Source organism: Eublepharis macularius, chromosome 15 (assembly GCF_028583425.1).
Source record: "Eublepharis macularius isolate TG4126 chromosome 15, MPM_Emac_v1.0, whole genome shotgun sequence".
Lineage (NCBI taxonomy): Eukaryota > Metazoa > Chordata > Lepidosauria > Squamata > Eublepharidae > Eublepharis > Eublepharis macularius.
The window spans coordinates 48,032,773-48,104,228 of NC_072804.1; the positions used below are offsets into that span (position 1 = coordinate 48,032,773).

Sequence of the window (71,456 nt, forward strand, 5' to 3'; positions counted from 1 at the left end):
TTTCCATACTTAAAATGGAGTTCAGGATCTGAGCAATAGGCTGGCTTCACTATACAGGAATACAACAAGTTGGAGGAAAGCTTCTTAAGCTGGAGAGAGAGGGTACTTTAACAACACTAAATAATGCACTTTCAGTCCACTTTCAGTGCAGTTTGGTGATCATTTGCAAGTGCATTTTGCTGTTTCACACAGTAAAATCCAGTTTCAAAGTGCACTGAAAGTGAATTGTAAGTGCATTATTCTGCATGTATAAAAGTGCCCAGAGACACCTTGGAGGTTGGTTGGATTTACTCCAATATCATGCAGTTTCATTTGCTCTTGTTAATGGGAGGGGCCGGGCCATCAAGCATCTGCTTTGTATGCAGAATATCTCAGTGTAACAGCTTTCTTATCCATGGCTGATTCCACACACGTTGGATAATGCACTTTCAATGCACTTTATCAATCGTTTGAGGTGGATTTTTTGTTCCGCACACAAAAAAATCTGTTCCAAATGATCTATAAAGAGGATTGGAAGTGCATTATCCAACGTGTGCGGAATCACTCCATGTCTCACTAAGTCTTTATCTCAAACTAAAGATTTATCTTTACCCTTCTTGGATAGTCTTCATCAATTAGTTAAGAAGACCCTGCAAAACAGAATTTGCTTTCTTAGCACTGCCACTTAACAGTACAAAAATTTAGAGGGTTCTTCTTGCAAAGCTTTTCAGTTCAAGACACACAGAATCCTTCTAGAGTTTCAGAGGAGTTAGCCGTGTTAGTCTGTAGTAGCAAAATCAAAAAGAGTCCAGTAGCACCTTTAAGACTAACCAACTTTATTGTAGCATAAGCTTTCGAGAATCACAGTTCTCTTCGTCAGATGCAGTTGGTTAGTCTTAAAGAGTCTTACTGGACTCTTTTTGAATTTGCTTCTAGAGTTTATTTCTTTTTATTGATGTGAGACATGGACCTTAACAAAAATGGACAGGAGAAAAATGGACTCATTCGAACTGTGGTGTTGGAGACGACTCCTGAGGATCCCTTGGACAGCAAAAGTAACAAACCAAGCTGTCTTGGAACGCATAAAACCTGACATGTCTCTGGAGGGGGAGATTACAAAGCAGAAGCTCAGCTATTTCGGGCACATAATGCGGGCCAACTCACTAGAAACATCAATGATGCTGGGAATGGTGAGTGGAATGAGGAAGAGAGGAAGGCCAAAGACCCGCTGGCTGGATACCATCATGAAAGACACTGGACTGAACATGAAGGAATTGAAAGAAGCAGTCAGAGACAGAAAGGCCTGGAGGGATACGATCTACAGAGTAGCCAAGGATCGGACACGATTAAATGGCTAGGATTGGATTGGGATTGAAATACACTGTATTTTTTTAAAGAAGCAAGATATCAAAACATCTATGACCGCACTTTATAAAAAGCAAGCTGTATTGGTGAGGGCTTACCTCTTATCCTTGCACAAGCACACCAACATGCCCCTCCGTGGAGATGAAAAGTGAGCCACTGGCAACAGGGCATGCCAAGGGGACCCTGAGCAGGCCACTGTGGGAGGGAGGAAGGCCCAGCACATTGGACTGGCAAAGGCCCGGGCTGGGCCTCCCTACCACCTCAGGTAGGATTGTCAGTCCCTCCTCTCACCCTCTACCCTCACCCCCACTTACCTGGGCCTGGCTGACTGGGAAAGGCAGGGGAACGCACCTCCCTCTTTTAATTAAACAGTCAGATCCCCCTGGTCTGCTCTGCTTCTAAGTCAGTTGCTAGGCGTCAACCAAGGCGGGATGCTGACTCGCCCCATCCCCGTGGTTAGGGGAGGACCAGGCAACACCTGCCCCAGCTGGGGTGATCCGCAGGAAGGGCCTGGCATGTGTCCAGAGTCACTGGCATGCCCCCCCCCATACTATGAAATTATGCTGGAAAATGACACTGTACAACTAGCCAGCTATAAGAACATCCTTCAGTATTACTCCATCTGCGATGACTCCCAGGGTGTCTCGGTTGCTCACTTTAAAATTCAGGACTGGATGTTCCACTGTGATGCTGTAATGGATAGACAGGCAATCTTTTTTTCTAAATTTTACCAATGATTTAAACTATTCAAGAAGGATCATGTTAGAGCCCCCTATTTGGTTAATATCCTTCCTCACAACCTTGACCGTTTCCACACGCTGTTAAAGAAACGGCCCACTTACTGAACTCTGGCGGTTTTTTTCACCCACTCCAGATGTCTCCGATTTCAAAGTGGAAACAGGCAGTTTGGCTTTCATTTTTTTCAGCTTCTTTTAGCCGGCACAGGAAAGAGTGGGAAATTCCATTCTCAGAAAAGACGCTAAACAAACGGAAGACAAACTGCCTGCTTCCGCTTTGAAATCGGAGACGTCTGAAGTGAGTGAAAGAAACTCCCACCAGAGTTCAGTAAGTGGACCGTCTCTTTAACAGCATGTGGAAATGGCCGTTACCTCACAGCCTTTACCTCAATTCCATTTCAAACTATGCCCGCAATGCTGTTAACTGGTCATGACACAAAATACCCCAAGCTCTTCACTACTGTATTTGTGAAGCCTATGTTGTAGAGGATCTTCTACACTACCTATTATCCTGCTCACTCTATGCAGAGCCAAGGATTAAATTCCTAGCAGAGTTTTTAATGAATCTAAACTTCTCTTCAGGCTCTGAGAAACTGCTTTTTCTCCTGTCTGATACTGTTGCATTTGTTTCATATAGAGTCTCTCTTTTTGGTTTAGCATCCAAGACAATTCAAGCTAGAGCTGTTTCCCGTGATAGTAATACTTTTATTCAATTGGTATTTTCTGCCTAGATCATTTTAATCTATCAGTATCTGTACATATGTTTAATCACTGATTTGTATATACAACTCTCTTATATATGTTTTATGGCCTTTGGCAACAAACAAACTCTACCTGCTTATAAATTCTTCCGCCATGGTAGCTCAGCTCCGGACAGTGCCTTGGGATGTCCCCTTTCAACTTCCTTGTCTGAATATCCTCTGTGCACCCAGCTCACCAGATGTGCTTAGTGCTATCTGATCAGATTCATCACCAAGATGGCCTGGCAGAGGAAAATACAATAGGGAAGGGAGAAAAGTGTCAAGCTATCAAGCAGCCCTTCTTGCAAGCAAGTGAGTGTCTTGGCGACCCTTCTAGCCAGTAAGACCCCAAAGAGCAGACCCATAGCCCAAGGCACACAGTTCTAGAATCAGAGGAATTATCCATGTTAGTCTGTAGTAGCAAAATAGTAACGAGTCCAGCAGCACCTTTAAGACTAACCAACTTTACTGTAGCACATGTTTTTGAGAACCACATTTCTCAAAAGACAAGAAGAGAACTGTGATGAAGAGAACTGCGGTTCTCAAAAGCTTGTGCTACAGTAAAGTTGGTTAGTTCTAGAACCCAGTGGTGCAGCATGGGGGAGCGAGAGGAGGAGTTGCACCAGGCACATAATTTGGGGTGGGGGTGCCACGGGGTGCCATTTCGAGGACAGCCTATGCTCCGCGGTCGGCCACCTGCAAAAACCTGGCCGCCTGCCACACTGACAGGGTTGCTGTCCTGCAGCTGAGGAGCGTGTTGAGCTGGTGGCGGCAGCGCAAGCGGCTCCCGTGGAGGGCTGCATGATGGGGGCGGAGAGGCGAGCGGCCCAAATTGTGGGAGCACTCCCACACCCTGTGTGATGATGTCACTTCCAGTGACATCATCATGCAGTCCAGGGTGCGTGTGCATGCCAGGGAATTGCCTCGGGCACTCCAAATGCATGCTACGCTGCTGCTAGAACCCCCATGCAAGAAAGATGAAGTATTCCATTCTGTTCATTTGTGCGCAGGGGAAAAGCGATTGCCATCAATAAAACGTTTGAGAGGCTGATCTTCTCGTCTTCCCTTGCCAGTTTCCGAAACGCAGCCGCACCCAAACTTGCCCATACGCAATTCCATGAGGCGGAAATGAGGTTCTTCAGCAAATATCAAAGTCCAGGAGGGACGGGGAAAAGATTGTTATTACAGTGGGGGGAGAGAACTGGGTGGAGGGTCCAGGAACAATCCCTACCAAGTTTGGGTAGAATTTGCAAGGAGGAGGTGCCAATCATGCCCATCTCTGATAAAAGGGCATGCCATGGGCCGTGAGACCAGAGCATCTTACACTCACTCAACGCAGAATGCCCTCTTCACCAGAAGAAAGGAGGAAGTGATACTGAGCCTGCTGAGAAGATTGCATCTATCCATTGCTCTGGGTGGAAAAAAGCTTCATTTTCAATAGCTTCAAGGCTGGTGAGTTTTTGAGATGGTGTAATTGTGGAAGTAAGGATGAGAATATCGCAAGGGTATCTCATCAATCAGTTTGCATAGGACCTGTGCAAAGCAAAGAACTAGTAATTTTTAAGTCTTATTTTTTATGTAACTTTATTTCACTGGACAAACTGGCTGGACTCATTAAAAACATTTAAGGTAAACCATATTGGGACATACCATGCACTGGCTAGATGACTACAAAAAAAATCAAGAATTAGGCCCGTATTGGCGATGATGTAGTTTTTTCCTGGTGCGCCTGTGCAGGAGCACCAGAATAAAAAGTGTGCTGGTCAATATGGCCTTCAGAGGAGGCTGCTGCAGTGGGATGACCAGGCTCAGCACCACTAGCCGCCCTCTCCTGCCTGGGCAGAAGCCTCTCCTCCTTCCGAAGCAACGCCACTTGGCAGAGCAGGTTCACACGGCCAAAGCGGCTCCAGGCCTCAGGGCTGCCTATACCACTCTCCACTGCTCTTCCTTTTCTGCATTGCTACAGCCTCCCTAAACCAAAGCACTGTGCACTTTGCAGCTGCTCAGAGGAGCCTGCTCAGCCACTTTCTAGGGATGTTGGAAGAGCCTTCTGGGATTGTGACTGTTGAGTCTGGCAGGCTTTCTGAGCAGCGCCAGCCCCCACAATGATTGCTCCAGCCTAAGCAACCTCCAACAGAGCCCCCCAGGAAACCTCAAGCGGGACGTGGAGGTAAGAATCCTCCCCGAATGATTTCCTTGCCCAGCAGTTGGTGAGCAGAGGTATACTGCTCCTGTACATGGAGGATCCGTTTAGGAAGCGGGGCCATTGATTGAACTCCTCCATCTCCCTGTAAAGCCAAATAGGTTGTAACTAGAGATGGGCACGAACAGCAATACAAACTAAAGACAGCCACGAACAGCCCAATCAGCTGTTCGCGAACAAGCTGTTCATGAGGCCCCATTCTAAATGAACTCTAAACAAACAGAAGAGAGGAAGTCTGTTCAAGGAAATCTCCTCAGGATGGAGGAAAGCTTCAAAATTTGCTGAGCAGAGTGGTCGGATACGCACCCTTAGCTGTGTCCTGTTTGGGGGATCCAGCACAGAAGCAACTGTTTAATGCCCCTGTTAGGACAGACTTATCATCCATGAATCTAATTCCCTTTTAAAGTTGAGACCATGACTATGGATCAAGTTAAATGTGCACATGTTTCACGAGTTTGGGCTGGGTTTCCCAGACCCAACTCATACTTCCGCAGCCATACAGCAGTTAAAAAGTAAATGGCTGTTAAAAAATAAAGGAGAGCCCAAAAGGCCCCAGAATGCTTTCACAAGGGGAAGAGGGGCTCCTCCTTCTCCCTGAAGTCATTTCCCATGTCAAAATAGCATGTCTTTACTGCTCCACATGCACAGAATACTCCACATGGAGCAGAAAAAATAGGGGGAACCCTCCTCCATGCAATTTTGACAGGAAGAAACACCTTGAGCAGGGAGGGAGGAGCCCCTCCTCCTCCTACAGAGGCATTCTGAGACCGTTTGAGCTTGCCTTTATTTTTTAACAGCTATTTCCCAAAGGTTCCATGTAGCTGCAAAGAACTCGAGCTGGGTCTGGGAACCCAGACCTAAGTCTGTAGCTTGACCCTCCGTCATCTAGCAAGGAATTCCACATTTTAGTGCCCCACGTTATAGTGTTCCAGGGGAGGGAGAAAAAGTTCTGTCTCTAACTTGTGAATCATTTTATAGACCTCTATCATGCCACCACCTCTTCCAGTCATCTCTTTTCTAAACTGAAAAATCCCAGAATCTTCAGTGTTTCCTCATAGGAAAGATGTTCTTCTAATCCCCGAGTCATCTTGGTTGCCCTCTGCTCTTTAGGGTGATTTCCTTGGCTTCTCTCAGAGCCAAGCTACAAGTGGCTTTTTCCACATATGGAACACTTGATTGTTCTCGCAAGTTTTCCTGGGAACTGAAGTCCCCGTGTCCTTCCCTCTCTGTTAGAATCGCTGCCTGAAGAGCCAGAGAAAGCCGGCTGCAGCAGCAGTGTTTGCAAATCGTCCTCCAGTCACAAGCCTGCTCTCAACGATCTTTGGGGGCGGGCAGCTGCAACTTTCTCCCTGGGCGTCCTGCTTTGCTTCACCGACACATCGGCTTTCTTCAGAGCTGCTCCCCGGGAGCTTTCTCTGGCTGTTTAGGCAGCGATTCTAACAGAGAGAGGAAGGACACTGGGACTTCAATTCCCAGGAAAACTTGTGAGAACGATCAAGTGTTCTACACGTGGAAAAAGTCACTTGTAGCTTCTCTCTCAAAGAGGTCTTTCCAAGCCCCTACTACTTGATCCTTTTAACTGGAGAAGCTGGGGACCGAACCTGGGACTTTCTGCATGCAAAGCAGATGCTCTGCCACTGAGCCATGTCCCCTCCCATTACCAAGAACACATGATGCTCAATTCTATTGTGGTAAATGTAACCATCTTCCAAGTAGAGATGGGCACGAATAGCAAACACGAACTAAAAAAGCCACAAACAATCCAATCTGCTGTTCACGAAGATGCTGTTCGTGAGGCCCCATTCTAAACAAACAGGTGTTCATTGCAAGCCTCATTCATTGCTGTTCATCAGGCCAGAAAGTCTGGCAACTTCAATCGATTCCCTTGGCAACTGAGGCAGGGATTGTCTGTCTGAACTCCAGCTGTTGCCCTGGAAACCCCAATCGAAGCCCAGTTTAGCTTGATAGATAGACAGGTCTTCCTTTCAAGTGTGGAGCTCCAAATTTGTTACAAGGGAGCAAAGACCAGGGGGGAGGGGTCTCCCAGCTCTGGCTTTGCAGACAGTGGAGAGGGAGAGAGACTGTACTGTTGGCATTTTGATAGAGAGAATGCATTGGAGCTTGAATTTTCTTTGTATGTGATGGGATAGGGATCTACCCCTTCAAGTTCCAGGGCTGCTGCCATTCTCTGGGCCAAGCTATTATTTATTATTGGCACATTTCCTGCAGCCTGCTCAGGTAGGGTTTCTGGGAGTGGTCTGGTAGGGATGTTGATGGCTGGAGGACAGCCTTCTGCCCCCACGAAGAACGAACATGTTCGTGAACAGGTCATGTTTGTCAATGTTCATTGTTTATTGTTCGTGGATGGCAATGAACAACGAACACCGTGTTCGGGTTTTTTTTCTGTTCGTGCCCATGTCTAGTCATAACTTGCTCCAGGGAGAAGAAAACAACACTTTTGGGGTTCTCAGTGGTCTCAGAATCACTTCCTGTATGCTTCTTGCTGGCACAAGCCTCTGGCACCTCTGACTTTTTCAGCCATGGCAGAGTGGTTTATCAGGGCTTCGCTCCTCCCCCAACCGCAGTCCACAAAACCGTGTCAAGATGGTGGTTCTCTCTCCACTCAGCCCTCTTTCCCATTTTCTCCACTGCTTCTTGGGAAGAGGTCAGCTCAGGCTGTAGGTTAAAAATTATTCCCTCCGTCCTTTACACTTGGATTTTTTTTTCTGAGTCTGGTGAGAAGATGCCATCTCTGGAAGGGATAGTGATCTTGCTTTTCAATAGCTTGCAGAATTTTGCGAGTATGCAAATGTTAGAATTAAGGAAGAGACATCTAAAGGCAATTTTATGCATCTCTGGTTTGATGTGGGACGAGGGCAGGAAAGCAAACAAAAATGTGTGTTTGTGTTATGTGCCATCAAGTTGCCTCCGACCTATGGTGACCCTATCAATGAAAGACGTCCAAAATGTCCTATCATTAACAGACGTACGCAGATCTGCAAACTGGAGGATGTGGCTTCTTTTACTGAGCCCAGCCATCTTAGCTTGACTCAGTTTGTTTCACATGACCTGCCTTGGGTTTGTCCCTAGTTCTTGAATTCAGAGGTAGATTGTTCTAGTATATGGAGGTTATCTAGGAGAAATGGAATGACTTTGTCCCCTTCCCAAATTCTGCCCTCTGCAGATACTTGCCCCCAAATCCAGGAATTACCCAAGCTGGAGCTGACAACCCTCCTCTTCCTTGAAAGGGGCAAGGAGGCAACATCTAAATGTACTCCATGTGCTGAAATGTTATACTTACATGCTGTAGGTTGCTCAGCTGGCAAATTCATCTTCTTGTGTCTCTTAAGCCTCCTCCAATCCTCTGCAGACATAAAGCTTTGGAATGTCCGCGCCTGAAGAATGGGATGTTCCCCTAGCTGATCACTGCTGTGCTCATACCTAAACAAACTGCTATACATTTGCCATCATCCTTTTCCAGGTTCATCCCTATTGCTATTGCAGTCGGAAACCGGATAATTCTCCACCATGGAAGGCCTGAGGATCGCTGCCTCCGTCTGTTCCTTTGTAAGCCTCTTGCTGCTCATCATTGCCCTGGCTTCAGACTATTGGGTAGTGGATAGTGCAGGAGGCTACACAGGATTGTGGCGAGCATGTGCACGTAGCATTTGTTTATCATATGGGATGAATGTACAAGGTAAGATCTTCCTTGTCTGGGGCAGGAGAACTATCGACGTGGGGCACCAAAGTGATGACTGAGCATTCTTTTTCTGGGATTATATATGTGGAGTAAGGGTGGGGTAATTCGATGGTAAACTTCTACAGGGATGCCTCTCGATGCGTATATATTGATAAAACACTGTAGAAAAGCAATCCCACTGCAACTTTGCTCTTTTTATATGCAGATGCTTTCAATATTGCAGATGTACAGTCCACTCCTGTACAATATAAAAACACAACACACAAAAAGAATGTGGATGTAATCATACATAAGATCACATCAAGTTTACTTTTTTGCTATGTTTCATTAAGTCACTTTCAACCCCCTCCCCTAACCCTTCTGTCCCGTTGCAGATTACTTCCATGCCACCCGAGCCTTCCTGCTGATGGGGATGTTTGCTGGTGCTGCCTCTTTCTCTGGTCTTTGTGCCTCGTTTTACCGCTCTCGCGTTCAATCCATTTCCACCACTCGTCTTGCAGTTACAGCCACCGTTATAGCAGGTATTTCCTTTAGATGTCTGGAAGTGTTTGGATTCCCATAGTTACACTCTTTGCATGGGTTTACTATGAAAGTTCCCTGAAGTCATAGCTAACTTATGGCGACTCCTGGTGGGCTTTTCGTGACAAGACTAACAGAGGTGGTTTGCCATTGCCTGGCTCTGCAGCCCTGATCGTTGTTGGTCTCCTATCCAATTACTAACCAAGGTTGACCCTGCTTAGCTTCTGAGATCTGACAAGATCAGGCTCTCCTGGGCTATCCAGGTCAGGGTTTACTATGCCCTTAATTTTAATTTATTTATTTATAGGACTCAATTAAACAAGAACATTTCAGGGGGGTAGCCATGGTGATCTGCAGTAGGAGAACAAGGTTAGCAGCACCTTAAAGACCAACAAAATTTCCAGGATATAAGCTTTTGAGAGTCAAAGTTCCTGGTCCCTTAGATCCCAGTCAGAAGGTGGGAGGAGTGTTGAAAAGAAGGAAGTCAGGATGCAAAGGTGCACAGCGTAATCAGATTGATTAGAGTGGGGGGAGAAATGCTAGGAGCAGGAAATGTAGAAATAAGCATCTGTAGTGAGATAAGAATCCTGTGTCCCTGTTCATCCCTGGGGGGTGAGGGGATGGAAGGGTCCATTGTTCTGAATTTGTGAATGAACTCAAATTCAGTGGTCTAGTGTTTTATAATATACCTTTGCAAGCTGACTCGCTTCCTTGCTGCACCCCTCCCCCCCTTCTGACTGAGATATAAGGGTTACTACTTGTATCTGACGAAGGGCGCTTTGACTCTCAAAAGTTAATACCCTGGAAACCTCGTTGGTCTTTAAAGTGCTACTGCACACAAATCTTGCACTTAAACAAGAAAGACTGGGAGTTACAACAAGCAAGCAAGCGTGTGAACATGTAGAGTCAATCTGCCAGAGGAAATGAGAGTTTGGGATTTGAGTCTCACCATGGGGAGATGCTGGTTGCCTGCAGGGATCATGAAGCTTTTGAACTGGCATGGGGAGACACTTGGCCTTCAGTACCTAAAACTGGTCAGCAGTGGAGCTCTGAGATCCTCTGTTAAAAGATGCTCAGTCAAGGTCTGGATTTGGGTTTTACTGCCTAGCAAAGAGATATTTTGCAAGGCTTGTCTTCTCCACAGTTGCCCCAGCATTCATTCCACTAGACAGCTCTGGCATACAGAGCAGTCCTGTTAGCTTCTTTGTATGGTGAGGCACGGACAGGAGCTCTGGAGGGATGTGTGGTTCTGCAGGGATATCAATACTTCTTTTTTTTTGGTGATTCCTAGGTGTTTGTACCTTGATTGCCATGTCCGTGTTCACAGGAGTGTACAATGATAGATACTCAGACCTCGCGGCAAGTTTTGGATGGTCCTTCGGTTTAGGCTGGGCCTCATTCCCTTTGTTTCTTATCACTAGTAAGTATGTTCGGAACAATTTAAACCTGATCATCACATGATTTTTCTTGTCTGGAAGTTTAGGCAACTGTTGGATATTCATCATTCCCCAGGCGGAACCCAGAATACATTGTGGGCCCGTTGGCATGGAGATTGGACTATAAATGAGTTAAAGAAATAACTAAACAAACAGAAAAATAAATAAATAGTGTAGCCAGTCCCCCGATGTCTACGTTTTCCACATGCAAAATGAGTTTTTTAAATGAAGGGAACAAATGTTTTCCCCTTTACTCTGCAACTGGAGGAATGTGGTTCTTCCAGAGCGGGACCACAAGTGACGCCTGACACAGGTTGGACACTAGTCAGCTTCCCTCAAGTTTTGATGGGAAATGTAGGCGTGCTGGTCTTGCAGCTTGACTCTCCGACTGCTGTCCAATAGACTTTTCAACTGTCACTTGTCCAACATTCCGCCAAGCTGCCTACATTTCCCATCAAAACTTGAGGGAAGCTGACAAGTGTCCAACCTGTGTCAGGCGTCACTTGTGGTCCCGCTGTCCAGATTCAGTATGAAAAAACCAATGTTGCCAGAGATTGAAGCTGAGCAGAGAAAGGTCAAAATACAGGGAAGTATATAAGAGGGAGAGATTATAAAAGGTGGCTTCCTGCTGAATAGATAATAAACAACATGGGCATCGAAGATATATCCCTGTAGGGAACTGGATCACTTCTTGTATGCCTGCTGGCAAGCAAGACTGGCACCCGCTAGCTCCAGTTATGCCAAACTGGGCATAAGGAAATTATGGCTGATAGTCTCTACAGAAGCGAAGGCCCGGAAAGAATCTCGCCGCCCCCCCCCCCCCCACACACACACCCAAAAAAGAATCTGGAGAATTTTTTAATATTATTTTTTTCTTTAATTTTCTTTTAATTTTTTCTTGTAATTTTCTCATGAAAAAGGAGGAATTTTGGAGAAACTGGTAGAGTGAAAGGGGGAGAACCAAATGAAATATTGTTGACGAATGAAATGGTTTGTAAACGCATGAAAACTATTACATAAAACAACCTACAGTGTCGTATGATGATAATTCCTAGGTATATCATTATTTTCAAGGTCGTCTCATAGAAAACATTGAGTCATTGTCAGACAAAGCAAGTTAGGGTCAGCTAATTTCAGGTTAATTTTGGCTCAGGCATATCTGAAGGCACCCCCCCCCCATATTGAAACTAAGGAATTTATCATTTTAAATCCTACAAATATGCAAAATCATCAATGTTATACAGTAAGTTATAAATGATGCATTTTAGGTTGGTAAAAATTGCCTGTGGTCGGGATGTTTCCAGTAAAAGTCTGTCTTACTTTATCCTCTTCCCTGATCACACTGCTTTTCTCTCCTGACAGGTGGGCTTGCTTTCTTCATTGTCCCGAGTACTACAGAGGCATGAGCTATGTCTTTGGGATGGCATCTGGGGCAAAGTTCAGATCCAGGGGAAAAAAGCAAAAAGACGGCCTGAATGTGTAAGGAAAGAAGAATGAATCCCACCCACCCACCCCCATCTCTCTCTCACACACACATGCTAAGTGCCTAATGATTTCATCTGCTTAATGAAGAATTTGTTTTTTGGAATCCAATGCTATTCTTTTTATCTCTAATTAGCAACGAAGCCCATTGTAGGAAAAAATACAATGGGCTCTAGAAATGGGAGGGCAGGCAGACTGGCATTGCCTCCTCCACTGTGACTGATCCTGGCTGGATGAAGTCAGGGGAGCAGGCATTGCCACCTGCTCTGCTCCTGCTCCCTGCTGGGTGAGGGGGGGCTGGCATTACCACCTGCTCTGCTCCTGCTCCCTGCTGGGTGAGGGGGGGGGCTGGCATTGCCACCTGCTCTGCTCCTGATCCCAGCTGGGTGAGGCGGGGGGCTGGCATTGCCACCTGCTCTGCTCCTGATCCTGGCTGGGTGAGGGGGGGCTGGCATTGCCACCTGCTCTGCTCCTGATCCTGGCTGGGTGAGGGGGGGCTGGCATTGCCACCTGCTCTGCTCCTGATCCCGGCTGGGTGAGGCGGGGGGCTGGCATTGCCACCTGCTCTGCTCCTGATCTTGGCTGGGTGAGGGGGGGCTGGCATTGCCACCTGCTCTGCTCCTGATCCCGGCTGAGTGAGGCGGGGGGTGGCATTGCCACCTGCTCAGCATCTGATCCCAGTTGGGTGAAGGCGGGGTGTGGGCATTGCCACCTGCCCCCCTCCTAATTCCGTCCTGGGCTTCCTGCCGCGGCACGCTCTCTGGAGGAACAGGCCACTTCTCCTGGGCTTCCTGCTGCGGTAACGCCCTCTAGAGGCACACCAGAGTAGGAGGTGAGTTGTAAAGAACGTGGCTAGCCTTTTATATAATAGGATTTTTCTCTGAAGAATAAAAAGAATACCCAATTGCTTTAAGAGTTGTGATCTTCTTTACAACAACAGACTGCGTGTGTTCTCCTGTTTTGGTAGCGGAGATGAGGTCAGTAAATCATTTCTACAGGGGGAAGTGAAGGAGCTTGTAATTTCCATTGGAGAAAGGGCTACTTAAGTTGGAGGAAGGCGTCTCAGGCTGGAGAGAGACTCCTTGGAAGATGGTTGCATTTACCACAATAGAATTGAGCATCACAAGTTCTTAGTAATGGAAGGGGACATGGCTCAGTGGCAGAGCATCTGCTTTGCATGCAGAAAGTCCCAGGTTCGGTCCCCAGCTCCTCCAGTTAAAAGGATCAAGTAGTAGGGGCTTGGAAAGACCTCCATGAGAGAAGCCAAGGAAATCACCCTAAAGAGCAGAGGGCAACCAAGATGACTCAGGGATTAGAACACCTTTCCTATGAGGAAACACTGAAGATTCTGGGATTTCTTCAGTTTAGAAAAGAGACGACTGGGAGGGGAGCAGCGTGATAGAGGTTTATAAAATAATTCACAGGGCACAGAGAATAGACAGACGGAACACTTTCTCACTCCCTTAGAATACTATAATGTGGGGCAATAAAATTAAAATTCCTTGCTAGATTTATAGGGCAAGCTACAGACCTGCCCAACTCGAGTTCCCTACAGCTTCATGGAAGCTTTGAGAAATAGTTAAAAAATAAAGGAGAGCTCAAATAGCCTCAGAATGCCTCCATTGGTGGGAGAGGGGCTCCTCCCTCCCCCCTCAAGCCATTTTCCCCTGTCAAAATAGCATGAGGGGGGGGGTTCTCCCCTGTTTTTTCTGCTCCACATCAAATATTCTGTGCACATGGAGCAGTAAAAATGGTGGGACTCCTCCCGTGCTATTTTGACATGGGAAATGGCTTGAGGGAGGAGGGAGGAACCCTTCCTTCCCCCTGCGGAGGCATTCTGAGGCCATTTGAGCTCTCCTTTATTTTTTAACTATTTCCCAAAGCTTCCCAAGGCATTCTGAGGCCGTTTGAGCCCTCCTTTATTTTTTAACAACCATGTTCCTTTTAACTGCTCTATGGCTGCGAAAGCCTGAGTTCCCCAGACCCAACTTTTTAAAAAGTTGCATGTTTCACTTGACCCGTAGTGATGGTCGATACTTTAAAAGGGAATTAGACAGATTCATGGAAATAGGGCTATTAAACAATTGTTACTGTGCTAGATACCCCTTATGAGAAGGAGGGAGAAAGAGGACACAGCTGAGAGGGATTATAGTACCAGTGATCAGCAAATTTTGGAGCTTTCCTCCATCCTGAGGAGACTTCTTCCAACAGCAAGAAGCTCTTTCCATGGTGAAAGGACATTTTCTATCAGAGGAAGTGTGGAGGAGGGCTTCCAGGTCTACTGAATGGAGTGTTGGGTTGCGGTTTGCCCCTTATAAGGAAGCAACTTCTTGCTGGCCCTCCATACCCCATCCCACTCTCAGTGGAGTAGGAGGGAGAGGGGCAATTTGTGGGGGGACAACATTGCATGATACGCCATTGTCATTCAATTCTGGATGAAGTCCTAGAAGTGACATCACTGCATCAAATGACTTTCTAGGAATCCTCTCAATCTCTGTGATCTTTATAGACTAGATGGGCTATAGGCCTGTTCCAATTCGAGAACCCGATGCTTCTTCTGCCCTGCCTAGATGGATCAGGTTTGCCCAATCTCAGTAAGTCTCAGAAGATAAAGGGTCACCCCTGGTTAGTGTTTCGATCGGAGGCAGCCAAAGTCCAGAGTCGCCACATAGTCAGGCAATGGCAAACCACCTCTGAATATCTCTTGCCTTGAAAAATCTATGGTTTTTTAAATAAGTTGGTTTGACTTGACAGCACTGTACAGTGGCTCCCAGTTCATATTTTTCCGTGGACTTTCATCATCAGAATAAAATACTCAGTGGTTCCAGGTAGGATTGACAGGTGTCTATACCCTCCAGGTGGGAGGAGGGGCCTGACCCTTACCTCATGTCCATTGCATGCTTACTGTTTGCACATGCACACACTGTGCTTGCATGCTATGTCACTTGCTGCCCACAGGAGTGCTCCTTCTCTCTGCGCTGGACCAATTCCCCCAAGAGAGCACACAGTGCACATGTTCCCAGGGTGGCTAGTGGCTTGCTGCCTCCCACAGATCTCTGGCGGATTTGCAGGCAAGAGGGCAAAACCCCAGAAGTTTACCCACACTGATGGGCATCTGGAAACCCTAGTTCTAGACATGGCACGAATCAAAATATGAATCAATTTTCGTGACGAATTGGGTCGATTCGTGTTTTGCGAAAACACATTTTGTGGGGCTGGGTTTTCATGAAATTCATGACTTTTTGGCCCATTTCATCTGATTTGTGAATGATTCATAATTTCAGACAGGCTGGCACCGATCTATTGATTTCCTAGGCAACAATGGGCCCAGACCTTTGGTTGCCCTTGGAAACCCCAATCATAGCCCACTTAACCTTGAAAGGCAGCTCTCCTAGCCAACTGTAGAGCTTCCATTCTGCCCTATACAGCGAGGAGCAGGGGGTTAATCCCCTAGGCAACTGAGGAGATGGGTCTTCTGTAGCATGGGAACACCAATCTCATCCCTCCAAACCCTGTTAGGGAGGTCTGTCTGCGAACCACAGACCTCCTCTTCTGCTCTGTTTCAGTGTTCGTTATATAAGGCACCTCTCTTTGCCTCATGCTTTTCCGTCCCAGTAGACAGAGGGAGCGGGAGGACTTGTTGCTGGGATTGGAGTGAGAGAGAAAATGGAATTGAGCTTTTGGCTGCTACTGCTTTAAAAGAGACTAAAAGAAGTCTCTTATTTCCCGCTCTTGGCTTTGCTGTGGGAAAGTCTTGGGTGAGGGTGCCTTTTTTCTCCACCCCACCCCACCCTAGTCTCAGGCCTTTACCAGACTCTGGGTGCTAGGCCTCCCCCTTTTTTTATTTGCTTATCTTTGTTACTTCTCAATTGTTGCTCTGCTCTTTTGAGGACTCACACTCTTACTGTTTCCTTTGGTTTTGGTTTTGGACCTCTCCCCGCAAGCCCAGTCTCAGGGCCACTGCCTGGCTCTCGGACCCAGCTTTGTGTGGGTTCCTCAGGGCCTCACTCTTCTGTTTGCTTTCTCTCTTGTTGTGTACTTGCTTGGTGCATCTCACTCTTGCTTTGTGCACCTACTGTGTGCATTTTATTTTTATTTTGAGCACCTCTCCCACCTGGTAGGGTTGCCATTGCCCCAGGGGCGGGGGATCCCTAGATCCCACCCTTTCCCCCCCGCACCCACTTACTTGGCTGGCGGGGGGCATGCTTCCCAGGGCACGCTCCCCGGGCAGCACGCTGCACCCCTTGGCAACACACCACACCCCCGTGCCCCAAATCACGCCCCAAAGTGGGCCCATTTGGGAAGAATCAGGCCCTGGAGCAGGCAATTCAGCCCCTTGGGATCGCAGGGAGCACCCTTCCACCCATGGGGTGGTGGCAGCTGCTGCCACTTCCAAAAGTGACAGCGCTACACAGCCGACATGATGATGGCGCTTCCAGAAGTGATGGTGATGCACGACCAGTGTGATGACATCACTTCCAGAAGTGATGTCATCATGCCGGCTCCAGGGTGCATGCATGGAAGGTCTCCACGGAACAGGGAAGAGGTAAGTGCCAGGTCTCAATCCTCCCACCAGGAGGACAGAGGGACCTGGCAATCCTACCGCCTGGGCAAGTGTCTCTGAGGTGTTTAGGGGCTCTCCACCCAAGCCCAATCTCAGGGGCCACTGCCTGGCTCTGGAGCCCAGCTTTGTGTGGGTTCCTTGCCTGAGGTCTCACACTCTCCTTTCCTTTCCTTTAATTTCAATTTAAGCACTCTCCAGTGTCATTGTGGTGTTTAGGGGCTCTCCACCCAAGCCCAGTCTCAGGGCCACTGCCTGGCTCAGGGGCCAAGCTTTCTGGGTTCCTCACCTGAGGGCAAAAACTCCTCAAAGTGTTCTTGTTTCTTTCACTTCCAAATTATTTTTGTGTGCAGCACTATGAGGCATGGAATGAAGAGCAAGGGTGGTCACATGGGGAGGAAGTTCAAAGCTTGTCCAGGTTGCCCATCGGAGCCCAGCAATACTGAGGGGGGGGGAGGTCTTGGAGGCACCAGAGACTCCTACTGTAGATCTGCCAGCAGGGGCTTTGGAGGAGGCAGAACAGGTCTCACCACTGATGGGAATAGAAGTGGATATCTTCAAAATTTTTGAGGAAGATGATGAGGGGAAATATCAGGATGAATGGTGGGGTTCTGGAAAAACATCCAGATCCTCCAAATTCCAAACACTTGGGACTGTCCATGCCTACAGTCCACCCCTCACTCCATGCCTACAGTCCACCCTCACTCCATGCCTACAGTCCACCCCTCACTCCATGCCTACAGTCCACCCTCACTCCATGCCTACAGTCCACCCCTCACTCCATGCCTACAGTCCACCCCTCACTCCATGCCTACAGTCCACCCCTCACTCCATTCCTACAGTCCACCCTCACTCCATGCCTACAGTCCACCCTCACTCCATGCCTACAGTCCACCCCTCACTCCATGCCTACAGTCCACCCTCACTCCATGCCTACAGTCCACCCCTCACTCCATGCCTACAGTCCACCCTCACTCCATGCCTACAGTCCACCCCTCACTCCATGCCTACAGTCCACCCCTCACTCCATTCCTACAGTCCACCCTCACTCCATGCCTACAGTCCACCCCTCACTCCATGCCTACAGTCCACCCCTCACTCCATGCCTACAGTCCACCCTCACTCCATGCCTACAGTCCACCCCTCACTCCATGCCTACAGTCCACCCCTCACTCCATGCCTACAGTCCACCCCTCACTCCATTCCTACAGTCCACCCCTCACTCCATGCCTACAGTCCACCCTCACTCCATGCCTACAGTCCACCCCTCACTCCATGCCTACAGTCCACCCCTCACTCCATGCCTACAGTCCACCCTCACTCCATGCCTACAGTCCACCCCTCACTCCATGCCTACAGTCCACCCCTCACTCCATGCCTACAGTCCACCCTCACTCCATGCCTACAGTCCACCCCTCACTCCATGCCTACAGTCCACCCCTCACTCCATGCCTACAGTCCACCCCTCACTCCATGCCTACAGTCCACCCCTCACTCCATGCCTACAGTCCACCCTCACTCCATGCCTACAGTCCACCCCTCACTCCATGCCTACAGTCCACCCCTCACTCCATGCCTACAGTCCACCCTCACTCCATGCCTACAGTCCACCCCTCACTCCATGCCTACAGTCCACCCTCACTCCATGCCTACAGTCCACCCCTCACTCCATGCCTACAGTCCACCCTCACTCCATGCCTACAGTCCACCCCTCACTCCATGCCTACAGTCCACCCCTCACTCCATTCCTACAGTCCACCCTCACTCCATGCCTACAGTCCACCCCTCACTCCATGCCTACAGTCCACCCCTCACTCCATGCCTACAGTCCACCCCTCACTCCATGCCTACAGTCCACCCCTCACTCCATGCCTACAGTCCACCCCTCACTCCATTCCTACAGTCCACCCTTCACTCCATGCCATGCCTACAGTCCACCCCTCACTCCATCTTTCCAGCCCAGCATCACACCACGGCCAGTAATCCTTCATCCTCCTCATGATCCAGCAAGTCCCTGTCCCTGTTTTAATCAAACACTGTGGCAGGACTTGCCACCCTTTCTGTTGACCGCCTCCTGGTCAACGTTTTGCAATCTTGGCCAAACTGGGAGGGTGGGTGGAAGAGAGCATGCTGAAGTCTCCCTGTGAGTTTGGCATCTCTGAAGGGGGCTGTTGAAATGCCCTGGGTTCTGACAAATCATGAAACTAACAAAGTGTTTCATGAAATGGGTCAGTTTCATGGAAATTGGTGTTTCATGATTCGTGGAAACCGACGAAACACAAAACTCTCATTTTGTTTTTTCCCGTTCCGTGCCCATCTCGGCCTAGTTCCAGCCAATAGAGAAGTTATTTGAACTGTAAAGAAAGTGTTTAAAACAGCAGATGCAGAAAGACCAATCTCAAAGCAGCCAGGTGTTATAAATTCTTGCACAATTGTAGCACAGTTCTGGACAGTGTCTTGTGATTTCCCCTTTCAACTTCCTTGTCTGAACACTCATGGTGCATCAAACTCCCCAAAATGCTCTTAGTGCCACCTAATATTGATGGAATTCATTACCAAGATGGCCTAGCAGAGGAAAATACAGTAGTGAAGGCAGAAAAGTGGCAAGCAGCCCTTCTTACAAGAGTTGAGTCTCTTGGCGACCCTTCTAGCCAGTGAGATTCCAAAGAGCAGACCCATAGCCCAAGGCGCACAGTTCTAGATCCGAAGCACTCCATTCTGTTCATTTGTGCAAAGGGGAAAAGAGATTGCCATCAGTAGAATGTTTGAGAGGCTGATCTTTTCCCTTGCTAGTTTCCAAAACACAGTCACACCCAAACGGAAATGCAATCCTTTAGCAAACTTCAAAGTCCAGGAGCGGAGGGGAAATGATTGTTATCAGTGGGGAAGGGAACTCAGCGGAGGGATGGGACACAATCCCTGCCAAGTTTGGGTGGAGTTTGCAAGGGGGAGGTGCCGATCCTGCCCATCGCTGATAAAATGGCATGCCATGTGCAGTGAGGCCGGAGCACCTTAAACTCCTTTGACGCAGAATGGCCTCTTCACCAGAAGAAAGGACGAGGTGATGCTGAGCCCGGTGAGAAGATTGCATCTATCCATTGCCCTGGGTGGGAAAGGGCTTCAGTTTCAATAATTTCAAAGCTGGTAAGTTTTTGCAATGATGTGATTGTGGAAGTAAGAAAAAGAACATCTCTAGGGCATCTTATCACTCAGTTAGCTTGCATGGGACCTGTGCCGGTTTTTTTAAGTCTTAGTTTTTGTGTAACTGATTGTGTTTATTTCACTGGACAAACTGGATGGACTCATTAGAAACACATAAGGCAAGCCCTATTGGGTCAGACCGTGGTCCCATCCAACATGGCTAGATGACTATAAAAATTATAAAGAATCAGGCATGAATAATTCAAGTCTTCCCAGTTCCACTTACCCATCAGTTGATCTATTTACCGTCCATGCATATTTGTGCCTACTTCTGTTTTTAAAGGCCATCTAGGCCAACTATCATCGCCGCACCTTATTGAAATGAATTGCCTACGTTAAATGTCTACACACTTCATTATAGTGGATCGTTTGTGTCCACTGGCCACAATCCAGAGATGTGGAGGAGAGAGTCACAGAACAGGACTTGCCTTTTATCAGACCAAATCTCAGTTGCTGGTCTCACCTTTCTGCCTCATATGAGGCCTAGGGTGATAGGATCATTGACCAGGAAAAAATGTACCGTTTTCTACTGTGCTTTTAATAGCAACTTGGTCTTTGGAAATCAACAGGTTTTTACACCACAGAGATTGGCATCATTAACTGCTAATGTTCACAAAAAAACCCACTCTGAGGTTAAAGTACAAAGGAGGGGCCAGTAAAACAGCTGGCAAACCTCATTTTATGTAGGCTGCACTTGAAGAAAATTGCCCTAGAAAAACAGCCAATGTATACAGCTTGGCAGTTGATGAGGATCATCATAAATTGTGTTTTTCAGTGGAGAGTTCATGCATTCTGTTACCAGCCACCCCATGTACTGTACTTAGATGGGGAGGGTGTGGGTGTGTACATATGTGTTGTATTGACCTATCCCTTCCAGGTCGCTGCTGAGCTGTGAAAGCTAAGGCAGTTGGAACATTAACGGATTGCAACAGGTATACCGTTACCTAGGGTTGCCAATCTGACCTGAGAAATTCCTGGATATTGGGGTGTGATGTCACTGATGCGGCCGTTTTCTTCAGGGGAACTTCGGGCATAATTCAGCTCTGTGTCATTTGTGGAAAGCCAGGAGAGTTGGGCCTTTTCTGACCTCCCCAGGCAGGCTGTTCCATAAGGCAGGGGCTACTGCAGAGAAAGGACATGTGCGGCTAGCTGTTGATTTTTGATTTTGCCCAGGGTGAAATCTGCAAAAGGCCCCGTCCAGACGAGCAATGCTGCCATGGCAGAACATAGGGGAAGATGCAGTTGCACAGATGTGAGGGGCCAAGGCCATGAATGGTTTTGAATGTAATAATCATGACCAGGGGTCATTTTGTAGAAAAAGAGCTGGAGGAACTCATTAGCATAACTCATTAGCATATGCCACGCCTCTTGCCATCACCAGAAGTATGTCATTAGTATAACTGATTTGCATATGCCACACACCCTGACATCACCTATTCTGGCTGTTTTGGACCCAATCCTGGTCATTCAGGGCCGAAATTGGGCCCAAAATGGCAAAAGGGGGCTGAAAATGGCCAGAAAGGGGCCCCAAACGGTCAGGATTGGGCCGCTGATGAGCGGGAGAGTGATCTACCACTCGTCAGAGGCCCGATCCAGGCCGTTTCAGCCCCAATCCAGGCCGAAAGAGGCCCAAAATGGCTGAGAGTCAGGTGGGCAGGGCCACCTGACATGTGACCTGTTTGGGGAACTGCCGGAACTGCGTTCCTGCGCATCCCCCCTCAAAATGAGCCCTGATCATGACCTTGAATTGAGCCCAGAAATTGATGGGCAGCCAATGGAATGACTGCAGAATGGGATTGATATGCGTGCTCTGTCTAGCTCCTGAGCGTAAACATGCTGGCAGAATTTTGCACCAGCTGGGGTCTCCAAGTCAGCTTTGAGGGGAGGCCTATGCAGAGTGTGTTACAGTAGTCTAATCTTGATGTTACTGTGCCAGAAGAACTTCAGACCCCACCTGGAAGCTGACAACCTTAGCAATACTGCCTTTAGCTGTCCCTTGAACGTAAGACGATCCTCTAAACTGTTTTATGTATGAAAAGTTCCTTACAATACATGCTTGGAATTTGTATGCAAATGTAAGATGACCGCCTCTTTTTCTTCATGTCACACCTGGGTGGGTGGGAGGTGGGAGCCACAGCCTTCCTGCTGGATAAACATGGTAACATCAGTGGCTCTGTTCTCCAGGTTCGCTGCAAATTTGCAACAGGTATAGTTGCACTGACAGACCTGACAGTTCTCTGCAATGGATGGCTTGAAGATCGGCACTCTGATTTGCTGTTTCATCAGCCTTGTACTGCTTGTCATCGCCCTAGCCACTCCCAATTGGGTGGAGGCCGCTGACTATGCCGGCCTATGGAGAGGTTGCAACTATACAGTATGCTATTCTTTTGGAATGCAAGTGGCAAGTAAGGAGATACATTTGCATATCTTATGGGATGGATGTGCGCGGTAAGATCTCTGATCTGGGACAGGAGGGTGCTCAGAAACAGTTGTGGGACTGTGGCATTCCACACAAAATCCAAATACAAGAACACAATCTGTGTAATAATTTTATTAGGACCAGCCAAAAGCATGGTGCACTGTTTTGAGCTCATTAGTGCTAGCCATTAGGCTGGAGGCGACAAAATTTAACAATCAAGAAAGGTGGAAGGCAGATTTCTCAGGTCATGATATCAGGGTCTGATCATGCCACTAGTTTGGCGTAGTGGTTAAGAGCGGCGGGACTCTAATCTGGAGAGCTGGGTTTGATTCCCCACTCCTCCACCTGAAGCCAGCTGGGTGACCTTGGGTCAGTCACAGCTCTCTCAGAGCTCTCTCAGCCTCACCCACCTCACAGGGTGTTTTGTTGTGGGGATAATAATAACACACTATGTAAACCGCTCTGAGTGGACATTAAGTTGTTCTGAAGGGCAGTATATAAATTGAATGTTGTTGTTGTTGTTGTTGTTGTTGTTGTCGTTGTTGTTGTTGTTGTTGTTGTTGTTGTTGTTGTTGTTGTCTTCAATGAGATACAAGCTGCTTCACTTCATCTGTGAGGTGCAGAGTTACAGCATTGTCTCCATGGAGCTGCTTTCAGCTTTCACTCGGTGCTCTTCTCCTCACTGAAATGCAGAAACCATGAAGGCCCATCCAGAAAATATCTCCAACTCCCTCAGTTCTTACATTTCCTGAATTTTGAGAGTCAGTTCATGGTCCCCAAATCCGAGGGGTAACCATACAGCTGTTGCATACATCAGTTGCGTTCAAACTCTCTGCCCTCAGGGAGCCAACAAACTCCTGTTTGTCATACTCTGGTTTCTCTTCAGATCGTATAAATCCTGTTTGTCGGGCACAAAGCTCCTGTACATTGGCAAATGCCGATGGAGAGCGCATACAATTATACAGCACAGGTGAAGATTAGTGGGGGAGAGCCAGCAGTCTTTCAGAAGCCAGTGAGGTGTAGTGGTTAGAGTGTTGGATAGGTTGCCATCTTTGGTTAGAAAATTCCTGGAGATTTGGGGGTAGGACCTGGGGAGGGCAAAGTTTGGGGAGGGGAGGGACCTTCGTGGGATATAATGCCATACAGTCCACCCTCCAAAATGGCCATTTTCTCCAGGGGAACTGATCTCTGTTGTTGGACATAAATTGTAATTTTGGGAGATCCCCAGGACCCACCTGATGGCTGGCAACCTTAATGATGAAAACCTCTCCTCTCCTGGTGGGATGGCCTGCCTGGAGAGGTCAAGAAGACTTCCAGCACTCCACCCAGGGCTATCCAGTACAGGGCAGAATTGTGTTGGGGAGCATTTTTATAAATGATAGAGGGTTACCATTGTCATCTGTACAATTTTAGGCTATGTTAATTGAATTGCTGGTTGCATTTATAGTTTTTATTGATTATTCTTCAGATTTGCTTTCTTGTATGCATTACAGTTTTCCTAGGTGCTTTCTCTGATTTTATAATACAGACTTTTTTGTATGCACATTTTTATTACACTGTACTTCTTGTGTTGCTTTTAATAGCATCACCTGGCTTGAGTCTTGGTGACAAACGTGGACTGTAAATGAAGGTAAACACAAACACGTGCATTTAGTTCTTTTCCCTCTCTCTGCCTTCTATCCCCTTGCAGGCTATGTCCACGCGACCCGAGCCTTATTGATTATTGGGCTGATCTTCGGTATTGTCTCCTTCATTGATCTTTGCGCCTCGTTTTGCCATACCTATTTTGGCTCCAGCACCTGGACCAAGGTCACATCCAAAGCCAGCTTTTTTGCAGGTATTTTGAACTGGTTCTAAACTGGGGTTTCCTCCTATTCGGTATTAGTTGTGTTTCGTTGTTAGCCGCAGTGTTACTTAGTCAGAAGTGTTTACCCCATTGTGCATTAATTACTCCTCAGACAAATTGTAGAAAGATAAAATTTACAGTTTTGTTGAGGTAGATTCCATCCATGGCAGTATCTTGGAGTAGAGGCAAAGAGTCCTAATCTAAAGAGTCAGAGCCAAACTACAAGTGACGTCTTACAAAGGTTGGACACTAGTCGGCTTCCCTCAAGTTTTGATGGGAAATGTAGGCATCCTGATCTTGTAGCTGTAATGGAGAGCCAAGCTGTAAAACCAGGGCGCCTACATTTCCCATCAAAACTTGAGGGAAGCTGACAAGTGTCCAACCTGTGTAAGGCGTCACTTGTAGTTTGGCTCTCACTTGCCCTATCAATAAACCATGGCCTGAGTCTAGCAGCGAGGCTGCATGCGGGTCTGTAGATGAGGCCTTCATAGCAGGAACTCTGAGAATCACATCTTTCTCCTCAGACAAAGAGAAGCAGCTTACTATCAAGAGTTATGCATACATAGGGAGAGACACACAGTGCCCCCCCCCCCAATGTCCAAGGCACGCTGAGTTGCCTATTCCATCACCTACCTCCAGGTGGAACCAGGAGATCTCCCAGAATTACAACTGATCTCCAGACTGCAGGGATCAGTTACCTTGGAAGGAATTGCTGCTTTGGAAGGTGGAGCCTATGACTTAATTGTCTGCTGAGATCCCTCCCCTCAGCCTGTATATAAATGAGAATGGGAAACTGGCCAGTTAATGGGCCAAACATGCACTGGGTGACATTCACATTCTGGTTAAAGCCTGGCCAACTGAACAATATGGCAGCCCTAGATATGGGTGTGCAACATCAGTTTCCAGGATTGGCAGGCCGAATGAAACCAGTCTGCACTAGCCAGGCATAGTGTAAACTGTAGGAGGCCAGCCCCTGCCATTTATCAACAGCAGGCTGTACATGAGCATTCTCTGTGGAACAATCTGCCTGAGGAGGTCAGGAGAGCCCCCCCCCCCCGCCACTCTCCCGGCTTTCCAAAAACGATGCAAAGCAGAATGATACAAAAATACTTTTTTACACAGATAGGAGGGCTGTATTGTAGGGAGGGAGCTCAGATGCTTAGTTAATGAGTTTGGGACCATAGACGTCACCACTATGTTGCCTTTCGTATGATCTGCTGCTTAAAGTCTGTGCTCCTATGTGCTACCTGTGCTTCAAGTATGATCCTACTGGATTGTCTAATGTCCGTTCTAGAATTGCTTATGCTCTGTTTCAGCGTTTCTTCAACTCTGTATTGGATTCTTGCTAACGCTATGAGTGTGACTACAAGTGACTTCCTTCATGTGGAGAACACTAGATTTTTCTCGCAAGGTTTCCTGGGAAATGAAGTCCAAGTAGTCCTTCCCCTCTGTTAGAATCACTGCCACAAGAGGGCTTCATTTGGGGGCGAGCAGCTGCTACTTTTTCCAAGGGCGTCCTGCAGGCGTCCTGCTCCCAGGGAGCTGCTCTGGAAGCAGCAGCATCAGTGAAGCTTCAGCCACAGCGACAGTAGAAGAATCTGCAGCAGATCCTTCCACTGTTGCTGCAGCTGAAGCTTCACCAACACAGCCGCTTACTCTAGAGCTGCTCCCCGGGAGCAGGCAGCCTGCAGGACGCCCTGGGAGAAAGTAGCAGCTGCCTGCCCCCAAGTGAAGCCCTCTTGCGGTTCTTCAGGCAGCGATTCTAACAGAGAGGGGAAGGACCACTCGGACTTCACTTCCCAGGTAACCTTGTGAGAAAAATTGAGTGTTCTCCACGTGAAGAAAGTCACTTGTAGCTTTGCTCTATGTCTTTGTAAACTTGTATTTATTTACCCTGTGGCATTGTTTATGGAAACGGCCTTGATATTGATTGTACTAAGCTCACACTGTGTAATCTGCCTTGAGTCTCAGTGAGAAAGGCATAATATAAATGAATGAATGAATGAATGAATGAATGAATGAATGAATGAATGAATGAATGAATGAATGAATGAATGAATGAATGAATGAAACCTGCTATAGGTCAAAAGCAGAGTTCAGTGAACCTGGACTAGAGGGAACATCCACTCAAGATCTGGATTTGGGTACAGCTGCCCATGCGCCTGCTTTGTCATGATAACATGCATCTCTTGCCTCTTCTGCCGTAGCTAAGCACCCCTTCCCCTGCAATCCATCTTCCAGCACCTTCAGCTCCATGGTGAAGGATTGTATCCTGCTGCAGAAAAGCATGGTTACCTTCAGGAATTTCAACACTATCTTCTTTGGATTCTTAGGGCTCGCGGTCTTAGCTGCCATGGGCGCTTTCACAGGAGGGTACTTTGTGTCCAGCATTCTGGTGGCAACACAGCTTGGATGGTCTTATGGCTTGGGATGGGCCCCTGGACTTCTCTTCTTAGTAATTGGTGAGCATGCACAGAATGGTCGTGGTGAAATCTGCAGAGCTTCCGGACACCCCCCATCAGTAGAGTGGGACATTTACATCTTGACTCTTTTTGTTGCAAAACAGTTAGAATTGGTTAGAAGCAGGGCTTTTTTTCTGCTGGAATGCGGTGGAACGGAGTTCCGAAACCTCTTGAAAATGGTCACATGGCTGGTGGCTCCGCCCCCTGATCTCCAATCAGAGGAGAGTTTAGATTGTCTTCCACGCCACTCAGTGGTGCCACTCAGCGGCACGGGTGGCTGGGGCGGCCTGGGCGGCATGCGGTGCTGGCTGGTGGCAGCGGGGCATGCGCTTCCGCCCCTAGCACCCCCTCTAGCACCCCCTACAGCCCTGCAGCTCCTGCGGCCCCCACCTCACCACCTCAATGGTGGCGCTGGCCCTGCTGCCCATCGCTGATGATCAGTGAGTGCGGCAAACCACCTGGCAATCACCCTCCACCAATAGGCAACTCAGGCAAGCACACAGTGGAACTGCTCCTGGTGAGGCCCCAAATGGGCTGAATTTGTCGCGTGCATTGTGCAGGAATACGCCCACTGCTGGAGCAATGATGTCGCTTTGTGGAAGTGACATCGTCACACCTTACTGGGAGCATGCAAGCATGCAGTGCATGCACACAAAGATGGTGCCTAGTCTACCCCCCGCCAGGAAGGTATAAGGATCTGGCAACCCTAATTTGGGGTAGGATGTAAAGTCACTTCCAGGTGATGCTCTAGGCTGCTTCCTTTAATCTCTATGGTCTATACTATAGAGGCTTCAGGAGAGTTTCACAATGCAGAGGCTATTTTTATTCCTGCTTCTCAATTCCGTGGGTGCGGGAAATTACAGCTTGGGGTGTATCGTTCCTTTCCCCAGGGGGGTCAATAGGAGGCCTAGCATAAGTCAACTTCCTAGGGTTAAACCTAAGACTGGAATATCCTTTCCAGAATGCAGTGGGTCTAGGAAGAGCTTCACTCTCATCTCTTTTAGAAGAGTTTGCCATTTCTCTGTTGAGTCCAGCTCCTGGCCATCATAATAGAATTTGTAACATTCCCAAATATTCCAGGATTACTCTATTTTAAAGAAGTCTAAAATTTATTTATTATAGTATTTATGTCCCACTTTTCTCCCTGAGTGGACCAAAGCCACTTACAACGGATACAATATAGATAAATCAAAAGCAAAGAAATGGAAGCAATAATATGACTGGAGTGAATGGAATCAATTGCTGGTTCATCCACAGGTACCATCTGTGAGCTGTGGTGGTGGAGAGTGCCCTCAAGTCAGAGTTGACTTATGGAGACCCCTGGCAGGGTTTTCATGGCAAGACACTAACGGAAGCAGTTTGCCATTGACTGCCTCTGCAGCCCTGGTCTTTGTTGGAGGTCTCCCAATTACTAACCAAGGCCAACCCTGCTTAGCTTCTGAGATCTGACGAGCTGAGGCTCACCTGGGCTATCCAGTTCAGGGTGCCCTTTGTGAGCTACAATCTATGAAAGGCCAAGAGGGCTTTGGTTCATGCCTCTGGCCATTCCCAACCTTTATAGCACCTGGAGCCTCACTCAGCTCTCTCTGGCATGTCTAATACTTTAGCAACGCAAGTTCCATAGAAGTGAATAATGTACGTCAAGGCAATGGCAAGGCAGGGCTTTAGAGATGAAAATACGATTATTCCGTTAGCTTAAGATCTGAGGTCAATGGTCCAAGTGCTTCCAGCGATATTCCAGTCACTGTCTACCTTAATCATGTGACTTTTCTCTCCTGACAGATGGGCTTATCCGCAGAATTCACACTCGTCACACTCGTCAACCAGTATGACTCCAAAAGGCAAAATCTGAGTGTGCTCTTCTGCCTGGCCTCCAAGAGCCGTGTCAGAAATGTGGAGCCCTCACTTTTTCACATTGAAACTGACGCAACAGTTTATATAGAAGTACAGCATGATTTAAAGGGGAAACACATGAGTTTGGGAATTAGACTCTTTGGAGAGATGTGCTTGCATTAGGACCCATGGGTGGATCTTCTCTGCCCATCTCTAGCTTCTGTCAGGTCTGTGCCCACTGTCCCTCCATGTTGTTACCCAGCTTATAATATGTTGCAATAGCCTCTTGCGCCTGCTTCCCTTGTTGCCTTCCGGATTCCAGGACAGCCGAGCCCTTATCTCGGATGGCTTGCCACAGCGGCCTTGGGACAGCTCCTTCCATCCCACTACTGATTGTGTTCGGCTGGGAGAGCCGGAGGAGTGGGGGAACATGTGAACGGGGTGATATAATGTATCCTGTGCTCAATGCGTCATTCTCAGCAAGAGACCTGTGTACAGCCAGACGCCTTTAATTGCTTCTGTGTAACCTATGGACATATGTATCGAGAAGCCTGTGATATCTCAATAAAGACCCATTTACTCAAGACAGCTTGGATTTCTTGCTGCAAGGGTTGGGAGTCACCTTCAACATATCCTGTCTTCTATAGACTGACAGCTTCCTTTGAGTCCTTTGGCAGGATAGTGCATTGGGAAATAAACTCTTTTGGGAAAAAAATCTTTCTTGAAACACACTTGTATTTGACTAAATTTGCTTTGCAATTAGTCTTCCATTTGGCAAGTCGGACGACCAATATTTTTGTGTTGCCTGTTCCCCATTTTGCAGCAGCTTGTATAAACAGATTTTGTTTTTTTAAAAAAATTGAATATGCACTGAGTAGCCATGAGAGTAAAGGAAATGGAGATTGCCAATCACTCTGTACCCTAAGGACCCTGTCACATATCATCCAAAGGTAAACCTGGTTTGGCACAAAGCAAGTGCACACTCATGGTCAAGCAAATTGCATTTGTTCTCTTAAAACCTCACTGACAACTGCTACCAATGTCACCTTTAAAGTAAACAGGGCTCATTTCAAGGGGGAACGCACAGGAATGTAGTTCCGGTAGTTCTCCAAAGAGATCACATGTCAGGTGGCCCCGCCCACTTGATTTTTGGCCATTTGGCCTGGATTGGGCCCAAAATGGCCAGAATTGGGCCTAAAACAGCCAGGATTGGTCCCAAAACACCCAGGACTGGACCTTTGATGGGTGGTGGATCACTCTCCTGCTCAGCAGCTGCCCAATTCTGACCATTTGGGGCCCCCTTTCAGCCATTTTCAGCCCCTTTTTGCCATTTTGGGCCCAATTTCGGCCCTGAATGGCCAGGATTGGGTCTAAAACAGCCAGGATAGGTGATATCAGGGAGTGTGGCATATACAAATCAGTTATGCTAATGACACTTCCAGTGATGTCAAGGGGCATGGCATATGCTAATGAGTTACGCTAATGAGTTCCTGCCGCTCTTTTTCTACGGAATGACCCCTGAAAGTAACCCTAAAATCTTACCTGTTCAATGCCCCCACATTATTGCAGAGCTTATGCATTAGCTCGGTTTAATGTGTTCCCTTCCGCGATACTTTATGGGAGCTTTCATAAAATGCCATATGCTAACAGATTATGTACTTGTGCTCAGCGAGAAATAGAAACACTGGAACATGTTTTTTTGTATTGTACTTATACCATGATATACGGCGCCACACTTATTGATCCGTTGCTGAGAGAGCAAATTGGGAAATCTGATAAATGTAAAATCATCTTCCTATTGGCTATTCGGAACCAAAAGGTGATCGAAACTGAGGCTAAATTTTTGTATCTTGCATCTATAAGGCGAGTTGTGTATTTGTAGACTGAGTTTTGATTGCATGGAGTGTTTTTGTTATTAATATGAATGTAACCCTAAAATCTTCTGCAGCTATGGCTAAGCATATCAGGGTTGATAACCAATTAGGGTCACTGAAACTTAGCCTTCTTTAGCTGTTCTGGGTTTGGTCAACTTGTTCCTGACTCCATTTTGGATCTGTTACAGGGCCTTCTCTTTTTCTTCAGCATCTGCTTAGTTTAACCAACCGAGGGGGTGAATGTGGGGGTTCTCCTTGTGCCTGACACTCCCAGCTGTAACCTAGAATTTCTTTCAGATAAATTAATTCACTAAGGGGAGGAGCTGTAGCTCTGAGGTAGAACATCTGCTTGACATGCAAAAGGTTCCAGGTTCAATCCACAGCATCTCTCACCAAAAGGAGCAGGAGATAGGTGATATGGAAGACCTCTGTTTGAGACCCTGCTGCCAATCTGAGTTGACAATATTGACCTTGATGGCCCAAGGATCTGACTCAGTTTAAGGCACCTTCACGTATTCATGTGTATTCAACTGCTCAAGCATTAAAGTTACCTGAAGGAGTGGCAAAGATTAAATAGCCTGTCTCAGTCAAAGTAATGACTCAGAGTCTTTCTACACAAGATACCTCGGCACGTGTTCGTTAAGTGTAGGGAGATGCAATGTTATCCGGGAAGCATAGTTTTAAAAGACAGAGCCGGCAGAGATTGCTCCTCAGAGGGTTTGTTAATTTCATCTTCACCTCCCAGAAGGCTCTGTCAATTTCACCTCTCCAACCTAAAGCTCTGTGGGATCGCAACCAGAGGGCAGTGAAGAATGGAAATGGGCTAGAGCTGCCTTCCAGAGCCGGGCTTGGACCTGGAGAGGTTATAATGAGCTGAAGTTTCCCTCCTGGCATTTCTTAGCCCCTTCATACAGCTCCAGAGCTGCCGCCGACTGTCTTTTTAAACCATCCTTACTTACCTCTCAAAATCAGATTTCAGTATATCAAGTGTCAGTCTCTCCACATCTTATTAGATATTTGGCTAGTTCCTCTGTTCCCCCACCCAAAGGGAGGAGCTAAAGAAAATACTTTAGATCTGTCTCTGAAGTTAATGAGACAGGTTTTGAGGTTGGATCTGCTTAGCTCTTAAGGGGGTTCAGCCAACAAGCTGGATTTCTTCTTCTCCACTTGGAAGAAGTCTACTTGTCTGTGACGTGCAAGTAATGTTTAAGAAATTATTTAGGACATTTATTTAGGAAGGTTTTGTGCTGCCACTCCAGATCTTCTCGAGATGGTTCACAATTAAACCAAGAAAACAAACCAACCACAAAACACGTCAACAAAACAAGCTAAGCCAGTAAAATAAACCAGAAAAGATCAATAAAAGCCAGGGCATAAAAACACATGCAACAGATGCAACAGTCTAAAGTGATGTAAATGAATGAGACTTCATGCTTGAAGCAGACCATAAAAACAGCTTAAAAACTGAAACCCTTTAGATAAAAGCCTGGGTAAAAAGAATGTTTGTCTTTTAGTCTGGCACCTAAAGGAAAGTTAAGTAGATTCAAGGCAATCCTTAAGGGGAAATGCATTGTAAAGGTGAGGAGCCACCACTGAAAAAGTCCTGTATCTGGCCACCCATCCACCTCACCTACGCGGGCCAGCGTACAGAGGGCAGCCAGGGCCTCTGAAGTGTATTTTAACTGGCAGGCTGGAAAAGCTGGGTGTAGAAAGTCCTTCAATTTGTCTGCACCTATTATATCAGTCGCTCATCTGTAGAGGAATATATATATATTTCCCCCATTCTGTTGCCTTTTGCATTTTAGGATCTTTCTTTTTGCTTTCTTACCTTTTTTCAATGCCATGTAAATTTCCAGTTTCCCCTGTTTAATAAATAGCATTTATCTTTTGGGTATAAACCCCTGTGCCTTTGTGTTCCATCTGTCTACGTTGAATCCAATCTAGTCGTGCTATCAAAGACTGAGCCCTGGTAACGTTGGAGTTCCTATAAGTGGACTGAACAGGTGCTTTCGGAAGATTTTTCAGGCCAGAAAAGTGGTAGTTCATGGGTTTTGTACCTTTGGCTGGCCCAGGGAACAGGCCCAGGAGGCAAAAAACCTGGGCCAGCATGCAGCAGGTGCATACCTGCCAGCCATAACACTTATGTATTATTATTTATTATTTATGTCATTTATAGTCCACCTTTCTCACTGAGACTCAAGGTGGATTACACAGTATGAGATTAGTACAATCAGTATCAAGGACATTTCATAAACAATACCATGGGGTAAATAGATACAAGTTTAAAAGACATAGTATTAGCAAGAATCCAATACAGAGTAGAAAAAAATACTGAAGCAGAACATAATCAGTTCTAGGACTGACATTAGACAACATGGAGCACTGGTGGTACATAGGAGTACATATTTAAAGCAGCAGATAATATGTAAGGCAATATAGTGATGAAGTCTATGGTCCCTAACTCATTAGAGAAGCATCTTCCCTACAATACAGCCATCCCATTTGAGTAAAAAGTGATGTTACTGCACCTGGCAGCGGACATTCTCCCATGCTTCACAGGGGTATGACCGCTGCCGGATGTGATGGCGTCACTTCTGGAAGTCATACACAATCAATGTTAAACCATGTTCCCATCCAAATACTTTTCTCACATTCATTTTTACAACATTGCCAAGGATCAAAAGGCCATGTCCTGTTGTCCATGTATGACTGGATTTCTCAGTGGTTAGAGTATTAGGCAGATATATCTCTGTATTTAGTATTTATTGCTGTATTTATTGACCTTAAAGCACAGTACACTTTCAACAACTTGTGATGTCCTTATGTCTGTAGAGTAAAAGTTTTGTAGCACAGTGCACTTTACTTATAAAACGATAAAGATCAGCGACTTTCTCTGCAGAAATTGTGTATCTTTCTACTGCAACAGTATTCCGTGGTGCCCTTCAGTTTTGGCGTTGGAAAAAAAAAAGTGGCAACTCAACTCTGCGGCGTTCCCAGTTGCTTCCTTATTGCTCCCCAATGCAGCATTAGTCTCGATCGTTAAGAAGCTCGTACTTTGTACTCTCCTAGGGACACTCCCAGGCCTAATATCTGGTTCTTTTTTCCGTTGCTGCTTTGGCATTCTACATGGTAGTCCCTTCGTAAGCTCTTAGCCCAAGACCACAGCTCAGCTGCCGCCTGAAGAGTCTGCTCAAGCATCTTAGCGATGCAGCCTGTCCTTCTTAGCAAGATAGCCAGCTTGGCCTTCTTCTTCTTTGGTTCCACATTGCTAGGTGTTGCTCTTCTTACCCATTACTGGATTTCTACATCAACCATTTTTGGCCCTGTCAACGAAGGCTTGTGGAGTTCCTGCTCACAGCTAGGGTGTATATCTCGGCAACCAGGGTTGGGTAAGTGACTTATTGGTAGCTAGCACCCATATACCATTGCCAGTGCTGGGCTGGGAAATTCCTGAAGATTTGGGGGTTGAGCCTGGGGAGGGACCTCTGCAGGATATAATGCTATAGAGTCCATCCTCTAAAAGAACCATTTGCTCCAGGGAATTGACCTCTGGAGTCTAGAGATCAATTATTATGTTGGGAGCTCTCCAGGCCCTGCCTGGAGGTTGCCACACCTACTCCCAATCCCTTGGTACAATGCCACACCTTAATAGAGCAGTCAACTTAAAAAAAAAAAGTTGCCTTTTCTCCTGTCCCTTTAACTGCAGAGTATCAAGCGTTACCATGGTTCTTGTCTAGAAAATCTTCACTTGTCAAATGTGGGCATTTCTATTAAAATCAAGCAAGGTGTGTGTCTTCCTGACCGATGTGTAATCCACAGATATTTTATAAAGGCCTATTAGACATTACATTTTACACGTGGACATACAGTCATGGGTATCTTAATGTGTAGCTGTATGTTTGATTATATTAGACCAGCTTAGGGGTCTCCCAGAATTACAACAGATCACACTACAGAGATAAATTGACCTGGAGGAACTGGCTACTTCAGAGAGTGGACTTTAAGGCATCACACACACCCCAGCACCCTCCTCTCCCCAATCTGCACCCTCCCCAGGCACCTCTCCCAACTCTCCAGGAATTTCCCAAAACAGAGTTGGCAACCCTACCTGCTACCACGCTGCAAGTGTGAAATATGGCCCACTGTTGCCATTGCCAAGCGTGCTGGCTTACCAGACTAGTCCCTCTAGCCATCCTTTAATGACTTGCAGGCAATTATCAGGTGATGTTATTTAACTTCACGCCACCAAAAGTGTCAACTGCCTGTTTCCGTTCATCATCATTAATAGCAATAGCAATAGTAGAAATAATAATAATACGGCAATATCTGGTTGATACTTAGGTCTCCGGCAGAAACTTGAATCAGCTTGGCAAGGCCAATCAATAATAACATGCAGGGGTCATTTCATAGAAAAAGAGTTGGAGGAACTGATTAGCATAACTCATTAGCATATGCCACACCCCTTGCCGTCACTGGAAGTGTGTCATTGGCATAACTGATTTGCATATGCCACACCCCCTGGCATCACCTATCCTGGCTGTTTTGGACCCAATCCTGGCCATTCAGGGCCGAAATTGGGACCAAAATGGCAAAAAGAGGCTGAAAATGGCCGAAAAGGGGCCCAAAATGGTCAGGATCAGGCCACTGCTGAGTGGGAGACTGATCCACCACCCATCAGAGGCCCGATCCGGGCTCTTTCCACCCCAATCTAGGCTGAAACGGGCCCAAAATGGCCAAGAGTCAGGTGAGTGGGGCTACCTGACATGTGACCTCTTTGGGGAACTGCTGGAACTGCGTTCCTGCACGTTCCCCCTCGAAATGAGCCCTGATAACATGTGACCTCTGCTTATTGTTGATTGTGTTTCAGCTCATTCGAATAACAATAACAATAATAACTGCACTTATATACCATTCTTCTAGATAGATTAGTGCCTCATCCAGAGTGGTGGGCAAGTTAGTGTTGTTATTATCGTACAATACAGCTGGGGAGCTGGGGGCTGAGAGGAGGGGCTTCCCCAAGGCCACCTACTAAGCTCATGGCAGTAGTGGGATTCAAACCAGTAGAGTATGATTCACAGCTGAACCACTTAACCACTGTCCTACAGCAGCATCTCCCTGCTCCCTTAATCCAGTTGGCAACCGTAAGAGCATATGATCTTTTCTCTCTCTCCCCTAGGAAGCCAAGGCTTCCCCTTGGCTTGCTCTTCCCCTGCACAGGTACTACATAGTTGGGGGGGAGGGGCTGGGTAACAGCATAGGGTTGCCAACTCCAGGTCGAGAAATTCCTGGAGATTTGGGAGCCAAGCCTCAGGAGGACAGAATTTGGGTAGGAGAGTGAGATATAATGTCATAAAGGTAGTGGGGTAGAAGGCCAGAGTCCACACTACAAAGCTGTCATTTTCTTCAGGGGAACTGATCTCTGGTCTGGAGATCAGCAGTAATTCTAGAACTGCAGCACCCACCTGGATGTTGGCAACCTTAGCAACAGGGATATAAGTCCTCCTCAGCTGTTAGAGGAGTGATTCCATAAAATGCAGAGATAGTACAAAACCACAAAATTGAACAGAAGTTTTGATTCTTGTACATTTCTTCTGCAGTGTACGGCATCTTTGTTCAAGGAGTCCTGATTTCAGGGGAAGCGCAAGGAATCGTTTGTACTATTGCTTACATCATCAATTTGGCCTTCAAGGGCAAGTACTTGAAGCGGATGATCAAGAATGCAACCACATTGGCTTTCATGTCAGGTATCTCGGATGCAGAATTTGCCTTCTCTTAAACCCCAAGAGTGCCTAAATTATGGATCTTAGCCCTTTTAGATAGGCTTTCAAGACCCATCCAGGCTTTTGCTTTTCAATTCATTAATTATTTTCATTTATATCTCACCTTTCTCCCCAACGGGGACCATAAAGTGGCTTACATCTTTCTCCTCTCCTCCATTTTATCCTCACAACAACCCTGTGAGGTAGGTAAGGCTGGTCCAAGATCACCCAGCAACCTTCCAGAGCAGAGTGGGGATTTGAACCTGGGCCTCCCAGATCCTGATTTGACACTCTAACCACTAAAGCACTCTGGCCCAGTCTGATTTTATTAGGTTTTATTAGCTGTTTTTGTTGTTGTTGCTGTTGATCCACTTGTATTGTGGGGGCTTTGTTGTATTTGAGTTTCATTGATGTTTTCTGATTAGAAAATTATTCTGCTTAAAAAATGTTATAAATCTTCACAATAAAGAAACACAATGAATAATGCTTCTCCACTTGTTTATCTTAGCTTCCTTTATTACGATTGGGATGTCTGTGTACACAGGAAAATTCACAAGAAATGTTCCTACAGAAGCCCGTGGATGGTCCTTCTACTTTGGATGGACTTGCATCTTCTTCTTCCTTGGCGGTGGTGAGTTACCTATTCTCTAGATATTCCTGGCAACCACAATTCTCAGATCCTGGTCCCTAAGTAATTTGCCTGGTCTTGACTGTTGGGATGCCCTGTTAACATGTTAGGTAAATCGCCGGAATTGTCATTCTTCAGTATTCAGCTTCCGCTAGGGTCTCCAAAAATATCTGAGTGGGAGGGAATAGATGCATATTGCCTCTATTGCATACGCATGTAAAAACCTACACATTTATATCAGAGCACTGTATAGAACACATCCTGCTATTTCTCATGCTCACGAGGCTCGTTTGAGAGTATCAAGAGTTCTTTTTGAGTCTCAAATTAAGAGTTCGTCTAAGAAGCCTCGTGGCGCAGAGTGCTAAGCTGCAGTACTGCAGCCCAAGCTCTGCTCATGACCTGAGTTTGATCCTGGCGGAAGCCGGGTTCAAGTAGCTGGCTCAACGTTGACTCAGTCTTCCATCCTTCCGAAGTTGGTAAAATGAGTACCCAGTTTCTTGGGGGTAAAGTGTAGATGACTGGGGAAGGCAATGGCAAACCACCCTGGAACAAAGAGTCTGCCAAGAAAACGTGATACGACGTCCCCCCATGGGTCAGTAATGACTCTATGTTTGCACCATTACCCTTTACCTTTTAAGAGTTCTTCTACAATAAATAGCACCTGAAAGACCAACTAGATTTCTAGGATATGAGCTTTCAAGGGTCAAAGCTCCCTTTGTCTTCTCGTAAAGGGACTTTGACTGTCAAAAGCTTGTACCCTGGAAATCTAGTTGATCTTTAAGGTGCTACTGCACCCAATTCTTACTCTTCTGCTACAGACCAACATGGCTATCCACCTGAAACTGCAACAGATAGGAAACTGAATTGTACTGTACAAATAGTTTGAGAGTGAGTGAGTGAGTGGGTGTGTGTGTGTGTGTGTGAGAGAGAGAGAGAGAGAGAGAGAGAGAGAGAGAGAGAGAGAGAGAGAGAGAGAGAGAGATATACCATGTAGAAGTTGGCACACTGGATGAAGATTTGGGAGACCCAGGTTTAAATCAAGTGCACTGGTTGACACTAAGTCACATTTTCTCCACATAATCTATCTCACCACCATATTGCTGTGAGGATTAAATGCATAGCACTGTGAACCTTTTGGAGGAAGGGTAGGATAAAAATCTAATAGACGTGGAGCAGAGAATACCCTCAAGTCATAACTGACTTATGGCAACCCCTGGCCAGGTTTTCATTGCAAGCTACAAGTGACGCCTTACACAGGTTGGACACTAAAACAGAGGTGGTTTGCCATTGCCTGCCTCTGCAACCCTGCTCTTTGATGGGGGTCTCCCATGCGATTAGTAACCAAGGCCAACCCTGCATAGCTTCTGACATCTGACAAGATCAGGCAGTCCTGGGCCGAATCCACACTACCGTCGTTCTTGCAGCAGTTTTTCGCTTCTGCAGCGCCATTCCTTCATCTGTTCACACGCATCATCTCTGAAGCTGTCATTAATTCGGCATGGCGTCACCACAGCCCATTGCACTTTCGCCGCGGATTATCTTTTGACGAATAACTGCCCTCTGTTGAATTCCGAGCCTCTCTTGACCTGCCTCCCAATTAAGGAGTAATTCTCCGCCTTTGTCCCCACCTCTTTTTTTAAAAAATAAAAGAGTACCGTGTCGATATGGTGACATCTCATCATATTAATCTCATTTTAAAAAGGCGGGCAGACCTCAAATATCAGAGGAACAATTTCATATGTTAATTCAATTTATATATTTGGGGGGGGGGGCATCCACATGATACTGAAATCATGGCTCATGTTACGCCCCGACACGGACTGTGCCGACGAGTTAGGCACAGATGTCAATTTTCCAAAGACAAAATGAAGCTCTGCTGTGGGATGCTGCTGTAGGTGATCGTGACCGCTCACCCATTCCTGGATGATTTCAACCAGCATGCAGGCTGTGATGTTCCGAGCGCTCATCGTGTCTCGGGTGATTTTTTAAAATATATTATATTAATGGTGTCGTTATACCATTGAACCAGGATGCTTACTTGTCGATATAGCGTCAATTTGTCCTTTTTAAAAAAAAAAACGTGGGGCCGTTCGGGTTTTTCCTGCCCCTTTACCCATCTTTTTGAAAGGGGATGTGATCAACGGATTGTGCAGGAGAAGCGCTATTCAAAGGGTGATGTGGACAAACAAGTGAAGAACGCACAATAACAGATGGAGCAATCATTGCACAAGAAAAGCGGGAGCTAAGGTAGTGTGGAATCGGCCCTGGGCTATCTAGGTCAGAGCAATAGAAAAACAGATAAGCTTGCATTTCTGGTGACTGCTAGGAACAGATACATATTTACAGAATGCAAGCTGTATTTACTATTAAATTGCCACAAATAACAAACAAGGGTTTTTTTTAAATCATATGCAGGCAGAAAGATGCTCTGAAGTTTTCTGAAAATCTTTGGGTGTACAGTATGTTTATTGCCATGTGAATTGCAGAGATCCGTGGATCCAAAATAATATAGGCACAGCTTTTAAAGGGACTGATGTTGTCCCAAGTTTCCTAGCACTCTTCCTCTCACAGGAAAACAGCTATGTGCCTCCCAAAGGCCTGCACATTCTTATAGATGCTTTTGCCACCTCTAAATACAAATAGCCATATCTTCAAGTAGAGGGCAATGTAGATGGAAAGTTTACTCATTATTTTCCAACTGGTCCAGCCACATCTTTGCTTCTTCAAAAATGTGTGTGCAAACGCTGGAGGTTTAGCAGGAGGTAATGCTGGAAATGGGTTTCCATATTTGCAGACACATCTCTTGATTGCTGCGTTACCAACCAACCAATCATTAGGTATTCGAGCGCAATTTTCAGTCCAACAAATTTGGGGGGCAATCAAAGGTGAAACTTAATTCATATTTTGGATAGAAATTGTATCTTCAGTGGTGTCACACAGATTTTGATGCCTTTCTCTCTGTCTCTTTCTCTCTCTCAGCATTAACATCTTTGCATGTATTGTTGAACAATGCAGAAGAAGAGAGTGTCGAGTGCCGAAGAACACAGACCACCTAATAGGGGAACTATTTTGTTGGATTAGTGAGGGGAGAATGCTCCAAGCCTGATTCCTAGGGCTACAACATTTTGAAGGTGTCACACAGATTTTGACGCATCTGACAAAGAACTGTGGTTCTCAAAAGCTTATGATGCAAATAAGTTGGTTAGTTTTAAAGGTGCTCTTTACTATTTTGCAACTACAGACTAACACAGCTAACTCTGCAGGATGTAGTGCTGGCTATTAGTTTAGTTGGTTTTTAAAGGGGATGACACAAATTCATGGTAGATAGGATCAGTGGTGGCTATCAGCCTTGATAACTAAGTGGAACCTCCATGTTCAGAGGCAGTAACCCTCTGAATACCAGCGCCTGGTGGCAACATCATGGGAAGACATTGGTCTCTATGCTCTACTTGTAGGGCTTCCAGTACCATCAATGTGAAACAGGATGCTGGACTAGGAGTCTCTCTACACATTACTAAGTACCTAGGGATGCTCAAGTGACCCTCAATTCACGTGCCCCCCCTCCAACTTTCCATGCACTCGCTCACACAGTCAAACTTCAATTTGCTGTCCTTGTCCATGAGCACATTTATGCATTTGATATCAGTTCCTCCTCAACTGCTAAAAGAATCCCAGTTTCCCCTACATCCATTCATTCAAATGCAGATCTTGACACTTTCTCACACCTTAGAGAAATGCAAATTGGCAATTCAAAGGAGCCTACAGTACTTGTTCTTGCAGCAAAAACAGAGCTGAATTGGCTCTGCAAGTAATCGCAGGGAGCTCCAATGAAAGCAGCTTTCACATGCAGTGAGCAAGAACAGCCTGCACGTGAATTGAGGACTACACATACAATCCTGCACTTGATCGTCCCTAGGTACTTAGTAATGTGTAGAGAGAGTCTCTCGATGGACCACTTGTCCGATCTGGCAGGGCAGTTTTTATGTTTTTGTGATGCCATGTAGCTGACAAGGTAAAGAGCATCCACCACTGAAAATTAAAGGACAATGGGAGATCTTGGGACCCCAGTGAATGTGCGGTGTCACCAACAACCAATGGGAACAAGAGGGGGCTTAACTGGGAGAGCCCATATGTAAAAGGCAGCCATGTGAACATCCACTCACCCATCCCCCAAAATTTTTTGAGATGGAGGGAGAAACATAAAATAAAGGACAGTTTATCCCCTTATCAGCAACACAGAACAATCCGAAGAAGTGTTACTCCAGTCTAAGCCCATTGCTTGAGTGATTGAATTCTTGGCTGCATACTCAGTCACTCCCCCCACCCCCAACTAGGGTTGCCAGGTCCAAGTTGGGAAATTCCTGGAGATTTTGGGTGTGGAGCCTGTAGAGGGTGGGGTTTGGGGAGGGGAGGGGCCTCAGAGGGGTGTAATTGCATAGTGCTGACCCTTCAAAGCAGCCATTTTCTCCAGGGGAATTGATCTCTGTTGCCTGGAGACCAGCTGTAATTCCAGGAGATCTCCAGCTACCACTTGGAGGCTAAACTTGAATGGGCACCACCGAATACATAAACCAAGAACTACAAAAAAACTCCAGCGTACGGGAACGACAAGGTTCCACAAGCTCACAAAAAATAATAATTTTATATATTCATATTTTTAAGTGCAAAATGCTAATATAGTGCAAACAATAATCAGTACATTTAATATACATCCCAAACCAACCGGTAAAGTTAATCAATATGCATCCAAGTCCAACTGGTAAAGTTCATCAATCCATGAGCATTGCAGATTTGCAATCAATACTTATCAACATCCAACCAGTGAAGGTAAGAGTTCCAGCACATTTCCAGTACCCGTTTTGTAGTTATAGTAATTTCCTCACAGGCAACATTATCTAATGGATAGTCAAGAATTTCCCATTAGCTCATCACTCAGAGCGGGACCACAAGTGACGCCTGACACAAGTTGGACACTTGCCAGCTTCCCTCAAGTTTTGATGGGAAATGTAGGCAGCTTGGCGGAATGTTGGACAAGTGACAGTTGAAAAGCCCATTGGACAGCAGTCAGAGAGTCAAGCTGCAAGACCAGGATGCCTACATTTCCCATCAAAACTTGAGGGAAGCTGACTAGTGTCCAACCTGTGTCAGGCGTCACTTGTGGTCCTGCTCTCAGTTGGTCAATACAGACGGAACAATGCTGTGAGGCTGGCCACCCTACCCACAACTCTATTTTTAACCCAAAAGATGCCAGAATATGTATTGGCTATATGTAGGTTCCTCTACATTCCTAGCAAGTATATTGGAACAATGTTTCAGGACATTTCTGCTATAACAACCAACGAACCCTACTACCACCTGCAGTGAACCTTACTTTCATCTCTTGACTAGCAGGTTACTGTATGTGACTCTAAGCAAACAAGGGAATCCACCCGGATAGTAGAAAACCAAACAAACAAACAATTCCGGGAATATGTATATATCTAACAATTTTTTATATTTTTATAGTGCAAAGTGCAAAGTGCAAAATATAGTGCATGATTATATATACAATAATAAATATACAATAAATACAATAAAATATTGATCTCTCTGTCCCAACATGCAATAAATATGGTAAAAATACAGAATTTGATACTAATGGTTATGAAGTATATTTTTCAAAGGAACAATGTCCATGAATTAATTAAGATGAAAATGTAGCAGCATGCAGGTTTCCTCAGATAGAGCTCCAATGTAGACGTGTGGGAGGCATGAGATGGCAAGCTCCAGTCCAAACTGCAAATAAGTCCAAAAGTGCCGACGGGATTATGCGTGCATATTTATACAATTCCCGTTTCGTATAACATACTTCTTCATGGGCACAATAAATATGGACTGTGAACAAAAGTTAAACATAGTCAATTTATAATTCAACATACATAACAAAACTCTGTACATACATTCCATCCACTCACCAGCCCCCACTTCACCGGTAGCTCCAATATTGCTGCTTATACCATTCTGATTCCATCCATTTTCAAAAAGCATGAATTGACAGACAGAAATCATGCATAGGAAAGGACTCTCTTAACCACAAACCAGTAATTGAATAATTGGCCAAATTACAATGAAACAAGCAACAATTAGATTGCAGCACAGACCTCAACACCACTTAAATCCTGTTCCGATTTGTATGTACAGAGTTTTGTTATGTATGTTGAATTATAAATTGACTATGTTTAACTTTTGTTCACAGTCCATATTTATTGTGCCCATGAAGAAGTATGTTATACGAAACGGGAATTGTATAAATATGCACGCATAATCCCGTCGGCACTTTTGGACTTATTTGCAGTTTGGACTGGTTACTGTATGTGGTCAGAACACATGCCTTTTAGACTCATGTCTACGTGAACGGGCCTGCTAATTATGACCCAGTTTAAAAGAACACATCCCAGCTGTCCCAAGACCAGCACAAAGGACTTTGACCCAGCAGTGGGACTCCTTATGCTAATCTGGAGGCATTACTGATATGCTGAATTATGTTGAAATGAGAGAGAGAGCTTCATAGGAAGGAGTAATCTGCCATCTCAAGCAGTAATGAAAATATTGTGGGTACAACACCCGTACCAGATTCCAGTATGCCCATGTTAAAAATGCTGCTATTCCTAGAAGTCACGCCCTGTACAATATCAAGGAAGGGAAGCAAAAGGCCAAAGAAGTAAATGAGAAGGTGAAGGAAGGATTTATAATGTAGCCTCCAAAGAGGTGCCAGGGAAGGGCTGCCAGGTCCAGGTTGGGAAATTTTTGAGGGTAGAACCTGTAGAAGGTGGCATTTGAGAAGGGGCTGGAGCTCAGCAGGGCATAATGCCATAGAGTCCACATTCCACATTCCAAAGCAGCCATTTTCTCCAGGGGAACTGATCTCTGTGGCCTGGAAAGCAGTTATAGTTCCAGGAGACTGCCAACCACCACCTGGAGGTTGGCAACCCGAGCTACACTTTGTTTGCAGTGTTTAGTATAAATGTATCTACTTAAAGGGCAGACACATGCCTTCATGCATCTGATGAAGTGAGTGAGTTCTCTGACTCATGAGCAGTTATTCTGGAATAAACTGTCACTGTCAGTCTTTGAGTTGCCACCGGACTCTTGTCTGTGATGATCTATGGCTTCCTGCATCAGATGAAATGAATTCTGCCTCATGAAAGCTTTGGCAAGAATAAATGTGAGTATCCAGTGATAGAAGTAGCCCCTGTGGTTGTCTGCAAGTTGCCATTTTGATACTAACTTGGAAATTGGAGATGGGGGGGAGAAATAGGGAACCTGCAATGTTACCATTTGCTCTGGCTCCATGTGCCAGGGAAAACACCCCCCTATTATATATTACAGACAGTGTTAGTTCGCTGCCAAGAATTGAGTCTAAGGCAGGGTTGCCAACTCTGGCTTGGGGTATTCCTAGAGATTGGGGTGGGGAGGAAGAGGAGGGCATGATCTGGGGAGGGACCTCAGTAGGGTTGCCACTTGCAAGTTGGGAAATTCCTGGAGATCTGGTGGGGGAGGGTGAATCCTGGAAAAAGTGGGGTTTGGGGAGGGAAGGGATTTTGGCATGGTATAATTCCACAGAGTCCACCCCCCAAAGTAGCCATTTTCTCCAGGGGAACTGATCTGTGGCCTGGAGATCAGTTGTAATTCTGGGAGATCTCCAGCCACTTCTTGGAGGCTGGCAACTCTAGACTTCAGTGGCATATGTTGCCATACAGTCAGCCTTCCAAAGCAGCCATCTTCTTCAGGGGAACTGACCTCTAGCCTGGAGAGCAGTTGTCATTTCAGGAGTTCTCCAGGTAGGGTTGCCAAGTCCAGGTTGGGAAATTCCTGGAGATATGGGGGTGGAGCCTGGGAAGGGCAAGTTTTGAGAAGGGAAGGGACCTCAATAAGGTAGAATGACATAGAGTTCACCATTCAGAGCAGCCATTTTCTCCAGAGGAACTGATCTCTGTGGCCTGGAGATCAGTTGTAATTCCGGGAGATCTCCAGCAATCACCTGGAGGCTGACAACCCTATCTCCAAGCCCCACCTGGAGTTGGCAACCTAAGGAAAAGATGGTAACCTGAATTCAGAGTAGGCTTCTCTTGATGGGGGGGGGGGGGCGCTTTGGTCACTATTTCTCTGCAACTCTTCCTTGCCATAGGCCTGTCAGCAGCTCAGGCTTTTGGCCCCACTAGGCCGCTTCTTGGCAATGACCTCATCCCAGGCAGCCATTTTAAGCCAAAGGTGGTATCGGCTTGGCATTCAGCCGCTGTTTCCCCCTGCAAGTAAGTTTAGTAAATTTGTCAATGCTTGTAGGATACCAGAATGTGTTGGGTGGGGTGGGAGGGCACGACAACAGACCTAATATGTGCATTCCCACACAATTAAACTTATTGCCTGTTAGGGTGGGAGAGCATAGCAGTGCGACAGCCCGTGTTCCAGGCCACAGTTTCCAGGATTACCTATATCTCTGTTCATTCTAAGTGCGTACATCCATATTTTTAAAAAAATAACCACAACAAATGCTCTCAAAATGCACGGGATAAATTCTGGCATTTAATCCTGAATATAGTCTTTTTGGATTCTCCTACTCTCCCCTCCCAATTCCACTGAAATGAAACTTCAGAACTCCTGCTTTCTTGCTGTCTGCCTAGCAATCGTATTTTTATTTCTGCCCTTCCTCCAAAAAGCCCATGATTCTCCTTTCTTCCACTTTCCCCCCTCCCCACCCCGTCAAGCAACCCAGAGAAGTCAGCAAGGAATTTCTCAGCAGTCTGGAGTTTTGAACACACGTCTCCACTTTCTGCTTTACTGTTTCAATATGTGGATAGTCCAAAACCGCTTTCCACATTATGGTTTCCAATTTTATGTTCTTAAAAATAGGGCAGCCAGAGATGAAGACGATTGCTCTCCTTGGTGATATAGAACAGGTAGAAATACAGAAGTAGATACCCTGCTTTTTCATCATATTTCACAAATGTGAAGATAACATTTCTATTCTCGCTGCCCAAAATTCAATATTCCACGCAAGAAATTATCACCCTCTTTTCTTCAGAAATTGACCATGTAGCCAGTTCCTAAATTTTGTTATTCTTTCTCAACCTTTCAGAAGATCTGCTTATTTTAAATAACGTCCAATGATATTTTTTCCAGTCCTTAGTTGTTTTTTCTAGCATAGTGCTGCTAAAATCTTCACTACCGTAAGCAAACTTTCTGCTGGTCAATATGATTAAAAATACTTTAAATATCTCAAAATAATTATAACTGGGTCCATTTGGATATTTGCTGTGGAAGGCATTCTGTTTTTTCCCCAGTTCTCTGGTTCCAGTGAGTTTACTTACCCAGGTCCACCACTGTATAGCTTTAGCAAGTTCATCTTGCTAGCATTTAGCAAAAGCATCAGAAGATATTATTTTAGTTCCCCATGGTTTATGTACTATCTTGAAAATGTTTTGTAGCAGTTTTTCATTAAAATATCTCAAGGCAATGGTTTCATTCCTGCAGACTAAATATATATTCATATATCATCTCCTCTCACTCTAAATTTTTCCCCTTATAAAGGGATTTTTCTGACCCTTTACATATATGAGCTCTATTGAAGCTGATTTCTTACACAGAAGGCAGAACCTACCTCGGTGGGAAAATTCCTTCATTCAGATAAAACTGTAGGTTGCGTTGCCCCTACAGTTTTGGAAGTAATCAATTGGCAATTAGCCTTGGAACAACAGTCTTTTTATACCTATAATAAAAAGTGTGTCTCCAAACAATTAATATGTATGCACTACTGTGAGATTTTATTGTCCTGCCATTCATGCCTAGGTGCCATATATCCTGGAGACTGAAATTCTAAAGAATTGTTTGTCTTAACCTTTTTGATCTTTCATTCTGTAAACAATTCAGCTTTAAGAGTATATAAGATTCTTTGGTGCGATTGCTGTTTATGCATATGTCCTGAAGAGGGCATAGCATCTGGGTTTTATTGATAAATAAAGCTCATATTTCTCACTGCTTGGTGTCTTAATTATTTGAGGGAGTCAACTGAAAGGGAAAATATAATTTAAAACTGAGTACTTTGAGCAGAATTCCCTTTCACCCCCCAATTTTTACAATAATTGTTGTTTTTCAGATTCTTAATGAGAATCAAGATTTAATACATCTTGAACAATATACTTCTTTTCTCACTAATTAGCAATTGCTCAAACTGTGTTTGTTTTCTCAAGAGGGAACCCATTATTTTGGATCTAGTTCCACAACTGCTAGGAGTGAAAGATATAAAATCTATTCTTCCATATTTCTTTACTTCAATCATCATAGGATTTAATTTGTTCATATCAAATCCATCTCTTTTCAACCAGTTTTCTAAATTGCCTTCTTGGTTGAGCAGAACAGTGTAGATTTTTCAGAAATTTTTCAGAAATTATACACAAGTGTATTCAGAGATTATACACGAGATTTTTCAGAAATTATACACCACGAGTAAAAAGTCCAGTAGCACCTTTAAGACTAACCAACTTTATTGAGGCATAAAATCTTGTTGGTCTCTGAGGTGTCACTGGACTCAAATCCTGCTATTCTACTGAAGACCAACACAGCTGCCATTGTACTAGGACAGGAGTGGCCAGACTTGCTTAATCTAAGAGCCACATAGAATAAACCAGACATTGAAGTGACTTCAGATGAAGAGGCGGGTTTGGGGGAGTGTCCTGAAAGTGACATCACAGGAAGGGGTGGGGTTTTGGTGCCATATGCTCTAAGGGACATCATCAGAAGGAGTGGAGCTTGGAAAGAGCCATCACATGACCTTTGACTTGGAAGTGACATCACAAAAGAGATGTCACATTCTTGTTAGGCTTCACCCCTAAAGTCCCCAGGTATTTTCTGAGTCAGACCTAGCAAACCCAACATTTTTACTGAAAATATAAAAAAGACATGGAAAGAAAGAAAAAAGGAAGGAAAAAAGGAAAAGGGAGGGAAAGACAGGGAAAGACACAGAAAGAAAGAAGGACAGGGAGGGAGGGAACTCAAATAAAATGTATGGCCACGGCAATACTCAGAGATCTCCAGGAGCCACACAATATGTCTAGAAGAGCCACATGTGGCTCCCGAGCTGCAGTTTGGCCACCCCTGTACTAGGATGTCACCAGACAATCTTCCTGGAATCCTTAGAAGGGAACATGGGAGTGTAATATTATCCTCTGCAATTGGCAAGCAGTATGAAACCTTTGGATTCTCCAGGGCTGCAATACCATGGAGAAAGAGCAAAATGGGGAAAATTCAGTTGATTTCTCAATCAATAGTCTGTTCTATATATTGTCGAAGGCTTTCACGGCCGGAGAACGTCTAGAACAGGAGGGCGTTCTCCTGCATGGGTATGACTTCCCCTCTCTTGGTTCTCTAAAATAGAATCAGGCAACTGGAATTAATAGGCTCTCCAGCCTACAAAGATCAAGTCCCCTGGATGAAATGGCAACGGTAGAGGGCAGACTGTATGGTATACTACAGAATCTAGGAGAAATGGAACTCCTTCGGTAATATCAGATCCCCTCTCCAGGCACTACCACCAAATTTCCAGAAATTTCCCAAGCTAGAGCTGGCAACCCCAAATGGAAGCCCCAGCTTCAAGGCAGACAGCTGTCTCACCATAGACAGGATTTGCATACCCTTTAAATGTTAGGGCAAATATGTTGCTGTAAATTGCAGGTCCTAAATGTCATACATTTGTGTGTTGAGGGAGTAAGGGATGAGCCTGAATCTCATTGAGTCTCAAGTCACAGGAGTGGCCTTTGCTTACCTGCTTTGTTAGGTACGAGGAGATTCCACCTGGAAGAGAAGAACTGAACCTGAAATGGGGGACCAGAAAGCAGAGGAGCTCGATGCAGCAAATACTGCAAAGGATCATCCCTTACCTTCTGGTTCAAAGTGAGAAAATTACAGCTTTCTCTACTCCCTGCTTGGTGGGGACGTGGGGGGCATGCACTAAGTATCTTGGGGTATACTAGGTGTGTCCCAGTGCCAGACACATGCTGCTAAAAGGAGATTGGTGCTGTTACGTTTGACAGCATCAACCACATGTAAGGAGGGGAAATAGAGTTGCCACCCCCCACCCCCGGCAACCAGCAGGGAGTCAAAGAGGACTTATTGGATTGGGGGCTCACCAATTTTGTCCTCACGTCACCAGTGATGCACTGATGTCCCTCCCTGTGCACCTGGAAGTGATGTCAGTGTTTCCCTGGGGGTTTAACCATAGAGTTTTGCCCAAATACCAGAGTGTCCCTGGTGTCCCCCAGCGATGTGCTGATATTATATCCAGATGCACAAAGGGTGACATCAGCATATCAGGATGCTACCAATGTTCCCCCTATTTCCTGCCATCCCCACCCCCCTCTGCGCTGGCCAGTTAAGTAGCCTATTGGTTGTAGGGGATTTCCTGCTCCCAGTGGACGGATGACAACCCTGAGAGGGAAGGAATCACCAGACCAAAAGTGGAGTTTAAAGCCAAACTAGACAGGATGAAATCTGTTCAAACAGGGTACTGCTAACTTTTGTGCAGGTATGGCAGTGACCTTGCACGGCTCCAGCAGATGGCAGTGGCAGGCATCCACAGTCCGTGGACCAGTCCTGGGGACTCGTGGCATGCTATCTCTCTGAGGGGTAGGGGCACAATATGTAAAAAGGTGAAGAGTGTCCCAGAGGACCTGAAACTGCTGGCTGAATCCCAGCGATGTGGGGTGACAGGTTTCTTTTGTGTTCTTCTTTCCTAATTCCTCAAGCCCGAAGCTCTCACCCAGCAGGCATGACAGCCTCCATCTCTCCATCTCACCTAGAAAATTTCATTCCAACACAGTTAAGAATGTATTGTCGAAGGCTTTCACGGCCGGAGAACGATGGTTGTTGTGGGTTTTCCGGGCTGTATTGCCGTGGTCCAAGACCACGGCAATACAGCCCAGAAAACCCACAACAACCACAGTTAAGAATGCTCATTCACATTGCAAATGCTGCTCCTCCACTTCCTCTCCTGCATGAACAAATATGAAGGCTCTCCCTTACCCTAACACCAGCTTTCTTGTACTCAGTTAGCCTCTGGCAGGGCCCACCTTCTACTTGCAGTGATTCAAGAGGAACTAAAAGTTCCGTTTTGCTACAACTGGGACAGGGCCTGCAGGAAGGTGGCGGTCCTGACAGAGGGCCTCTCTGTGGGACTGCAACACTGCTCGAAAACCAATCGCTGCTACTGTCAACGGGAGGCTTTTCAGGGCTCATGCGGTTTATGCCCTCTGTACAGTCAAGCTACAAGCAGGGTTGCCTGGCACATGTCTGGAACCCCTGGGAGAGTCGAGGGGAGCAGGCCATGGGGAAAAGGACATTACACTTCGAGTAAAGCCCTTCGTAATGTCACTGATGTTCTAGAATTTTGTTGGTCTCTAAGGTAAAACCATCGAGATTGATAAAATCTTAGAGCATCAGCGACGTCCCTTTTGGATTTTAGCCAGAAATGACATTGTCACGTCTATACAGCAGTGGCAGTAGAAAAGGGCAAGAGTCCAGTAGCGCCTATAAGACTAACAAAATTTGTGGTAGGGGATGAGCTTTCGTGAGCCACAGCTCACTTCTTCAGAGCTGTGGCTCACGAAAGCTCATACCCTATCACGAATTTTGTTAGGCTTGTAGGCGCTACTGGTCTCTTGCTCTTTTCTACTGCTACTGCTGCAGACAGACTAACGCGGCTACCCGTCTTGATCTGACACATCTATGTCACACACACAACACACACATACCATTTTCTTCCGCCACTCATTTTAGCACCAGCAGGGAACAGGGTGCTTTGGCAGGGTTTGCCTGAAAAAAAGAGGGGAAAGGGCACACCGTCTATGGACTTGGTGCTGGTATTTACTTAGCCTCATAAGGACTTTTTCATTCCACAGATATGACTGGAAACATGTACTTACCCCACTTGAACTTCGTGCCATCAGTACTTTCTTGATTGTATTAGGATTCGTGGTTCTTCTCATCTCCCTGTGCACAGACAACTGGCTCTTTGATGGCCGTTTGAGCATCGGGCTGTGGAGCTCCTGTATGCGTCCTGACTGCTCTTCAGGCTCAGATGGCATTATATTGAGAATAGGTATATAGAAGTGCTGTCTTCCAGGTGGTACCTGGAGTTTTCCAGAATTAGAACTAATCTCCAGGCTACAGAGATCAGTTCCCCAGGAGGAAATGGCAACTTCAGGGGATGGACTCTGTGGACTCGCAAACCTGCTGAGCTCCCTGCCCTCCCCAGCCACCACCTCCAAGTCTCCAGGAGTTTCCCAAGCCACCTAATACTCATTCTGACAAAAGGGCCAATATGCACACTGCATTTTGATACAGTCCCCGGGATGCAAAAATCTTGCCAGGAGTTTCCCTTAGTGTGACCTTTTAACCCAATTAACCACACAAAGGCAGAGATCAAGGACAATTCAGCTTTATTCTAATAGAATAGAGGGTCAGAGGCAGTCATCTGCAAAAGCTCTTTTGCATCTTTTATACAATCAGGTAAACAATTCATTCTGCGCATGACTATTAAGCACTTATACAATGGAATCTTCCTTTCTACTAGTGATTCCGCACACGTTGGATAATGCACTTCCAATCCTCTTTATTGATCATTTGGAATGGATTTTTTTGTATGCGGAACAAAAAATCCACCTCAAACGATTGATAAAGTGCATTGAAAGTGCATTATCCAAGGTGTGCGGAATCAGCCTAATTCTATGTATTTTCTAAGGAAGCGGTTGTACTGGTTAGAAACCACACAGTTCTGCTTTTGCGGTGAGCGCTTGTGGGTGAGCTAGGGTCTAAGAATATTTCTGACTTTCTTGTTAACCTCTGCAGAAATCCTAAGGATATCAGACTTTCTAGCTTTGTCAGGAATCCCAAACTTGCTGACCTCTTCAGAAATCAAGGCTATCTCAGATATTTATTATGTTAGACAAAAACAGGGGATTTTCTAACCTCCAGAACAGCTTAGTTTGCAAAGTGCAGCTTGAATAATTTTTGCAAGTTATATGATTAGAACAAATTACATGATTAAAACCAATATATAATAGAACCACTTAGGTTTTTCTGATTTTTCTATCACCAGAAAGGATACCCCAATTCACAATCACAGTATGGGCAAATGTGCGCTTCTCTACAAAGCCTCGTAAACTGTATTATAGATTTTCAGGTCTGATTCTGGAGGTTAATAAAGCAGATCCTGGCAAATTCAGTTTAAGCATGTTTATGTTTACCGGCGTTGTGGGTGGGTGGGTGGGTGGGTGGTAGATGCAAGTGTGAAAACACTTGTAGAAGGAATCCTTTGCTCATGTGCTGGTATGAATTTGACTGTAGGAGTGAAGGATTCGCAAGTTGTGTCCTTGGTTCAGTATAAAGTGGGGTGGGGTAAAGGAGATAGTGGCAGATTGTATGATGGTGGAGAGTGCCGTCAAGTCACAGCTGACTTATAGTAGTCCCCTGGTGAAGTTTTCATGGCAAGAGACTAACAGAAATGGTTTGCCATTGCCTGGCTCTGCAACAACAGGTCTCCCATCCAGTTCCAAACCAAGGCAGATCCTGCTTAGCTTCTGACATCTGATGAGATAAGGCTCACCTGGGCTATCCAGGTCAGCATAGCAGATTGTAGACCAGAGTTAATATTCTAACAGTACTATCCTAAGAAGTCAATGGGCTTAGAATGGAGTAACTCTTCTTAGGATTGCATTGTAACTGTAGGAAGAACAGGGTAGGGTGGTATATAGGGTCACCCACCAACAGGCCTGGAGAATAATGCATGGAATTGGCAGCTGAAGAGGAGCCCAGCTAGACATAGGGGAAGAATGCACAACCTATATGCAGAAGTCAGAACCTATATGTTCCTCTATGTTTACCTCTTCACAGAAAGCCTTATTATCACCCGTGGCATGTTGGTTATGGCTGCACTCTGTGCCTGTCTCTCCCTCTTCATTATCAGTGTTTCGTTCTACAACCATCGCATGGGCTCCATCTCCTTGGGCCGTATCTCTGCCATCGCCAGTTTTGCTGCAAGTATGAACTACGTCTGTGTGCAGAAATATTATTCGTTTGCACTCTTTAATATTGCTGGAGCACGTGCTTTGGATTCCAATGGCAAGTGCATTCCCGCCTGCAACGTTTTTCTTTATTAGCCCAACCAATGAGGATAAAATTCTGAAGGAAGGTATCTCTCACTCAAGGGATCCTTGTTCCCATTTTTCAGACAGGAAGGAGAAAACCTCACTCTTCTAAAGAGCCCTTGGATAGGACCATGGACAGTGCAAGGAAGTGCCCCGCCCCAGTGCTAACTGTGCCAGGTCCTTTGCAGAGAATATTGCTTATGAGGCCAGGTGGCAGCAGCAAATTGTGTGAATGCTCTGGGGCGTTTCACATGGGGGAAGGAAGTCAGGTTGCTCATTTATCCTACTATATAATTCTCTTAGCATCTGCCCGACGACTCACATTTATGCTGGTGCGCATGCGCGGGGCGCACCAGCATAAAAGGGCACCAGGAAGGCCGCTTCCGGAGGGCGTTGCTAGCTGCCGCAGGCTTTGGAGGCTGGAGACGGTGCGGGAAGGGCGGCGCGCTGGCAAGCCGCAATGGGGGAGAAGCCCGCCACCCTCTGACCCCAGCCAGAGCTGAGCTGCGCTGCTTTCAGCAGCGACGGGGCGACAACGACTGGGTGAGGGCGAAGCACTTGCTGCCGCATCAGCCCCGCCGGAGCTGGGCGCTCCGCTCTGCAAAGACCCAGGGCCTCGCAGAGCGGCGGCGCTCCGCTCACGCCGCCTTTCCCTGGGCCCAAGGAGAGCTGTGCACAGTGGCTCCACGGGCCTCATAGGGTGGCGGTGCTCTGCTCTCCTCCAGCCTGGGGAAAGACGGTGCAAGTGGAGCAGTGCTGCCCTGCGAGGCCCCTGGAGCCGCGGCGCGCTGCTCTCCTGGGGCCCGGGGAAAGGCGGCGTGAGTGGACCCCTCCCCAAACCCCATTGCCTCCCTACCTGCCAATCCTCCCCACACCCCACCTGCCTCTGAGCCCTCCCCAAACCACCATTGCCTCCCTACCTGCCATTCCTCCCCACACCCCACCTGCTTCTCAGCCCTCCCCAAACCCCTTGCCTCCCTACCTGCCATCCCTCCCCAGACCCCTCCTGCATCTCACCTCTCCCCAGACCCCCCTTGCCCCCCACCTGCCAGCCCTTCCTAACCACCACCCCCCAGCCCTCCCCAGCCCCAGCTTTCTAGAGCCTGTTGTATTTATTTGCACAATGGGCTCTGTTTCTAGTTTAAAATATTTATTAACCATCTTTCTTCACTCAAGGTGGCTTGAAATGTAAAAAAAATTATAAAAATGCAAAACAATTTTTAAAAAGGAAAGAAGAGACTTTAAGAATGAATAGAGCATGGTTTCCAGTCCTGAAAAACACCAGGCCAACAAAATACTCTATACCCGACAATAGCCCTGCAGAGAGGATTAGCATATCAAGCACCAATCCGTATGCAAAAGAACCTCCTCAGGATACAGTGAAGCCTCCCTCCATTATCATTCCACACCCTGGAAAACTCTTACAGGATGACTCAGCCCAACCCCACCTTCCTGAGTAGATATAAATTACCTGCCAACATCTTTTCCGCACTGTGACACTGAGAGATCTCTGTCTTTTGGTGCTACACCTCTGAAGATGCCAGCCACAGCTGCTGGCGAAACGTCAGGAACTACAATGCCAAGAACACGGAAATACAGCCCGGAAAACCCACAACAACCAATTTTTTAAAAATTTAAAAAATTGCCTGTGATGGTAGAATAGTAGTTGCTTGGATAGTGGGCTCCCTAGATTACTGCTCCAGGCTGCCTCAGGGGCTTATTTAAAGTATTTTTAAACCATCTTTTAGAGTCGGCTCCCAAGCCAGGCCCTTTTCACACTGCTTACCTGCTGCCGGAACATCGCGAAATATCGCGCAAAAAACGTGGAAGATAGTGTCTTCTTGTGAGAGTTTTGTGCGACATTGCGCAAAACTCTTGTGAGAAGACGCTACCATGTTTTTTGCACGATATTTCACGACGTTCTGGCAGCAGGTAAGCAGTGTGAAAAGGGCTCCAGTACGCATAACATCCAGATAAAGCATCATATGCTAGGAAAATAATATCACAGCCACAAATAGCCTTTACGAAAAAAGTTGACGTTCTTGCCCCAAGGTGTGGTTCGAAGGTACATGTTGTGCTATCCTGGCTGATGTTCATTATTTAATTTAATTTAATTTTTAGTCTACCTTTCTCACTGAGATCCAAGGCAGATTACAACAGTGCAAGTGAAAAAATACAGTATAGGCTTACGTGTGGTCACGTCTGGATAGGAAGCTCTCTGGGAATCCCTCCATGTATTCCACGATGAAATGAAGGAAGGATTGTCCCTGTAACAGATAAAGAACCCATTTCTCACAGCACAATAAGCCAAAACCGTTGTTACCTTTATCTGGAATGCCATGAGAGAGGGAGTGGAATGGACAGAGAGAGTTCTAGGGCGGAAACGGAGAAATCTCTGTCTTTTGGGGGAGATCCCAGGAAATGGAGTTCCAGCACCTCTTGCCCCAGGCGCAAAATTCTGAAGGGCTGCACAGAGATCCGGTGTGAGTGGCTGCAAGGGGAGGGGAGGCTGGATCATTGCGAGGAACAAGTCTCCCCAATAGATATGAGGGACTCACCTCAGCTGCCCTGAGGAGGTTATAGAGGTGGGGCTGGAGAAATTTTGTTCCCCTCAGAATTTTGCACCTGGGTCAAGAATTCACGACTGTTGTGATAAGTATGATCCTACTGGATAGTTCCGATGTTGTTTAATACCACCACCCCCACAAGGTAGGGGGTTCTGTCTCACAGTTGATGTAAGCCCATAGCGCATGAAAATATTATTTCAAAGAATCCTGTGTGTTTCTCCCTCATTTCCCTCTTAAGAGTTCCACCACCTCTTTTCCCAGCAAAAAAGCCCTGGGAAATCCCAATTTATGAAATTTTATTCAAGGCATGATCGTTAGATCTTTGGCTCTGGGGAAATCTAAAAGGGAGGGGAAATCAGGAAGCATATCCCTGAAATATTTGGATCCCAAACTTTATAGGTTATGCCTTGGAGATGATGAGGGAATCTCCATTATAGCCTGAAGATATCTCTGGGCTGCACACCCTACATGTTATTTCTGGAACTGTTCCTGGATCTATCACAATGTGGAGCTCCATTCTAGGAAGGCCTATACCTCTGTCATAATGGCAGACCGAAGAGAGTGCTGGGTGTGTGGCTCTTGATGCAGTCTTTATAATGCATTTGCTGGGCATTGTGTTATCAGTTGCAAAACTATTCCTCACTCCTCTTTGCCCTGCATAACATGACCTGACTATAAATAGTCTTCTGCCCCCCCCCGCTTCCTCGTATGTGGTCCCTGTACGTTTTCTTTGTTGGCCCAGATTAAGAGTACTGGGCATATGAACATAGGGACTGTGAAGAGGATTTAACACTTCTGTATTTCTCCCAAGGTCTCTTTATTTTTATCGGTATGGCCGTGTACACAAACGATTTGTATGATGATAAAGAGGAGATGGAAATCGAGTCTGAATGGTCTTTTGATGCTGGTTGGGTCTCTTTCGCTTTATTCGTTTTCGCAGGTGAGTGTAGCCCACCTCAGCAGACGGAGTGGGGGGGGGGGAATGGGTCTAAGCAGAGTTGTGATGACGCAACTCAAAAAGCGGAGAGGGACAGCATTTGGTCTGAAACTGCTGTCTAGGCGTTCAACCTTTGACCACCATTTCTAAGCACTGATTACAGCCACTGAGAACTCCTAGTTCATCTTCGTTCTTCTGTGCCTCCACACATGGGGACTGCGCAGGCGCAGGCCAGCCGCCGGAGAATTTTCTAGAGCTTCCATGGCTCCGAAGGGGCCGTTTGTCGCGCGTCTCAGCGACCGTCTTCCCGCCCAAACGGTCACGTGATCCTCCAGCGACCAACGGCCCCTTCCCTCAGTTCTCTTCTTGCCGCCGCTTGGAGAGAACGTGAGCTTCGTTGCTCTGTGCTTTTGTGCTTCGTGCTTTACTCTAACTGATTGCTTGGCTTTTGACTTCGGACTTCGTGACCTCGACTATTCTTTGGATCTCGCTTTGGACTTTGACGTGGACTCAGTAATTTGACTCGGACTGTTTTTGACCCTTCTTTCGTGTGCCCCTGAAGATGGCCTCTACGGCTCTCTTCAAGCATTGCCTAAAATGCCACACTAAAATGGCCAAATCCGATGGCCATGATTTGTGCCTTTTTTGCTTGGGGGAGACCCACAATGTCTCGGCCTGTAGGATCTGCCAGGGTTTCACCAGCAAGGCCCGGCAGGATCGCAAGGCCCGGCTAAATTCCTCGCTGTGGCAGAAGGTCATGTCGGAGGGAACTCCGTTACGTCCGTCCAAGGCCGGCCCTAGCCCCTCTGCCGAACGGCAATCAAGAGCTGGCTCAGTGGCCTCCGCGAGGTCGGGGTCGAAACCGCGTCCCCCGAGTACCTCGGCGTCGAGAGCGGCCTCTCCAGCGCAGGGACCGGTGCGGCCGCCCCGTAGCGCGTCATCTACCAGGTCGGATCCGAGACCAGCTTCGGAACCGAGGATCCTGGTACCGAGTCCCCGGTCGGAACCGACGACCGGTTCGATCCCGATCAAGGCGAAGAGGTCGAAGCCGAGGTCCCCTTCGAAGGCGAGGAGCGCGTCGGTTCCGGGGTCTTCTTCGGAACCAGCGAAGAAGAAGAAGAAGACCAAGCATCATCGGTCGCCGCGTCCCGCTCCTCAGGAGGAGGTCATCGTGCTTCCTCACACGCCTTCCCCTCATCTGGGCTCCCCGGAGCCAGAAGACATCTCCGTGCCGGTGCCGGATCCGATGGCCTTCGAGATGGTGCCCGCAGAATTCTCGTCGGGGCCGGAGCCGAGCCCGCACCGTCGGAGCCGACCATCGCTTCCCCTTCGGTCGCCGAGGCTGGAACCGAGCCCGTCTCCTCGTCGGAGCCGTCCGTCGCCTGCCCGTCTGTCTCCACCTCCGGTCGGTCGTGAGCGGCATGGTTCCGGGGACAGTGTCCGATCAGTCCGGTCCGCTGCGTCCCGGCATCGACAGGCTTCCTACCTCCCCTCGCCATACCGTTGCCAATGGGAGGGGGCACCTGCGGGCTTCTCCGTGTCGGAACCGAGGCCTTCGACATCGAGGTCGGCGTGGGCTCCCCCTCCGCTCCCGGTTCCGGAATCCCAGCTCGGTTCCGATGAGGAGGATGTGGAGAGCTTTGGCGGCTACCAGTCGGAGTCCTGGTCCGAACCATCGCCAGCTGAGGAGCTAGTGCCATCGGCGGACTCGCCATTCGAGGACCTCCGCATCTACGCCGACCAGATGGCAAGGATGGCCAAGGCTCTCGAGATGGATATCTCTTCGGCAGTCCCCCAGACCAAGGACAAGCTCCTCAAACGTATTTACGGGGACAATCCGGCGTACGTTGGCTTCCCCATGCTCGAGGGTATTGAGGAGATTGTGGAGAAGGTGTGGCAGGTGCCCTGTGATCAACCTCCAACATCCAAGCGCATCGAGCAGCTTTACAAGATCAAGCAGGGCACCTGGCCGGCGTTGGTGAAGCACCCTCCACCTTCCTCCTTGGTCACAGAGGAGTTCAACCCCCGACAATCGGGTCACTCCTCGGTGCCTGCCGATAAGGAGGGCAAGAAGCTGGATGCCATGGGCAGGCGCCAGTATATTGTCTCTTCACTGGGTCTGAGGATCGCCAACTACCAGACCATCATGGCAGGGTACCAGCTGTACCTCTGGGAGAAGTTGGCATCCTATACCCGAGACCTCCCTCCTGAGCAGAAGGCTGTGGTGTCCCTGCTGCAGACGGAGGCTGTGAGGCTGTCTAAGCAGCAGATGAACGCTGGGAGCCACGCTGCTGACACTGCTGCTAGAGGGATGGCGTCGGCGGTGGTCCTCAGGCGCCACTCTTGGTTGCGGTCGACGGCCCTGTCCCAAGAGGTGCGTTCCAGGGTGGAGAGCATGCCCTTTGAAGGGGACTCGCTGTTCTCCAAGTCCACCGACGAGACCCTGAAGAAGAAAAAGGAGGACAGACAGACGGCGCGGTCTTTGGGTCTGGCTCCAGTGGACAAGCCCTCCTCCAGGTCACGGTACGCTCCCCGGTCTGGCCCTTACCATTACCAGGGCAGATACCAGCAACAGCGGCCGGGCTACCAGCAGTATCCTGCCTACCAGCAGCGGCCTTACCCTCCCGCACAACAGCAGAGGAGGCGTCGGCCCTTCAAGCCTCGTCAGGCACAGCAACCGGCCCAGCAGAAAGATCAGCAGGGCGCCGGGAGGCAGTACTGACGGGTCGCGCCAGCCGTATCCCCGAACTTTTCGGACAGACTTAGTCCACTACTCTCTGAGTGGGAGTCAATAACATCTGACTCATGGGTCTTAACTATTGTTGAACTGGGATACGGGCTGGAGTTTGTTGAGCTGCCTAGATGCAGTTCACCCCTGACAGCTGTCAATAACACTATGGCCGAGCTGGATGCGGAGATCGTGTCGCTCTTGGCCAAGGGTGCTGTGGAAGAATTGCCCTATGAGGACTCTGTGAAGGGTTTCTTCTCTAGGTTCTTCCTGGTCCCTAAGAAGGATGGGGGCTTACGCCCCATTTTAGATCTGAGGGGCCTTAATGCCTTCCTCAAGGTGACCAAATTCAAAATGGTAACGTTGGCGGCTGTGATCGCCTTGCTGAAACAGGGGGATTGGTTTGCGGTTCTTGACTTAAAAGACGCATACTTTCACGTGGGCATACGGAAGGAGCACAGGAAGTACCTGAGCTTTGTTTACCGGCAAAGGGTTTTCCGGTATAAGGTGCTCCCCTTTGGCCTGTCCACTGCCCCACGAGTGTTCACTAAATGTGTGGCCCCTGTGGTTTCCTTCCTACAGGAAGAAGGCTGTACCATCTTTCCGTACCTCGATGACTGGCTCATCGTGGCTGAATCGGAGTCTAGGCTGGTGCAGGACATTGCCTTGGTACTTAGCACTTGCCAACGCCTGGGGCTCCTGGTGAACTTGGAAAAATCCAAGCTGGTGCCCAACTGCAAGGTGTCCTACATTGGTGCACTGTTAGACTCTGTGGAGGGTAAGGCTCTGCTCCCCTTGGAGAGGGCTCGGTCCCTAAGGGGTCTAGTGTCCATGTTTAAAAGAAACCGGTTCCAGTCTGTGCGCACTATCCAGTGCTTACTAGGGCATATGGCAGCGGCCACCTCTGTGGTGCCTTTCGCTAGGCTGCGTATGCGCCCTCTCCAGAACTGGTTTGTGCGGAGGTACGATGCTCTGCTGCACCCTCCGTCCCTCAAATTCTCTATCCCGAGGGTCATCCTCGGCTCCTTGGACTGGTGGCTGTCTGATGACAACTTGTTTAGAGGGACCCCTTTTGGGTATCAACACCATGACATCACGGTTACCACTGACGCCTCGCTGTTGGGATGGGGGGCTTACTGTGGTGATGTGTCTGTGCAAGATGTCTGGTCTGAGAGGGAAAAGACCCTCCATATTAATGTGCTTGAACTAAGAGCCATTCGTTTCGCACTTGTGTCTCTTACAGCACTGCTGAAAAATCGTCAGGTGTTGGTGCAGACGGACAACACGACTGCCATGTACTACGTGAATCAGCAGGGGGGCACAGTGTCCATGGCCCTGTGCCGGGAAGCCACACTCACTTGGCAGTGGGCTATCAGGAACGGCGTGTCGCTCCGTGCTATACACGTGGCTGGGTCAGACAATGCCCGGGCAGATGCCCTCAGCAGGGTCCCTTTACTGGACCACGAGTGGGAACTGAACGTAGAGTGCGTTGGGCCGATCTTCCAGATGTGGGGTCACCTGGTGATAGACGTATTCGCCACTGCGGCGACCACCAAGGCCCACACGTTCTGTTCCAGGGCAGGGAGCGACCCCCTCTCTATTGGGGATGCCTTCCAGTTTACGTGGACGCAGGGCTTGCACTACATGTTTCCTCCATTCCCCTTGATTCCCAGGGTCCTGTGCAAGATAGAGGAAGACGGGACGGACTGCATCCTGGTGGCCCCCTTCTGGCCACGGCAGGTTTGGTTCCCGAAGCTCCTGCAGATGTCCCAACGGACGTATGTGAGTCTGCCCCCTCGGCAAGACCTTCTCCTAAACGGGAGCTTGGTCCACCACGATCCCAGGAAGCTGCACCTAACAGCTTGGCGGATTGTTCCTCCCCGATAGGCTTTACTGACGAGGTACAGAGGGTCCTCCTGAATGCTCGTCGGCCATCCACTAGGCGCGCTTATGCGGCCAAGTGGCGCAGGTTTGAGCTCTGGGCACTTGCCAGAGGAGTGGTGCCTGACAGCAGTCCCTTGGGGGTTGTATTCGAGTATTTGTGCCACTTGCGTGGCCTGGGCTTGAAGGTGTCCTCCCTCAAGGTCCACCTGGCAGCGATATCAGCTGCTCACGCCCGAGTTGAGGGTGCTACGGTGTTTTCTCACCCACAATCCCGCCAGTTCCTTAAGGGCATGTACAATCTTTACCCACCTGTGTCGGCGCCAGTGCCTCAGTGGTCGCTGTCCTTGGTGCTCTCACGTCTCATGTTGCCTCCATTTGAACCTATGGCTACATGCCCCTTGGATATGCTGTCCTATAAGGTAGCATTCTTGGTGGCCGTCACATCGGCCAGAAGGGTCAGTGAGCTGTCTGCACTGCGGTCTGACCCTCCCTTTCTTGTGTTTCATCCCAACAAGGTGGTCCTGCGTCCCTGCCTCGGGTTCCTGCCCAAGGTGGTGTCCGCCTTCCACCTCTCGCAGGATATCTCACTGCCTGCATTCTTTCCTCAACCTTCCTCTAAGGGGGAAAAGGCCCTTCATTCCCTAGACTTGAAGAGGGCCCTAGCCTATTACCTGGATAGGACAAAGGAATTCCGCACCTGTCCTCACCTGTTTGTATGTTTTGGGGCCAAGGACAAGGGTAACAGGGCTTCCTCACAGACCCTGTCTAGGTGGATTGTGGCGGCCATTAGCAAGGCCTATTCCCTGGCAGGGGTGGCTTGCCCGCTTCATGTCAGAGCCCATTCCACGTGGTCCCAAGCATCCTCTTCGGCACTCCTCAAGGGGGTGCCCCTGGTTAACATTTGTAAAGCAGCCACATGGTCCTCTGCAGACACCTTTGTCAGGCATTACGCCGTTGGTGTCAATGCGGAGCAAGATGTATCTGTGGCCAAGGCTGTCTTACACTCCCTTTTTTCCTGAGGGAGTTTTGGAATGACTTTCTTGGCGTACCTGCTGGGTACCCTTGAGTGAAAGTGTGTATATATGTACCTGGGGGTGTGTATATATGTAAATGTTGAGTATTTATGTGTCCTTGCACAGTTTTTTACATAGATGTATATATGCATATCTATTTATTGTTGTTCTTGTTTGTTCAATAAAATTGTGTTGGACTTCACCCCCGCCTTCCTTATTGTGTGAAGCTTGGTACACTCCCATGTGTGGAGGCACAGAAGAACGAAGATGAAAACAGGGTTAACATACCTGTAACTTATGTTCATCGAGTTCTTCTGTGCTGACACACAACCCTCCCTCCTACCCCGCTGTGAACTCCAATGCACGATATTGTGATGGCTGTAACGGAAATTGGTGTTTTTAAGGTGTTATGGCTGAAGTGTGTTGGTCAAGCGGCGGCAAGGGAGAACTGAGGGAAGGGGCCGTTGGTCGCTGGAGGATCACGTGACCGTTTGGGCGGGAAGACGGTCGCTGAGGCGCGCGACAAACGGCCCCTTCGGAGCCATGGAAGCTCTAGAAAATTCTCCGGCGGCTGGCCTGCGCCTGCGCAGTCCCCATGTGTGTCAGCACAGAAGAACTCGATGAACATAAGTTACAGGTATGTTAACCCTGTTTAACCCTCCCAGAGGACTGACATACCCAGTTAGTTTGAGACTTGCCAGTCTCTGGGTTCGTTTCTCTGGGTGAACATGCACACAAGTGGTCAGAAACTCAAGATATGCTATATTCCAGATGGCAAAAAGATTGGGAAATCACTATTTCAAATACTGATTGGGAACGAATTTGGGTCTCTAATTCATTTAATACACACGTGATCAATCTTTATTTACAATCATACAAAATTATTAATTACTGGTACCTCACACCCTATAAGTTGTCAAAAATCTATTCAAAAAGTTCCCCCCTATGTTGGAAACAATGTGGGGAATTATGTACATTGTTGGTGGAACTGCAAGTATGTAAAAGAATTTTGGGGAAAGATTTTATATCAAGTAGAACTTATAACTTCATATAAGATTCCTCTAAAACCAGAAATTCTTTTTTTGGATAATTGGGACGATCTAAATATCCCTTCTGTTAGAAGGGATTTAATAACTATACTATTTCATGCAGCTAAATCCTCACTCGCTTCATTTTGGAAGTCACAATCAGTTCCTACAATTAACACCTGGTTCAACAAGATATGGGATTTTCTAATAATGGAAAAAATAACAGAAAAGCTATACCTACAGAAAACCCCCACTGGTACTTCGAATTTTTATGTTAAGTGGGAGCCTTTCCTCGAATTTCTTTCTAAAAATGATCTACTTTTGACAAAGCTACCTTACCAAGAAGTTATTGATATGGGAATGTGGGGTTTGTGGTGACCTTTTGTGCAGATTGTTATATTACTATTAATATCTCTACTGTTAAGATTGTTTTGTTTGTTACATATTTAAAATAAGCATTAATGGTTTCTTGTATTGATACTGACAAACTTGTATCCATCTTTGGTTTTAATTTGAGTATATTGTTGTTTAGTTTGATGATAGCTGTTAATGTTATTAAAATTATTAAAATTAAAAAAAGAAAAAGAAACTCAAGATATGGACTTAAATATAAACGTTGTTTATTAATTCATTAGAGCGTATGCAGGGGTACAGGACCACTCTATAAGGCACAAACAAACGGCAATAAAATAACAACTTATCTATAGCTAAAACTATCTGACTAGTCAAGAAGCCTGCAAGCTTGCTTTTCTCTGAAGTAGCTTGAGTTGCTCATACTCACAAACCAAGTCCAAGGCAGCTCTGGTCATCATAGCCTGACGTGGAGAAAAGTCTCATACTTCCTGTTGAAATAAAGGTAATCAATCACGGATTGTATCAAAAATAGTACAATGCAGTAAGAACTCTCCAAGTCCAATCAAAGAATCACCAAGAGTCAAATGCAGATTCAAAAACCGGTGCACATCACCAATAAAACTTTGTGCAACTACACAGTATTCGTACAGTACAAATTATATTAAAGTCCAATGTCAGCCAATCAGAGCACACTTCGATATTAGCGTTGCTAGGCCTGAGAAAGAAAAGGAGGATGTGCGGAGCTGAGACTCCCTTTCACCCAAGGCATCTTAGTCTTGAACAACAGGCAGCAGGTGCAATTAAGAAGCCTGCTCATTCCATTCCCAGGGTGGCGAGCCAGAACTGGGCCTCTGAGCCTGAACCAAAATGCTCAGACTAGACATGTATATGTGACTTCGTCAACAGAACTGCAGACTACAAAGGTTAGTCCCCCTGGAGTAAATGGCAGCTTCAATGTAAGTCCTAGAATTGATTATGTTCTGTTTCAGCAATTCCTCAACCCCATATTGGATCCTTGCTAATACTATCTCTTTGTAAACTTATACTCATTTACCCTATGACATTGTTTATGGAAATGTTCTTGACACTGTCTGGAAATGCCTGCCCTTGTCCTTGCCACTAATTGTACTAATCTCATACTATGTAATTCACCTGGAGTCTCAGTGAGAAAGGTGGAATATAAATAACATAAATAAAATAAAATAAATAAAAAATTCTGAGTGTGGACTCTGTGACATCACATCCTCTCTGAGCTTCCTCCCTTCCCCCAACTCTGCCCGTCCCAGGCAATGCCCCCAAATCTCCAGGAATTTCTCAAGCAGGAATTGGCAACTGAAAGAGAGAGAGTAACAAGAGCAAGTGCCTTTCATACTACATGTGGTCTCCATGTTGTGTGAACACAGACAATGTCCATACTTACCCTGTGCATACAGCCTCACTATGTACAAAGTGACTTGGATTTTTCAGGGGTTAGTTTCATGCAGACCTAAGGCTATAAATATGGGCAGTGCCACTGTTCACATAAAATGGCAACTGTGCTTGTCAGTAGGGTCACAGGTAACACACATGCCGTTTTCACACTTCTTCACTGCTGCGCATAATCATACAAAACTCACAGAATGACGGCGTCTTCATGGCGCGATTTCCCATATTGATTCTGTTTCGTGGCGCGATCTCTGATGTCATCGTGCCACGAAACGGAGTCATGGCGGGAAATCGCGCCATGAAGACACCGTCGTTCCGTGAGTTTTGCATGATTTTGAGCAGTGGTTAAGATGATTGAAAATGGCCATAGTCTGTTTTGCATAGGTGGGGGCATACCAGCACACAATACCAACATCTGAAAAGGACTTATGTTGCAATCTTGCATTGCACAGGTCGAATCTTTGGAAGAATATGTAACGAAGAATGGCAGTGGAACGTCATTTTCACTGTTCTTAATGCAGCTTTGTGTTTTTTTTTAAGGTGATCTAGAAGCATGGAGAGAGCTTTCTCTAGGGAGATGCAGTCACCTGGCACTTGTTTTAATCCATTTTCCTTTCCTCTTCCAGGTTCGGTAACAGCACTCCTCCCTTACGTTGAAAGCCGAGAGTGATCTACCTACTGGAAACAGTACAGGGTGATGAAGATGAAGCACAGGAGATTATGGAATCTGGCTCCCTGGGCTACTTAGAGATGCATTTTCCAGATCCACAATTGGAAGCAGTGGCGTGGTGTTGTGGCAAAATTTGTATGGCTTTTTATAAAGCTCAGATTCACAATGTAATTCTAACACTTTCTAGCAACACATATGAGTGCGATAGACTTCAAATCTTAAATACGTACATCAATAATTTATCTCCGCTTTTTAAAAACTAACTATGGCACCTGACTTAAGGCTTTGAACTACGAACTTGCCATAATTATAATCTGTGAACACTGCAGAGAAAAGTCAAGTTTAGGGTGACGGGGCGGGGACAGTTACCATTTCTTATTTCTAAGATGAAAATAAATAAACCAATCCTCTGTCTTCCATTCCATATCAATGCCAAAACTGTCAATTTACTGACCAGCGTATGTCAGAGAATCTTTTATCCTGAGGCTGGATCAGGATGTTACAGCCAACCTGGGAATGCATTTTTAAAAAGACAGCAACTTCATGTTTGTTCTCCTCCATCCCGTAATATTTAGTGATACAAAAAGTGTGACATGATGTCAGTGTGAGCGGGTGGGGGGGACAGGTAAACTCTGCCTTGACACCAAGCTTCTGTCTAGGTGTTATAGGGGACAGAGGAGATGCATAAGGCTGCGGCTGGCCGGGGCACTTCAGCGCCCATTGGGCCAGTGGAAAAGCAGGGGAGGGGGAGAGGAGGTGGCCAGCTGGGGCACTTCAGTGCCCATTGGGCTGGTGGAAAGGCCAGGAGAGCACGGAGGGGAGGAAGTGGGTGCCCTGGCGAGCTCATGAGCCCAGCAGCGGCTGTTCTGGCCTCCTTGGGTCTTATTCGGCAGCAGCAGGCAGGAGCGATTCTCTGCTTATCCCCAGCAAGGGAGCACTATCGCGCCTGCGCACTGGGATAACCGGTGAGTCGTCAGAAACCAGCTTGCTGAATTATATTATAGGATAACAGAACAGAAGAAGATTGAGACTTGGAAGAGCGGCTGTGAGGGAACTAGATAAGGTGCTTAAAGATAAAGATGTCTCTCTGGGAACCAAGATCAAGATAATCCAAACTATGGTATTCCCCATTACTATATAATGGTCCCTATGTGAAAGTTGGACAGTGAAGAAAGCTGACAGGACGAAAAGTGATTCATTTGAAATGTGGTGCTGGAGGAGTTTTGCAGATACCATGGACAGCCAAAAAGACAAATAAATGGGTCAAATCAAGCCTGAATTGCAGGTCGAATCAAGCCTGAATTGCAGGTCAAATCAAGCCTGAATTCTCCCAAGAAGTTAAAATGATAAAACAGGCTATCGTGCTTTGGTCACATCATGAGAAGACGAGATTCTCTAGAAAAGTCAATAATGCTAGAAAAAGTGGAAGGCAGCAGGAAAAGAGGAAGACCTAAAACGAGGTGGCTTGACTCAATAAAGGAAGCCACGTCCTCCATTTTGCAGGATCTGAGCAAGTCTGTTGCTGATGTTTTGGAGGTCTTTCATTCATAAGGTTGCCATAGGTCGGAGGTGACTTAACGACACATAACACACACACACAACATAGGAATGAAGATACCTAAGGCTGGGGCTAAAAATTATGAGCATAAACTATTATAACCTTTGGTGTGTAATGAAAATTACTTGCAGTGCTTGCTGTGCTTTTTGAGGCATTTACATTGTTATTGTTAACTAGAAACAGAGCCCGTTGTGCAAATAAATACAACGGGCTCTAGAAAGCGGGGCTGGAGGGGGGGGGGTTAGGAAGGGCTGGCAGGTGGGGGGCAAGGGGGGTCTGGGGAGAGGTAATAAGCAGGAGGGGTCTCTGGAGGGATGGCAGGTAGGGAGGCAATGGAGGTTTGGGGAGGGCTGAGAGACAGGTTGGGTGTGGGAAGGAATGGCAGGTAGGGAGGCAATGGGGATTTGGGAAGGGCTGACAGGCAGGTGGGGTGTGGAGAGGAATGGCAGGTAGGGAGGCAATGGGGGTTTGGGGAGGGCTCAGACGCAGGTGGGGCGTGGAGGGGAAAGGCAGTTAGGGAGGCAATGGGGTTTTGGGGAGGGCTCAGAGGCAGGTGGGGTGTGGAAAGGAAAGGCAGGGAGAGAGGCAATGGGGTTTTGGGGAGGGCTGAGAGACAGGTGGGGTGTGGAGAGGAATGGCAGGTAGGGAGGCAATGGGGTTTGGGGAGGGCTCCGCTCGTGCCGCCTTTCCCCGGGCCCCAGGAGAGCGGCGTGCCGCGGCTCCAGGGGCCTTGCAGGGTGGCAGTGCTCCACTTGCACTGCCCTTCCCCGGGCCCGAGGAGAGCGGAGCACCGCCACCCTGTGAGGCCCGTGGAGCCACGGTGCACTGCTCTCCTTGGGCCCGGGGAAAGGCGGTGCGAGCGGAGCGCCGCCACTCTGCGAGACCCTGGGTCTTTGCAGAGCGGAGCGCCCGGCTCCAGCGGGGCTGACGTGGCAGCGAGCGCTTCGCCCTCACCCCATCGCTGTTGCCCCGTCACTGCCAAAAGTAGCGCAGCTCGGCTCCAGCAGGTGTCAGAGGGCAGCGGGCTTCTCCCCTGCCGCGGCTCGCCAGCGCGCCGCCCTTCCCTCACTGCCTCCGGCCTCCAAAGCCTACGGCAGCTAGCGCCGCCCTCCGGAAGCGGCCTTCCCGGCGCCCTCTTATGCTGGTGCACCCCGCGTTGGGCAGACGCTAAGGGAATTATATAGTAGGATTGTAGGAATAAGAATGTTCAACAAAAAAGGCACAGGAAAGATTCATTCAGAAGCATTAAGCAATTTAAATCAGTGGATTTTAATTGATATACAGGAGGCTCTCCCAAATTCCCTAACAGATACCTTAGAATAGTGGCCTCAATTGTCAACTTGACATGGGAGTGCTAGTAGCTCCAGTCTGGCTCCGCCCCACGTCCCGCCCACTCCAACTCCTCCCACCTGTCCCACAGGCTCCGCCTCCTCATTCCACACCCGAACTCATGCAAACACTGCCATTCCAACTACACTGTCTGCCCAGTTTGAGTCCCAGTTCTGTTCAAAGAGCTTCACTTGACCTTTAACGTTTTGCCCGGAAACAGGGGTTCCCTTTCCAAGAAAGGGGTAGGCAATTTGTTAGCTATCAAAAAATAATCAGTGCCGCACTTCTATAAAAATTGGCTTGGTGGAAGCTTTTTATTGGCCTATCCGTGTAGTTCCATTCCAGTGGCAGAGAGGAAGGTTCCGTGGCAGTTGTAGCCCCAGAGTGGGGGAGCTGCTGAGAGCGCTGAAGAGCGCCTTCCTTGGAAGATTCAAACCCTTCTGCTCCAAACCTGCCCAGGTTCCTTCTCTTCTTCCACCTCTCCAGGGATTGAATTCAAGGACATGCATCCCATCCTTGAACCAATTGTTAACTACAGGTTCATAAGTTGCTTCTTTTCCTTTGTGTGTTTCCTGCTCCTCTTGATTGCTAACTGCTCACACAGCTGGAAGACGTATCATATGCCTAAAGGGGAGTTCTCCTTGGGCCTTTGGATCCTCTGCTTTGAAAAACATGGGTGCATGAAGCTGAAATATATCAACGGTATAGTGTGCGGGGGTAGGGCAGCGGCAGTGGCGGTGGAGAGTACGAAAAAGGGTGTTTCGGTCGGATTTAGAATTTGAATAAAGAATAAAACTATGGCTGAAAAGCAAATGGGGATGTCTTACAACATCTACGAATGCTCTGAAAAGAGTTGCCCTTTCTCTGGGAGGTGGGCCATAGGAGTAAGGGCAGCTACGCAAAGGCTCTGTTCCTTACTCTTATTGTCCTTTCCTGATAGCAAGAGGCCAATTTTGAGAACCTGTAGACTGCATCTCCCTCTGGCACATGAATGCCAAACCGTACGGAGGTAGATTGTCCCTCAGGGATGCCAAACTGAGTCAGGCTTTAAAGTAGGAGGGCCAGTCTCCAGTTGGGGGCCTGGAAATGTCGAATTACAACTGATTTCCGGATGACAGGGAGCAGAGAAAATGGCTGCTTTGGAGGGTGGAATCTATGGCATTATACCCTGCTGAGGTCCCTCCCCTCCCTAATCCCCCCTCCCCGGTTCTACCCCCAAATCTCTAGGAATTTCCCCAACCTAATTGGCAACCCTGCTTTAAAGGTTACTGCCAGTTATTGCCAACACCTGGGATGGCTTTAAGGAGCAAACTGGTAACCAGTGCAGCAGATATGAACAAGTCGATGTGGTCACAGTCCTATGTATAGATAAGGGGCTGATGGCGTGGTAGAATCCAGCACCCCAGAGTTATCTTCCGGAGTGCATAACGGTAGTCAAAACGGGAGGTTACTGACAGTGGTCCTGAAATCACTTTCCTAGGAGTAAGCCTCACTGAATAGATCTTAGTAGCATTCTGAGGAGACCCGCTTAAGAATGTTATCCAAAGTGTGGCTCAGCCTGTCGAGGTCAGACGTGGCAGGGCGGGGACAGTTAAATGTCACACTGGGAGAGCCACCAATGAATCTGCCCTGCATTCTTGAAAAGGTCATTACAGCTATATGCGATCCTGATTTGAATTGGAGCTACAGGGAAGGGGTAGAGAATTTAATCTATCTCCCCCCCCCCCACATGGACTTGCCTGTTATAACAAACTTCCTCCACCTGCTGCACTCTTATTTGCCTAGGAAAGAAAAAAGACAGACATTCATGCAGTGCAGAATTAACATGGTGTACCCCTCAGCCCACTTCTTGACATAGGTTCGGAACAGACTAACTAAAGGGGGTCCCTCCGATATGCAAACTGTAAAGCTCAAGACAACTCGGAGGTAGTAATATTACTGCAATATGAAATATGAATTACGCTGAATTTAATAAAGTGCTAAGTGCAACCGTGTTGTGTCACAATCAATTAAAGCAGTATCATAAATATTTCATATCCCACATCTCATGAATAACATTAAAAAAAGTTAAGATACACAGAGCTAGCAGCAATATAGCCGTCTATGTAATTCATACAATGGCCGTTTCCACATGGCTTACCTGAAGCCGGGCCATGGCGCAATGTTGTGGATCATGCCGGAGAAAATGTGAAATATTGTGTTTTCTCACGCAAGTTTTGCGCGATGTTGCGCAAAACTCGCACGAGAAAACACGATATTTTGCGTTTTCCTCGGCATGATCCGCAACGTTGCGCCATGGCCCGGCTTCAGGTAAGCCGTGTGGAAATGGCCAATGTCTACTCAGACAGTAGTTCATACAGTGTCTCTACAGGCAGCAGTACAACCGGTGAAGAGTCCATAGTACATATGAAGAGGCAATGATGATGGAAGGCAACCTGGAACTGGAACTCTTATTTCGAGGACCACCAGGAGTCGGTCAGATAGAAAACGACCTTGAGCTGAATCTCACACCAAGAACAGCCCTATGGGTCTAAGCCAGCAATTTCCAATCCCCGTTTCATGCTGGAACTTCCTCATGGGCACAGTGTGTAACTATAACAAAAAGGTTTCATTATTATTCATCCCTACTACATAGCAGTTTGTCAAAACCTCCATTAAAGTTAACATTACACCTTACTTGCTCTCTTCCAGCCTCTCACATTGACATCACACAGTTGGTAGGAGCCGACGGGACAATGCCATGAGATGGCCCCACCTCACATAGATTAAATATACAAACACTTAAAGATACAGTAGTAGTCAGCCACTGTAGCATGCATTTAAAGGTACAGAGAGCTCCATTTTTGCAATAAAGGCACAAGGACCAAAAGACAGGCAAAAATACACTAAAAGGTTCAATATTTATATGAAACTAGAATAATCAATCTCGCTGTTCAGTCCATTAGGGACTAAGCTATTCAGGCGGAATATCCACTCGCTTTCTAACTGCAGTAGCCTTCGCGCACGATCACCTTGCTCAACTGTGCTTATTGCACCTAACACAG

The 71,456-nt window shown here is 47.1% G+C and overlaps 2 protein-coding genes across 2 annotated transcripts; both read left to right on the forward strand.

Moving 5' to 3' along the window:
- Positions 1-4,031: 4,031 nt before the first annotated feature.
- On the forward strand, positions 4,032-12,171 carry LOC129343653 (protein NKG7-like). Its single transcript, XM_054999991.1, has 5 exons — positions 4,032-4,273; positions 8,506-8,721; positions 9,099-9,245; positions 10,535-10,663; positions 12,042-12,171. The coding sequence occupies exons 2-5, from the start codon at positions 8,553-8,555 to the stop codon at positions 12,083-12,085; spliced, it is 489 nt and encodes a 162-aa protein (XP_054855966.1). The 5' UTR covers positions 4,032-4,273; positions 8,506-8,552; the 3' UTR covers positions 12,086-12,171.
- Positions 12,172-19,700: 7,529 nt separating this feature from the next.
- Positions 19,701-29,058, forward strand: LOC129343498 (lens fiber membrane intrinsic protein-like). The gene is made up of 5 exons (XM_054999732.1): positions 19,701-19,866; positions 22,108-22,328; positions 24,033-24,179; positions 26,522-26,650; positions 28,433-29,058. The coding sequence occupies exons 2-5, from the start codon at positions 22,166-22,168 to the stop codon at positions 28,480-28,482; spliced, it is 489 nt and encodes a 162-aa protein (XP_054855707.1). The 5' UTR covers positions 19,701-19,866; positions 22,108-22,165; the 3' UTR covers positions 28,483-29,058.
- Positions 29,059-71,456: the final 42,398 nt, after the last annotated feature.

Excerpts from the sequence above, each read along its gene's own strand:
- LOC129343653 (XM_054999991.1), top strand. The coding sequence starts at position 8,553 with ATGGAAGGCCTGAGGATCGCTGCCTCCGTCTGTTCCTTTGTAAGCCTC. Across the intron at positions 9,246-10,534 it reads TACAGCCACCGTTATAGCAG|GTGTTTGTACCTTGATTGCC; the intron begins GTATTTCCTTTA and ends GGTGATTCCTAG. Across the intron at positions 10,664-12,041 it reads CCCTTTGTTTCTTATCACTA|GTGGGCTTGCTTTCTTCATT; the intron begins GTAAGTATGTTC and ends CTCTCCTGACAG.
- LOC129343498 (XM_054999732.1), top strand. The coding sequence starts at position 22,166 with ATGGATGGCTTGAAGATCGGCACTCTGATTTGCTGTTTCATCAGCCTT. Across the intron at positions 24,180-26,521 it reads CAAAGCCAGCTTTTTTGCAG|GGCTCGCGGTCTTAGCTGCC; the intron begins GTATTTTGAACT and ends TTGGATTCTTAG. Across the intron at positions 26,651-28,432 it reads ACTTCTCTTCTTAGTAATTG|ATGGGCTTATCCGCAGAATT; the intron begins GTGAGCATGCAC and ends CTCTCCTGACAG.